Source organism: Rutidosis leptorrhynchoides, chromosome 1, assembly GCF_046630445.1.
Source record: "Rutidosis leptorrhynchoides isolate AG116_Rl617_1_P2 chromosome 1, CSIRO_AGI_Rlap_v1, whole genome shotgun sequence".
Taxonomy (NCBI): domain Eukaryota; kingdom Viridiplantae; phylum Streptophyta; class Magnoliopsida; order Asterales; family Asteraceae; genus Rutidosis; species Rutidosis leptorrhynchoides.
Window position 1 is genome coordinate 565,238,236 of NC_092333.1, and position 72,089 is coordinate 565,310,324.

Below are 72,089 nucleotides of genomic sequence, written 5' to 3' on the forward strand. Positions count from 1 at the left end.
CGAACAACGCCTTTCCAAGGTGAAACTTTAAGCATGACCATCTCTCCAATTTCAAATTCTATATCTTTTCTTTTAATGTCAGCGTAGCTCTTTTGTCGACTTTGGGCGGTTTTCAACCGTTGTTGAATTTGGATGATCTTCTCGGTAGTTTCTTGTATAATCTCCGGACCCGTAATCTGTCTATCCCCCACTTCACTCCAACAAATCGGAGACCTGCACTTTCTACCATAAAGTGCTTCAAACGGCGCCATCTCAATGCTTGAATGGTAGCTGTTGTTGTAGGAAAATTCTGCTAACGGCAGATGTCGATCCCAACTGTTTCCGAAATCAATAACACATGCTCGTAGCATGTCTTCAAGCGTTTGTATCGTCCTTTCGCTCTGCCCATCAGTTTGTGGATGATAGGCAGTACTCATGTCTAGACGAGTTCCTAATGCTTGCTGTAATGTCTGCCAGAATCTTGAAATAAATCTGCCATCCCTATCAGAGATAATAGAGATTGGTATTCCATGTCTGGAGACGACTTCCTTCAAATACAGTCGTGCTAACTTCTCCATCTTGTCATCTTCTCTTATTGGTAGGAAGTGTGCTGATTTGGTGAGACGATCAACTATTACCCAAATAGTATCAAAACCACTTGCAGTCCTTGGCAATTTAGTGATGAAATCCATGGTAATGTTTTCCCATTTCCATTCCGGGATTTCGGGTTGTTGAAGTAGACCTGATGGTTTCTGATGCTCAGCTTTGACCTTAGAACACGTCAAACATTCTCCTACGTATTTAGCAACATCGGCTTTCATACCCGGCCACCAAAAATGTTTCTTGAGATCCTTGTACATCTTCCCCGTTCCAGGATGTATTGAGTATCTGGTTTTATGAGCTTCTCTAAGTACCATTTCTCTCATATCTCCAAATTTTGGTACCCAAATCCTTTCAGCCCTATACCGGGTTCCGTCTTCCCGAATATTAAGATGCTTCTCCGATCCTTTGGGTATTTCATCCTTTAAATTTCCCTCTTTTAAAACTCCTTGTTGCGCCTCCTTTATTTGAGTAGTAATGTTATTATGAATCATTATATTCATAGATTTTACTCGAATGGGTTCTCTATCCTTCCTGCTCAAGGCATCGGCTACCACATTTGCCTTCCCCGGGTGGTAACGAATCTCAAAATCGTAATCATTCAATAATTCAATCCACCTACGCTGCCTCATATTCAGTTGTTTCTGATTAAATATGTGTTGAAGACTTTTGTGGTCAGTATATATAATACTTTTGACCCCATATAAGTAGTGCCTCCAAGTCTTTAATGCAAAAACAACCGCGCCTAATTCCAAATCATGCGTCGTATAATTTTGTTCGTGAATCTTCAATTGTCTAGACGCATAAGCAATCACCTTCGTTCGTTGCATTAATACACAACCGAGACCTTGCTTTGATGCGTCACAATAAATCACAAAATCATCATTCCCTTCAGGCAATGACAATATAGGTGCCGTAGTTAGCTTTTTCTTCAATAACTGAAACGCTTTCTCTTGTTCATCATTCCATTCAAATTTCTTCCCTTTATGCGTTAATGCAGTCAAGGGTTTTGCTATTCTGGAAAAGTCTTGGATGAACCTTCTGTAGTAACCAGCTAGTCCTAAAAACTGGCGTATGTGTTTCGGAGTTTTCGGGGTTTCCCACTTTTCAACAGTTTCTATCTTTGCCAGATCTACCTTAATACCTTCTTTGTTCACTATGTGACCGAGGAATTGAACTTCTTCCAACCAAAATGCACACTTTGAAAACTTAGCGTACAATTCTTCCTTCCTCAATACTTCTAACACCTTTCTCAAATGTTCACCGTGTTCTTGGTCATTCTTTGAGTAAATAAGTATGTCATCAATGAAAACAATGACAAACTTGTCAAGGTATGGTCCACACACTCGGTTCATAAGGTCCATGAACACAGCTGGTGCATTAGTTAAACCAAACGGCATGACCATAAACTCGTAATGACCGTAACGTGTTCTGAAAGCAGTCTTTGGAATATCATCTTCTTTCACCCGCATTTGATGATACCCGGAACGTAAGTCAATCTTTGAATAAACAGACGAGCCTTGTAGTTGATCAAATAAGTCGTCGATTCTCGGTAGTGGGTAGCGGTTCTTGATGGTAAGTTTGTTCAACTCTCGGTAGTCGATACACAACCTGAATGTACCATCTTTCTTCTTGACAAACAAAACAGGAGCTCCCCACGGTGATGTGCTTGGTCGAATGAAACCACGCTCTAAAAGTTCTTGTAATTGGCTTTGTAGTTCTTTCATCTCGTTGGGTGCGAGTCTGTAAGGAGCACGAGCTATTGGTGCAGCTCCTGGTACAAGATCTATTTGAAATTCAACGGATCGATGTGGGGGTAATCCCGGTAATTCTTTCGGAAATACATCGGGAAATTCTTTTGCAATGGGAACATCATTGATGCTCTTTTCTTCAGTTTGTACTTTCTCGACGTGTGCTAGAACAGCATAGCAACCTTTTCTTATTAGTTTTTGTGCCTTCAAATTACTAATAAGATGTAGCTTCGGGTTGCCCTTTTCTCCGTACACCATTAAGGGTTTTCCTTTTTCTCGTATAATGCGAATTGCATTTTTGTAACAAACGATCTCCGCTTTCACTTCTTTCAACCAGTCCATACCGATTATCACATCAAAACTCCCTAACTCTACTGGTATCAAATCAATCTTAAATGTTTCGCTAACCAGTTTAATTTCTCGATTCCGACATATATTATCTGCTGAAATTATTTTACCATTTGCTAATTCGAGTAAAAATTTACTATCCAAAGGTGTCAATGGACAACTTAATTTAGCACAAAAATCTCTACTCATATAGCTTCTATCCGCACCCGAATCAAATAAAACGTAAGCAGATTTATTGTCAATAAGAAACGTACCCGTAACAAGCTCCGGGTCTTCCTGTGCCTCTACCGCATTAATATTGAAAACTCTTCCACGGCCTTGTCCATTCGTGTTCTCCTGGTTCGGGCAATTTCTAATAATGTGGCCTGGTTTTCCACATTTATAACAAACTACATTGGCATAACTTGCTCCGACACTACTTGCTCCGCCATTACTCGTTCCGACACCATTTGTTCCTTTCGTTCTATTAACCCCTGGTCCGTAGACCTCACACTTCGCAGCGCTATGACCATTTCTTTTACACTTGTTGCAAAATTTGGTGCAGAACCCTGAGTGATTCTTTTCACACCTTTGGCATAGCTGCTTCTGATTGTTGTTGTTGTTGCGGTTATTATTGTTGTTGGGATGATTGTTGTAGTTGTTGTTGTTGTTGTTGTTGTTGTTGTTGGGCCGTTTGTTGTAGTTGCGATTGATGTTGCGATTGTTGGGATAATTGTTGCGGTTATTGTTGTAATTGTTGTTGTTGTTGTATTGGTGATTCTTATCACCGTTTTCCTCTCACTTTCTTTTGACTTGCTTCACATTGGCCTCTTCAGCAGTCTGTTCTTTAATTCTTTCTTCAATCTGGTTCACTAGTTTGTGAGCCATTCTACATGCCTGTTGTATGGAGGCGGGCTCGTGTGAACTTATATCTTCTTGGATTCTTTCCGGTAATCCTTTCACAAACGCGTCGATCTTCTCTTCCTCATCTTCGAATGCTCCCGGACACAATAGGCACAATTCTGTGAATCGTCTTTCGTACGTGGTAATATCAAATCCTTGGGTTCGTAACCCTCTAAGTTCTGTCTTGAGCTTATTGACCTCGGTTCTGGGACGGTACTTCTCGTTCATCAAGTGCTTGAATGCTGACCACGGTAGTGCGTACGCATCATCTTGTCCCACTTGCTCTAGATAGGTATTCCACCATGTTAACGCAGAACCTGTGAAGGTATGCGTAGCGTACTTCACTTTGTCCTCTTCAGTACACTTACTTATGGCAAACACCGATTCAACCTTCTCGGTCCACCGTTTCAATCCGATTGGTCCTTCGGTTCCATCAAATTCCAAAGGTTTGCAGGCAGTGAATTCTTTGTAGGTGCATCCTACACGATTTCCTGTACTGCTAGATCCAAGGTTATTGTTGGTATGTAGCGCAGCCTGTACTGCGGCTATGTTTGAAGCTAGAAAAGTACGGAATTCCTCTTCATTCATATTCACGGTGTGTCGAGTAGTCGGTGCCATTTCCTTCAAAATAGTTAAATGGAACAAGTTAATCATACAGAATATTAAGAGTAGTTAATAGTATTTCGTAGCATAATATGAACTCATTTATAAAAGCTTTTTCTTCATATTAGCGTTTTATAAGTTTAAATTCGGGTAGTACCTACCCGTTAAGTTCATACTTAGTAGCTAATATACAATTCAACTACTACAATTCTATATGAAAAACTGATTGTAATAATATTTCGCGTTCAAACTTTTATACAATATTTTACAAACTTACAATACCGCTTATTTTACATAAAGCATGAAATATAGCACACAATAACTTTGATACAAGATAGTTGTGAAGACAATTCTAGCTAGTACACAAGTCGTTCGGCAAAGGCAATAAAGACACGTAATTCATACGTCCAGAAACAAGTCATGCATTCTGGTTTTACTAGGACTACTTCCCATCCTTGGTCTTGTGCAACATAACCGTTATGGCCGTTGATAAGACAGCGTGTTGTAACATCATCAAAGGGACGAGGGTTACGTAATGTCCAACAGTCCCGTAATAATCTAAAAACCTCATTTCTTACCCCAATTACCGACTCCGTCACTTGTGGAAACGTTTTGTTTAATAGTTGTAGCCCGATGTTCTTGTTCTCACTTTGGTGAGAAGCGAACATTACTAATCCGTAAGCATAACATTTTTTTTTATGTTGCATGTTAGCCGCTTTTTCTAAATCACGAAGTCCAATATTCGGATATATTGAGTCAAAATAATTTCTTAACCCATTGCGTAAAATAGCATTTGGGTTCCCCGCAATATATGCGTCAAAGTAAACACATCGTAACTTATGGGTTTCCCAATGTGATATCCCCCATCTTTCAAACGAAAGTCTCTTATAAACTAAGACATTCTTGGAACGTTCTTCGAATGTCTTACAAACTGATCTCGCCTTAAATAGTTGTGCCGAAGAATTCTGGCCGACTCTAGACAAGATTTCATCAATCATGTCTCCGGGTAGGTCTCTTAAAATATTGGGTTGTCTATCCATTTTGTGTTTTTAAACTGTAAAATAGACAAGAGTTAGTTTCATAAAAAAATACTTATTAATACAAGCAATTTTTACATATATCATAAAGCATAAGAACACTATATTACATATATTACACCACACGAATATAACTATCTTATTCCGACTCGCTCGTTTCTTCTTCTTCGGTTTTGGTTCGTTTTGCCAAGTTTCTAGGGATATATGATGTTCCCCTAATACGAGCCGTCGTTGTCCACATTGGTTTAGAAAAACCTGGTGGTTTAGAGGTTCCCGGGTCATTGTTACAACTTAAGGACTTCGGGGGTTGACGATACATATAAAGTTCATCGGGGTTGGAATTAGATTTCTCTATTTTTATGCCCTTTCCCTTATTATTTTCTTTTGCCTTTTTAAATTCAGTTGGGGTAATTTCTATAACATCATCGGAATTCTCGTCGGAATCCGATTCATCGGAGAATTGGTAATCCTCCCAATATTTTGCTTCCTTGGCGGAAACACCATTGACCATAATTAACTTTGGTCGGTTGGTTGAGGATTTTCTTTTACTTAACCGTTTTATTATTTCCCCCACCGGTTCTATTTCTTCATCCGGTTCCGATTCTTCTTCCGGTTCCGATTCTTCTTCCGGTTCCGACTCTTCTTCCGGTTCCTCTTCGGGAACTTGTGAATCAGTCCACAAATCATTCCAATTTACATTTGACTCTTCATTATTATTAGGTGAGTCAATGGGACTTGTTCTAGAGGTAGACATCTATCACATAATATCAAACACGTTAAGAGATTAATATATCACATAATATTCATATGTTAAAAATATATAGTTTCCAACAAAAATGTTAAGCAATCATTTTTAAAGAAAACACGGTCGAAGTCCAGACTCACTAATGCATCCTAACAAACTCGATAAGACACACTAATGCAAATTTTCTGGTTCTCTAAGACCAACGCTCGGATACCAACTGAAATGTCCCGTTCTTATTGATTAAAAACGTTCCATATTAATTGATTTCGTTGCGAGGTTTTGACCTCTATATGAGACGTTTTTCAAAGACTGCATTCATTTTTAAACAAACCATAACCTTTATTTCATCAATAAAGGTTTAAAAAGCTTTACGTAGATTATCAAATAATGATAATCTAAAATATCCTGTTTACACACGACCATTACATAATGGTTTACAATACAAATATGTTACAACAAAATAAGTTTCTTGAATGCAGTTTTTACACAATATCATACAAGCATGGACTCCAAATCTTGTCCTTATTTAAGTATGCGACAGCGGAAGCTCTTAATAATCACCTGAGAATAAACATGCTTAAAACGTCAACAAAAATGTTGGTGAGTTATAGGTTTAACCTATATATATCAAATCGTAACAATAGACCACAAGATTTCATATTTCAATACACATCCCATACATCGAGATAAAAATCATTCATATGGTGAACACCTGGTAACCGACAATAACAAGATGCATATATAAGAATATCCCCATCATTCCGGGACACCCTTCGGATATGATATAAATTTCGAAGTACTAAAGCATCCGGTACTTTGGATGGGGTTTGTTAGGCCCAATAGATCTATCTTTAGAGTTCGCGTCAATTAGGGTGTCTGTTCCCTAATTCTTAGATTACCAGACTAAATAAAAAGGGGCATATTCGATTTCGATAATTCAACCATAGAATGTAGTTTCACGTACTTGTGTCTATTTTGTAAATCATTTATAAAACCTGCATGTATTCTCATCCCAAAAATTTTAGATTTTAAAAGTGGGACTATAACTCACTTTCACAGATTTTTACTTCGTCGGGAAGTAAGACTTGGCCACTGGTTGATTCACGAACCTATAACAATATATACATATATATCAAAGTATGTTCAAAATATATTTACAACACTTTTAATATATTTTGATGTTTTAAGTTTATTAAGTCAGCTGTGCTCGTTAGTAACCTACAACTAGTTGTCCACAGTTAGATGTACAGAAATAAATCGATAAATATTATCTTGAATCAATCCACGACCCAGTGTATACGTATCTCAATATTGATCACAACTCAAACTATATATATTTTGGAATCAACCTCAACCCTGTATAGCTAACTCCAACATTCACATATAGAGTGTCTATGGTTGTTCCGAAATATATATAGATGTGTCGACATGATAGGTCGAAACATTGTATACGTGTCTATGGTATCTCAAGATTACATAATATATAATACAAGTTGATTAAGTTATGGTTGGAATAGATTTGTTACCAATTTTCACGTAGCTAAAATGAGAAAAATTATCCAATCTTGTTTTACCCATAACTTCTTCATTTTAAATCCGTTTTGAGTGAATCAAATTGCTATGGTTTCATATTGAACTCTATTTTATGAATCTAAACAAAAAAAGTATAGGTTTCTAGTCGGAAAAATAAGTTACAAGTCGTTTTTGTAAAGGTAGTCATTTCAGTCGAAAGAACGACGTCTAGATGACCATTTTAGAAAACATACTTCCACTTTGAGTTTAACCATAATTTTTGGATATAGTTTCATGTTCATAATAAAAATCATTTTCTCAGAATAACAACTTTTAAATCAAAGTTTATCATAGTTTTTAATTAACTAACCCAAAACAGCCCGCGGTGTTACTACGACGGCGTAAATCCGGTTTTACGGTGTTTTTCGTGTTTCCAGGTTTTAAATCATTAAGTTAGCATATCATATAGATATAGAACATGTGTTTAGTTGATTTTAAAAGTCAAGTTAGAAGGATTAACTTTTGTTTGCGAACAAGTTTAGAATTAACTAAACTATGTTCTAGTGATTACAAGTTTAAACCTTCGAATAAGATAGCTTTATATGTATGAATCGAATGATGTTATGAACATCATTACTACCTTAAGTTCCTTGGATGAACCTACTGGAAAAGAGAAAAATGGATCTAGCTTCAATGGATCCTTGGATGGCTCAAAGTTCTTGAAGCAAAATCATGACACGAAAACAAGTTCAAGTAAGATCATCACTTGAAATAAGATTGTTATAGTTATAGAAATTGAACCAAAGTTTGAATATGATTATTACCTTGTATTAGAATGATAACCTACTGTAAGAAACAAAGATTTCTTGAGGTTGGATGATCACCTTACAAGATTGGAAGTGAGCTAGCAAACTTGAAAGTATTCTTGATTTTATGAAACTAGAACTTTTGGAATTTATGAAGAACACTTAGAACTTGAAGATAGAACTTGAGAGAGATCAATTAGATGAAGAAAATTGAAGAATGAAAGTGTTTGTAGGTGTTTTTGGTCGTTGGTGTATGGATTAGATATAAAGGATATGTAATTTTGTTTTCATGTAAATAAGTCATGAATGATTACTCATATTTTTGTAATTTTATGAGATATTTCATGCTAGTTGCCAAATGATGGTTCCCACATGTGTTAGGTGACTCACATGGGCTGCTAAGAGCTGATCATTGGAGTGTATATACCAATAGTACATACATCTAAAAGCTGTGTATTGTACGAGTACGAATACGGGTGCATACGAGTAGAATTGTTGATGAAACTGAACGAGAATGTAATTGTAAGCATTTTTGTTAAGTAGAAGTATTTTGATAAGTGTATTGAAGTCTTTCAAAAGTGTATAAATACATATTAAAACACTACATGTATATACATTTTAACTGAGTCGTTAAGTCATCGTTAGTCGTTACATGTAAGTGTTGTTTTGAAACCTTTAGGTTAACGATCTTGTTAAATGTTGTTAACCCAATGTTTATAATATCAAAAGAGATTTTAAATTATTATATTATCATGATATTATGATGTACGAATATCTCTTAATATGATATATATACATTAAATGTCGTTACAACGATAAACGTTACATATATGTCTCGTTTCAAAATCATTAAGTTAGTAGTCTTGTTTTTACATATGTAGTTCATTGTTAATATAATTAATGATATGTTTACTTATCATAATATCATGTTAACTATATATATAACCATATATATGTCATCATATAGTTTTTTACAAGTTTTAACGTTCGTGAATCACCGGTCAACTTGGGTGGTCAATTGTCTATATGAAACCTATTTCAATTAATCAAGTCTTAACAAGTTTGATTGCTTAACATGTTGGAAACATTTAATCATGTAAACATCAATCTCAATTAATATATATAAACATGGAAAATTTCGGGTCACTACACTTCCGATCGACGATCGTTATCGAATGTGGACTTAATCACTTGGCCACCCCGCCGACATCATCATGACGGCCAGGGTTATTCACGGTAGCCGGACCGGAGAGCCTCGTTCTAAGATCCTTAAACCCTTCCTGTTATGCGTTGAACAGGAATATTGACCTTATGGAAAATATATGCATGATCAAGTGGTGCTTTCATTGAGAGTAGAACTAATTTAAGACATGTTTATTTGTTCTCTTTTAATGTTTTGAATTATTATAAGGCTTATTTACAAATTTTTCTGGAATTTTTTCTTTAACAGTATCATGACTTCCGGGGAATCATCGGAACGTACTCAAACAGATAACCAAAACACGCCGTCTGGTAATCAGCAGACGCAAGCTATAGTTACGGGGGCGGGATACGCGCCATATCCTCCGCCTGTATCCGGCGAGCCTTTTCAGAGGTATAAGCCGATATATCCAGATGGGATTACACCGCCAAGGGCAAACTCGCCAATCACCACCACGCAATTAGATTTTTCCGTAGTAGATCCAAGGGTCATCTTGGTGGGCACTAGCAGTGAATCAGTAGGCCCACACGTGGTATGCTGCGGTCAGGTACCTATTTATAGTACCACGGTTTCAATCCCTCCGCAGACGCAGAGTGTTCAGCAGAATTCATCGTTTACACCGTTGCAACCTTGGCAACCACCGCGTCCAGTTTCGCAGTTTTTGACTTATGCGGATGCGCAGACATTACTTAATAGTTGGGGGTTCGGTGTCATTCCGGATTCCAATTCTCATTGGACGCCGATAACCGCAGAACAGCAAAGCACTGCGCATACGGTTGGGCTTATAGCGGCATATCCTCAGGTCTCGTAGGCATCTGCGCCACAAGTTTCGGCACCTTTTCAGCTACCCGTATACTCTGCGCCGGCAGGCCTGCCTTCTTTTCCAACGCATCAGCCTTGGTTGTATCCGCAGACGCCAGGGCAGCCTTGGCAAAATATTCTGGGGCAGGCGAATCTCGCAAGCCAATTTATGCAGGCGGCGCCTCCTGACATGGTCCACCTATTTTCACAACCTGCTTTTGTTCAGGATATGATGAGGCGTTTCTTCGCAGGGCTCAAAGGTGACCCTGTTAAACCACCTTTCAAGCTACCAACTACTTTTGATAAGTTTCCTCCGCATATAACTGCATATCCGTTTCCATCAGCGCCAAAGATACCCCATACACTGGGTACTTATAATGGTTTGACTGATCCGGATGACTTCCTGCAGCGTTTCGAGGGCGCAATGCGCACCCAAGGCTGGGTGGATCCGGTCGCATGTCAGATATTCCCCATGACGCTGCAGGGCATTGCTCGCGAGTGGTTTAATAAGCTCCCATCAGGTAGCATATCCGGGTTCATGGATCTGCGGACGAAGTTCTTGCTGCAATATCAGAATCAGAGGCCACGCAAACGCACTCATATCGAATGTCATGATATTGTGCAGAAATCCAAGGAATCTTTGGGTGAATTTCTTACAAGATATACTAATGAGTGTCTGCGCATACCAGATCTCAAGCCAGAGCAACAGATTTCTGGACTCATACATGTTATAAACTCAGAACGTCATCCAACACTGGTAAGGCGTCTGCGCCATACGGTCCCAACAACTTATGCTGAAGCACTTAATGAATGCCATGACTATATGCGGAGTGGCGAAGATAATGATATTCCAACAGCTAGCTCACACAACGAGAGGAAAGACGATGATGATTATTCGCGTGATCAAAATCGTGGCAACAACTCTCGCGGAAGGTATCCTAGCGGTGGTCCTATCAGGAATGATAAAGGGAAATCAAGTGGCAATTATCGAAACAATAATCAGCGCGGCATCAATAATCAGAACTATGCGCTGCTTAAAAGTTTGTCTAAAACGCCAAAAGAAATTTTGGCAACCGAGCCAGTGTGCGCGACCTTTGCGGTTCCAACTCCGTTTACAGAATTTGGTAAGCGGGATAAAACAAAGTATTGTGAATTCCATGACGATTACGGTCATGACACTAATCGGTGTAAAAAATTGATGGAGTTAGTGCCCGAAGCACTGCGCGCAGGCAAGTTGGATCACCTGAAACCGCCTAAGAAGGATAAGGGAAAAACTGCGGAGGAAGGTTCAAAGGCTAAAACTTTCGCATGGCAAAAAGTTGATAAAACAAAAAACGCCGATTTAACCATCAATATGGTTGACGCAGAGAAAGTTAGTCAGCGGAGAAAGTACAATGATCACCACGACTGGGAACTTCTCCCAATCACGTTTCCTCCTGTAATGTCAATCGACACGGTTAACGAGCCCATTATCATCAAGTGTCGCATCCCTACTTTCGGAGTACAAATTAAACGCATGCATGTTGACACCAGGAGTGGCGTTGACATTATGTACGAGCATTGCTATCGTTTCCTCCATGCAGAAGTTAAAACGTAGCTACGCCAGTCTGATATTACGTTAACTGGGTTCTCCGGAGAAAGCTCATGGCTGCTAGGCCGGATAGAGCTAATAATAGAACTCGCGGATGACAAGAATACGCAATTGGTTAGACACGAGTTAGTTGAATTTTATGTGGTTCGTTCAACTTCGCGGTACAACGCGCTGCTTGGGAGAAATTTCATACGACGTTTTAGCATTATACCGTCGGTGGTGCATGGTTTGATAAAGTTTCCTACGAAGGGAGGGGTTGCCACAATTTCGTCACATCAAACAACCGAGTTGTGTGGTTCAGTTGTGCCTGTAAACATTCCCAGCATGGGAGAACAACTCGCAAGTAGTACAGTCATAGCAAACCGCTTACATCCGGATAAGCGAATTAAAATCGGCGCAGGCTTGTCAGCAGAAACAAAGGCCAAATTGCATGGAATATTATCCGCTAATGCAGATGTTTTCGCGTGGCGTGAATCAGACATGACTGGGGTTCCGCGAGATATTGCGGAACATAAATTGAATGTTAATCCATCACTCACGCTCGTTAGACAAAAAAAGCGGCATATGGCTCTTGAACGCAGTGATTGGTTGTGCGCAGAAGTAGATACCCTTGTTAAAGCAAACATTCTGCGGGAAGTACGCTATCAGACATGGGTTGCTAGTCCTAAGGACAACTATCCTCTCCCGGAGATAGACTGGAAGGTGGAATCATTGTCAGGTTTCCGGTACAAGTGTTTTCTGGAAGCATACAAGGGTTATCAACAAATCTTAATGGCTGCGGAAGATGAGGATAAAACTGCTTTTCATACGCCACGGGGTATTTATTGCTATACGAAGATGCCTTTCGGATTAAAAAATGCAGGCGCAACATATCAGCGCGTAATTGATGCGGCGTTCAAACACAAAATTGGTAGGAATCTTGAAGCGTACGTTGACGATTTGGTAATTAAGAGCAACACTGAAGAAGAAATGTTCACAGACATTCTAGAAATGTTTGCGTCCCTACGCAGGATAAACATGAAGCTTAACCCGCTCAAATGTAGTTTTGGGGAAGAGGAAGGCAAGTTTCTAGGTCATGTGGTGACAGCGCGGGGAATCAAGGCAAATCCCAAAAAAATTGAAGCCATTGATAGTTTGCCATCTCCGAAGACAAAGAAAGACGTGCAGAGTCTAACCGGGAAGCTTGCGGCGATCACGCGGTTTTTGTCGAAGGCCGCAGAGAAACAATTGCCATTCTTCAATACTTTGAAGAATTGTTTAAAAAAGAAAGACTTCGTGTGGACTCAGGAATCAGAATCAGCCTTTCAGGAGATGAAAAAGGTGCTCGCTGAATTACCAACACTCACCGCTCCAGTATCAGGAGAAACGCTTACGCTATATCTTGCGGCATCGAAAGAGGCTATTAGCTCGGTCCTCATCGCAGATCGCGGAAAGGTAATCTACTTTTATTTACATTGTCTATTTTGCAGAAATTTAACGCTGAGGTTTTCTCAGACGCAAATGCCGGTCTACTTCGTAAGCAAGACGCTGACATCAAGCGAAGTAAACTATTCACCAATAGAAAAGCTAGTATATGCGCTAGTCCACACGGCGCGGCGTTTGCGCCGGTACTTTCAAGCACATCCAATCGTGGTTCTAACTGATCAACCAATCAAACAGGTTGGTACATGCCTAATTTGCGGCAATGTTCGGGGTTACCGCATTAACTAACGCAATCATTTTTCTTTCAGGTGTTATACAAGCCTGAGATTTCTGGCCGAATGGCTAAATGGGCAGTTGAGTTAGGAGAACACGAGATAAATTTTTCCTCGCGAAGCGTGGTTAAGGGTCAAATACTTGCGGATTACCTTGCAGAGTTACCTGCGGATGTTGAAGCATCTGCAGAGCATCAGGACACTCCGGCTGAACCTTTGTCACCATGGGAGTTATACACCGATGGTGCCTGCAGTGCAGCCGGCGCGGGTGCAGGTGTTATTTTAACTGGACCAGATGGCGAAGAGCACACATATGCGCTGCGGTTTAATTTTGCTGTTACGAACAACGAAGCAGAATGCGAGGCTTTGTTAGCGGGTATGCGTATTGCGTATAAGTTAAATGTTAAAATCCTGCACGCTTACGTGGATTCAAAGCTGGTATGCAGTCAAGTCAGTGAGGACTTCGAAGCACATGACATAGCCATGCAGCAGTATTTATCGCTTGTTCATAACCTCGCTGACCAGTTTGAGGCTTTTCAAATCTCCCACGTCATGCGGGGGAAAAATAAGAAGGCGGACGCGCTTAGCAAATTAGCTGCTTTGGCTTTTGATCATCTGGGGAAGAAAGTTCTTATAGAAGAACTGCATGAGAAATCCATTGTTATGATGCCTTTAGTAGCACCTATTGAGGAATCCGGCTCAACATGGATGACATCTATTATTGCTTTCCTGCGGGATGGCACCTCACCTGCGGATTCCGTTGAAGCAAAGAAAGTCCGCACTAAGGCACCACTATACGCCTTTGAGGGTGAAGTCGTGTATCAAAAAAATTATTTAGGACCGCACCTAAGGTGTATTGGTCCAAAAGAGGCAGAGGAGGTTATACGCGAGGTGCATGAAGGTGCATGCGCTCTTCATTCGGGGCACAGGTCTATTGTATCAAAAATTATGCGGCTAGGTTATTATTGGCCCACTATGTACGCAGATACCGCGCGAATAGTGAAGCAATGCGAATCTTGCCAAATACATGCACCTATCAGCAGGGCACCTGCGCATCCTATGATACCAGTCTCCTCACCATGGCCATTCTGCAAATGGGCAATTGACATAGTCGGACCATTTCCAAAAGGCCAAGGTAATATTCTCATTTATTTTATACTGTATGCTATTTACGTCAGTATCTTACGCATACTCTGCACACGCAGGAAACATCAAATTCTTGATTGTTGCAATCGACTATTTCACTAAGTGGGTTGAAGCGCGACCGCTGGCAATGATTTCAGCAAAGAGGGTGCGAAATTTTGTATGAGAAGACATTGTTTGTCGATTCGGCATACCAAACGAAATCGTTAGTGATAACAGTATACAGTTTGCGGGGGATCCTTTTCGTAGTTGGTGTGCGGAGCTTAATATTAAGCAAACTTTTACTTCTGTTGCGCATCCGCAGGCGAATGGCCAGTGCGAAGTCACCAACCGGGATATAGTAGCTGGAATCAAAGCTAGATTGAGTCATGGTCGCATTGGTTGGGTGGATGAACTACCAAAGGTTTTGTGGGCGCATAGAACAACACCCAAAGCAAGCACTGGTGAGACTCCGTTCAGTTTGGTCTATAGATCAGAAGCTGTTGTGCCCGCAGAAATTGGGGTACCAACGTTCCGCATACAGAATTTTGACGAACAGAATAACTCAGAAGCTTTGCGGGAAAATCTTAATCTGCTTGAAGAACGCAGACTCTCTGCGGCAGTAAATGAAGCCAATAACAAGCAGAAAATTGCGAAGTACTACAATCAGCGTGTACGTTCGCGCTCTTATAAGTGCGGGGACTTAGTTTGGCGTCAGAATGACGCAATTCATGCGGAGGATACTGGGAAATTGGGCCCCCGTTGGGAAGGTCCGTACAGGGTAGCAAAAGCAAGCAACACCGGGGCATACCATCTCGAGACATTAGATGGAAAACCTGTGAAACGCACTTGGCACGCGACATTGTTGAAAAAATGTTATATGTAGCTGGATGGACCTGATCACTCCAATTTTTTTAGCACATTATTTTTTCTATGTATTTTTCGTCCGTTTGGATGTGTCGCGGTTATAATCATTATTAATTTTAACAAATATTTACTCGTGCATACTTTTGTTGTTTATTGCTTTCTTTTTTGTATGTGTTTACTGCCTACTTAAGGGGTGTCCTCTAGCCCCCGTGTGGCAGAAGCCTGTTTGGTTACAAGGCTAGACCTCAATGGCAGGCGAAGGGAATTGGTTTTCCCCTAGCCAAGCGCTACGCAGACTAGATGGCTGCCAAGTCAACTTAAAAATACAAGCATTAGTTTGCTTGTGCGTAATGACTCTCGCATTGGTTTGCTTGAGGAACTTAAAGTATAAAAGCATTGGTTTGTTTTTAGTTGCGTTGCTTACCATACAGCTAAAGTGCACCTCTAGCACATGACAAAGTAATAACGCAGTAGCTTTTGAGTCTAAATTGTTGGGGTAAAATTGCTAAAATATTGGTTTATTTTACGCAGTACCTGCGTATGCGCATGAGCTTTGGTTAACCATGTGCATAGGCATGCGGTCTACTATTTGTTTTGATTCGCGATATATAAACAATTAATACAGAATGCATGCACAAAATAATATCATATATATAAAATTAAGATATTACATATGACATATGTTTCAAATTGCCTGCCTGAACATAGGACTTACGGCGCAAACGGTTACAAGTTAACACTAATAATCCTCCTTGAGGAACCCATTAACCGACATATTCGGGTCCGCAGCAAAAGCATTGATCAGGGGGATTGGGATGGCTGTGATGGCTTCTTCCGCCTCCATTAGCACCGCAACCGTGCCCTCCTTTAGCTTCTTTTGTACGATGTCAGGGTATGGCGGTATCAGACCGCAAGCTTGGATCACCTCCAACACTGCCTTGTTGATTTCGTGGTCCTTCACCGCATCAACGTAGGCATTAAACTTGTCGGATACGGGCCCGGAATCCATCACCTTCTGCGCAATGGTGGGAAGGGCGGTGCGAAGCTTTGTTAAGTCCGCCTCTGCCAGTTCGCGGCAAGTCACCGCGTCATCCTTCTCCCTATTCACCCTTTCCAGTTCCACCCGCAGACGCTCAGTCTCCCCCTTAGCTTGGCCAACCGCACCAACCAGCTCGCGGTTTTTCTTCCTTTCCTCAATCAGGGCGGTTTTTGTTTCCACCGCAGTCACCTCCTCCGCTTTTCGCGCCTCCTCTGCGGCATCCCTGTCTTTTTTGACCTGGTCGACACTCGCTTGCAGCAGTCCCAGCTCTGTTTCTTTCCGCACGGCCACTTGATACAAGTTAGTGGAGCGGCGGGCTTGATTCGTAAACATGCCGAAAAAGACAAGGCCGTTTTGGATGAAGGCGTTGAGCGCCTGATTAAAGGGCAGTGCGGCTAGTTGGTTGCGGAACTCATCCGGGAAGATTTGTTGGAGGAAGGTGGATTGCTCTGCGGCATTTTCCGCCGATGACTGGGTGAGCTGCGCCAGGTTCGCCAATCGGAAGCTACCGTGTGGCGGGGTTGGAGTAGACTCGGAGTCCAGGTGTATCGTCTTGTCCTTTGACTCGGCGGTAGCTTCAAGGTCCGGATTGACCCGTGGTGGAGGCTGATGCGTCTCCTCAATATGCTCTACAAATTCGTAACTAGTTAGCACATGAGGTTAATCGTAAGATGTTGCGAACAAAAAGAGATGCTTACTGGTGATAGGAGGAGGGAGATCTGCGGATGCCGGATCGACGGGGACAAAGTTGTCATTGCGCATATCCTCCCTTTGTTTAGGAGTTCGCTTCTTCTTCTGCGTGGTTTGGGTGGCTTCGGCAACCTTGCGTTTATTGCCCGAGGTGGCAGGTGCTTCCACCTCGTTCTCGCCTGTCTTCTCCTGCTCAAGCGGCTCGTTAACATTTTGCTTGCGGAAGGAGATGGCCGCAATCTCCTCTGCGGTAAGCACTTTCTTCATCTTCATTTCTGCAAGCATATGCGCAATATTAAAACATGTATGTATACGCTAGTAGTTAAATATTCATATGTATTTATACTATTCCTACCCTTGCCATTCGGCGCGATTATGGCTGGACGCATGTTCTCCCATGGCCAGTGCGCGGATATCCTTCCCAACCGCAGCATAATGTTCCCATAAGACTGGTGCACAAGCTGTGCGTTAGTGCACTCCGCTAACAACTTCGTTTCCTCGTCATCCAGGACGGGGGTTTTGTTCACGTCCTTGGCCATGCTTTCGCACCAGATAAGCGTTTGTGGAAAGTTCGCCCCAACAACATATTGGTCAATGAAAAAGAAAGTTTCTTTCCAGTGGCCCGCATTCGATTTTGTGGTTTTGGTGAAGTTTAGATGGGCGAAGAAGGTAAACCAGGATTTGTGATGGTTGGCTAAGCTGTATAAATGGCAGAACACCTTAACTAACAGCACCTTATTGAGTGCAACGCACCACATCTCAAACAGTACAATCTTCCCTATTGCGTAAGGGTATAATTGCCCTAACCCTACGCCAAAATGATCTAAAACCCCCAAAAAGAAGTCTGACGGGGGCACCCTAAAATTGCCATGCTTAAACGCATGCCCATATATAGCTACCTTGTTCTCCGGTGGTGAATGAGCACGTTGATTAGACTGGGGAGGCACTGGATTATACTGTGCCAGCGGTGGGTATTGCTTAGCTAAAGACTCAATATGCTTCTGCTCTATAATAGACACTACGTTATCTATATAGGTCTCGTTAGCCCTAGTCATTTTCTATAAAGTGATCGGAGAATAACTAACCTTTAGAAGTTGGCCGGAAAATTCGAGTTTTGATCGGAATTGAAAATGATAGCGTATCAGGGAAGCTTGGTGCAGAAAAGTTGAAATGTGTGTGAAACGGGTCTATTTATAGTGCAGATTAGAAGTCATGGGGTGGAATGGTGTGATCGTGGCTGTACACTTGTAACGCAATCAGCGAGTGTCATTTTATGAACGCGCGTGAATGTCAGTTGGGAATGGTTAACTATGAGCGCGTGGCTGACACGCGCCTGCCAACTGCCACTTTACGTCTTGTCAACCGAATGGGTTTCTGCGACAGTGACAGGCATTTAATGCCCTCGAAACGCACGCGGAAAATTAAATGCTAGCCGTTTTCTTGTTTTTTCTTTTTCGCTTAATAGTTTGATATCATATGGCTTACGCCATATAACATCAAACTGGGGGGACATAATGATACCACAACCCGCATGCGCATTCAATCCGTATGCGAGCCCTTGATAGCATACGAATGCGTATACCTTGTATGCGGTATGCGTCATGCGGTTATGTATCGAATGCCTTTGTTCCCGGTGCGGCAGTTACTTGGTCATCAAGTCAATATCTTTTCCATAATTATATCCGAGATTCGGGGGAGTTAGTTATGGACGAGATTATCATTATCTTCGATGATTATAGAATTAGGGTTTGCCTATATATACAAACCCTTATTGTCATTCTAAACACACAATCACATTACGTAACCATCATCTAATACACGTCTTACGTAACCAGCATCGTTTAGCATCTTCTCAAGGTCAACAGGTTAGTTTCTCATTAATTAGCACCTACGACTTTACTTGGGGCCTTCCGATCGACGATCGTTATCGAAGGTGGACTTAATCACTTGGTCACCCCGCCGACATCATCATGACGGCTAGGGTTATTCACGATAGCCGGACCGGAGAGCCTCGTTCTAAGATCCTTAAACCCTTCCCGTTATGCGTTGAACAGGCATATTGACCTTATGGAAAATATATGCATGATCATCCACCAATTGAAAATTCGATCCCAAAGATTCTCCACTTGATTACACGAAAGAAGAGCGTGCTCCACTGATTCTAAGTCTCTGTCACAAATAGGACAATGAAGACTATGAAGATCAATCCCCTTTTTATCGAGCTCCAATCTAACCGGTATCCTTTTCTTCGCCGTCCTCCACACGAAAATTTCCACTTTTTTAGGAACTAGCTTGTTGCGATATATGTCATTACCTGTCGAAGTATTCGGTAAATAGCAGGTGTCTAATGCACGCAAAATCTGCTTGACCAAATAAGAACCATCTGATGTTAACGAGCATCACCAAAAATCAACAACGTTCGTATCTAAGTTGACAGCAACAATTAACGCCTGCAAATCCTGAAATTCAGTTGATGTACGCCCTCTCGGATCACGCGTCCAATCCCATGATCTTCGGTCACCTGTGATGCGTAACTGAACAGAAGCAGCTTGATTTGCTTCGATCCTATGCAAACGTGGAAAAAGATCCCTAAGTCTTTCAGTCCTTAACCACAGGTCATCCCAGAAATTAATAGAGGCCCCGTTGCCTACTTTCCTTGAAAACGAGCTGAAAATAGAACCGACAGTGCCAACACTAGACTCACTAGCTTTACATATGGCTGTCCAAGTACCTGAAGAGTATGAGAAAACAATGTTGTAACCCGAAAAACACCCCCCATTTGACCCATAAATGCTACGTATTACCTTAGCCCACAAAGTGTCGGGTTCGGTTAAAAACCTCCAACTCCACTTTCCGAGTAAGGCAATATTTTTATTAGCGAGAGACCCGATGTTTAAACCCCCCGCCCTGTAAGAAGAAAGAACACAATCCCACTTCACCCAAGAAAGTTTTGGTGAATCAAAACCCGACCCGCCCCAAAAACAAAAATACGCCTAACACTCTCAAGTAACTTGAGCAGACTTCGTGGAGCACGAAAAAGAGAGAAATAGTACAACGGGATACTTGAAAGGACCGATTTAATCAAGACTAATCTACCCCCAAATGACATCGAACGCATTCTCCATTCCGAGAGTTTATTCTGTATCTTATCAATTACCGGTTGCCACGAACTAACACGATTCATCTTCGCCCCAATTGGAATTCCAAGATAAGTAAATGGAAACGATCCAATTTGACACCCAAAGTGATTGATAATTTCATTAAATTCAACCAAGGGGATCCTGTCACAACACTAGCTTTTCCACTTAAGTTGTCTAGTTTGACTTCTTTAAGTTATAATTTCCGACATGACGAGTAAATTTATTAATCTATGTCTTGGTTTATTTTAGGGTTTGTATAACCCTAAGGATGCATTTTAGGTTTTACTTGATTGGGTATTACTTTACATATTTGCATAAAGTCATAAACCCTAACTTATCATCATAAACCCTAGTTTACTACTATGAACCCTAGTTCATTACCATAAACCCTAAAGTTGTAAATTATATATATATATATATATATATATATATATATATATATATATATATATATATATATATATATATATATATATATATATATATATATATATAAACCTAATAACTAAACTTAATAGCTAAGTATTTTAAAGACTTGAAACATTTTCATTTGAACATTTGTTCATAAGATAGAAACATTTCTACACTTCATTATTTTCACAACTAGTCTTGATTTCTTTGTACTTAGCCATTTCTTTCACTTAATCAACCTTAACCTATCTTGATTAGAACCTAACCTTAGCTTACTTCCTAAACCCTAAACATACAAGCAAACATCTTAGGATTAAACATTAGAAAGCCTACACAAATACATGTACACATGCAAAACCAAAAATTAACTAGAACACCTACACCATCATCATCACCATCGTCATTCATCATCATCATCATGTACATCATCAAACCACCTTCACCAAGTACTTCATCCTTAAGTAAATCTCATGCAAAACACAATGATGAGCTTCATTAATGATCCATGGTGAGTCACTCCCTCCCCCTTCCCTCCTTGTGCCACGTCCCACCTCCATCACCACCATCACCTCTATATAAACCAACTTCCATCCTCCATTCTTTCATTTGATCATTCTCCACTCTCTCTCAACACTTCTCCACTCTCAAATACAGATCACAAGCAAGTAATTAATCATCTTCTTTAAGCATTAGGAGTATATTACATCAAGGTATAACAAGCTAGACTAAATCTATTCATCATTCTAGTCAAAATCAAGAACCTTCATGGTGTAAAAGCTAGATCTAGAGTGTTAAATCACTCAATGATGACTATATGGATAATCTTGATTTTGATACTAGATCAGTATACTTAAGATCTATATATGTCCAATATCTTAAAATGAAGTTAAAGTAAGAAACAAAGTGGTTAAACTATGTAAAACTATTTTGTCTTTGAGCTGTCCAAATTTCTACTTGAAGTCAATGACCTAAACACCAACCTATGGTTGCTCTTTGGAACTCATGAATTTATATGATGTTCATATATGTGTTTGAGACTTCTAGTAAAGGTTTCATGATTTAACTCAAAGGGAAAGTCATTTTAGAATTTTGTTTGGTGAAACATGTTTAGATTCATGGCAATCTGACCAAGTGTCAAAGATTCATGTATAGCTCAAAATATAAAATAGATCTTGAACCAAAGTCTTCTGACCTAAGAAGTACACTTAATAAGGAAACCAAGGACAGTAAAATCACTAAGATCTATTAAGAAATCATCAAAATATAGTCCTATCTATTTGACACAAGATTTTATTGAAGTCAGAAATTAGTCTAAAACCTTATCTCCAAAGACAAGGTTAATGAAGACTTGGAGACTATTCCTTTTGTGAATAAGCACTTTTATGTGTGCTAAGACTTTTGTAAAGTTCTTGAGTCAAATAGATAAGTTTTACTATTTATAAACTTGCATAAGATCTTGAGTTTAGAGGCTAACCTTACATGGTTAGAACCTACACTTAAAGAGCTTTCCAAAGATAGTGAGTTCACTTAAAATGGATGTCTAGATCATTAGAAACACCTACACTTATTTCATGATAAAACTAGTCGAAAACAGTCTATTCTTAAAACTATGAACTAGTAACTTTTGAAACTGAGAACCGAATTGGACATATAAGATTACTTAAGGGATTGATCTTAAACCTAATCTAAGTACTGTATTAGATAGTATGAACTCTGACCTTACAAAATTTCTTTAGATCTCAATCCCGGAACACCGAACACAATCTGACCGATTACCGTGAACGCTTCGCACCTCTTTGCTGGTGAGTTCGTAGTCCCATTTTTAATCAATTTTTTATACTTTTGGGATGAGATAATACTTTTTTACTGTTTTACATATTGGAATCAAGTACTTACAACTATATTCTATGTTGAGTAACAAAGGTCAATTTAGAAAGCCTGATTTTGATATCGTTAATTACCGGTATGGTAAACGCGAATATTATGAATAGATCTATTTGAGAATGACTCCTCACATCAGGATAGGCCTTCTAGGCTATCAGATGCATAACCTTCGAACATATGCACTTAGACCTTAAGTGACGCTTGTTTTCGGGTACTTTTACGTTAACGTTCGATATCGAAAGCTCATGAACTAGAATATCTTTTAACTATTTTGTACATGAAATCTTGATGTCCAATAGCTTATGCATTGTAACTAAACCTATGAACTCGCCAATATTTATATTGACGTTTTTAAGTATTTATCTCAGATACTTAGCTTTTGGAGCATTTTCAGGTCGGGCATCGTGGAAGTTTTAAAAATGTCTTTTATTAAATCTAGTATTGATATGCTAGATTTTGATGTATTTGTATTTGTACTTTGTCTGTATTTGTATTTTGTAACCAGGATGTACCAAAACTAAAAACAGAGACCGTGATGTAATAATATATATGTTTCCGCTGCTACGTTGACTATAACCTGGGACACTATGTTAAAGTTCACACCACGTCTTGGGAAATCGAGACGAGGGTCGTGACAGATCCCATATTAAACATGGAGCTTTTATGAAAATTCACTTTTAACCCCGACGCTAATTCGAAACATTATAACAATTTTATAAGATTTCGAACATTTGACCTACTCCATTCTCCAAAGAAAATTGTATCGTCCGCATATTGGAGATGCGAAACCACAATGTTCTCGGAGCCAACACTAACACCTTTTAACATGCCATATCAATTGCCGATTTGCTAAGAATGTTGAGACCTTCGGCGGCGATGATAAAAAAAGGCGATAAAGGGTCACCTTGTCGAATGCCCCTACCAAGCGTAAATTCGTTAGTCGGAGATCCATTAACAAGAATAGAAACCGAAGCCGATTTGATACAAGCAAAGATCCATCTAATCCACCTTTCACCAAACCACATGCACCTCATAGTCTCCAAAAGGAACTCCCAATTCAAACTATCAAAGGCCTTTTCAAAGTCAATCTTAAAAATGAAACTTTTAGACTTTTTACAATGAAGAAAATTAAGCGTTTCATTAGCAATAAGAGCCCCATCCAAAATGAAACGACCTTTCAAAAAAGCACTTTGCTCGATCCCAATCAATTCGGGGATGACCCTCTTAAGCCTATTAGATAAGACTTTTGCTACAATTTTGTAGTAGCTACTTATCAAACTAATCGGCCTATAATCACCAAAAGCTAAAGGGTAGGATTTTTTCGGGATTAAAGTCACAAATGAGGCATTACATCCCTTCGAAATATCACATCTTTCCCCAAACCAATTAAACGCATTAACAAGATCAATCTTGATGACGTCTCAAAACTTCTTATAGAATTTAATATTGAACCCGTCCGGGCCGGGTGCCTTATTTGACCCACAATCACCAATCGCTTCGAGAATTTCACTTTCTGAAAACTTATATTCCAGCTCAGCCGCCTTACTATCTGAGATGGAAGGATAGATGAGATCTTCAAAACTAGGCCTGTCATCACTTGAGTTATCGAAGAGACGACTGAAATGACTAAAAGCCGCATGCTTGATATCACTCGGGTTTTCGTTCCAGGAGTCGTTGATGTTTATACCACGAATATTACCTTTATTATAGTTTCTCTTAATAACCGAATGAAAATAACGAGTGTTCTCATCTCCTTCCGTAATCCACCTGATTCTAGCTTTCTGCCTAAGCGTATTGATTTTTTCCTTTTCTTTTTCTAACCACACCTTTTCTTTATTAACATTTTACACGTCTATATCGATATATATTCATAGAATATACAGTAAAAGATATCACAAATATCTAACAATTTATTACAAGCGAGTAAAACCGCTAGTATTGGCCCGTCGTTAGGCAGCCGTGGTGACGTCCTTCAACAGCGACGATACTAGCAAATGTGGTTAGGCCACCATTTGAACGCCCGTGGTGCAAGATGCAATTGTTTGACATGGAGTAAATTAACAAATTGAGATTAAAAAAATAATAATAAAAAATATAGCCGTCGAAGGGAAACAGTTATATTTATATTTTTTTAATCTAAAAACTTATTATTTCATATATAAATACTACCTTATTTAAACAATATTTTAAACACTATAAACACCATCTCATTCCAATCCTTAAAAATATCAGAAAAAATCAAACCAAAAAAAAAAAAAAAAAATAATTACTACCAAGCAACCTCCAAACAACGTCGGTAACGATATGTGGCGTTCATTACTCCAAAATACCGCGCAACACAACATTGTCATTCCAATGTCGGGATCATCATCTTTCCCTCAACAAAATTTACCCCGACAAAATTTTTCGAAACAAAATTTTACCAATCCAAATTTCCCCAACACAATCTCGGTTTCGCGGGTTATGGACCGCCACAACATTTCGGCAGTTACACACTTCCACCACAATTCGGAAACCCCCACCAACTCGTGTATCAACAAAATGTTAATACCCCAATTAGCACACCATTAGAAAATTGTGACGCCCCATACAAAATCAACGTGTACGGATCATCAACAACAGGATCGTTACAAGGTTAAACACTATATGCTGTTTCAAAAGAAGTTTGCATTCATGAATATAGGTGACGTCTTAACCAACGTCAAATGTTTAACATACGAAAGTGTGCTTCTACGAATAGAAGGCATTAATAATAGTACGTGACCCATAGGTCGTTACAAATCATTGTTTCAAAAGTAATAAAGTTTGAATGCAAATAAACATTTCATGCGAAGACATCTCTAATAAGCGCAGCAGGAGTCTACAAAGCATGACAACTACAGCGGAAGCAAGCAAACCTTAAGCACCTGAGAAAAATATGCTTAAAAACATCAACACAAAGGTTGGTGAGCTATAGTTTAAGTATAACAGTAATGTAAGGTAGGCCACGAGATTTCAGTGTTTCAAAACAGTATGAAAAGTATATGTATAACTGTGGGCACTTGGTAACTAACTTAACGTAAATAACACCCCCTAAAAGTACACTTGGCGAGTGCGTATACTTACGAAGTATTAAACACCCGTTAAATTCTAGCGCTACTAGCCCGAGTGGGGATGTCAAACCCTATGGATCCATATCTAAGATTCGCGTTCACCGGTTCAAAGACCAATGACTAAATGTTACAGAGCTAAGGGGAAAGTTTATGCCGTTGTATAACCCACACATATATAAAGTTTAAGTACTCGTGCCTAGTATGTAAAACGTAAAATGCGCATGTATTCTCAATTCCCAAAATAGTTAAAGTAAAAAAGGGATGCTATAACTCACAGTGGAAAGTAGTAAAAGTCGATACGCGGGAATAGTAAGCAAGTAGTTTGGTCCGGAAGGTCCTCAACCTAAGTCAAAAGTTACTAAGTCAGTAAATCGTTCTCAAAGGTTTAAAAGTATGTAAATTAGGTCTTAAGTATCATCATCATTCATCATCAAACAAAAAGTGTAAAGTAAGTTTTATTCAAGAATAGAGTTTGAAATAAAGGCTGATTTCGTTCAGTCACCACGACCTCTATACAAAATGAAATGGGGTGAGACCAGTGGCCATGGCTCCGTATATGAGTCCCCTAGAGGCTGAACAATTTCCAGAACCAAACTCGTCTTCGCTTGACCGTGGTGACGGCTTAAGTGCGAGTAGGTCAGAAATTTCAGCACAACGTTAATAGGGTGTAGTGACTTTCGGGAGGCCATAGATCCTAAACCGTAACTCGGATTAAGATGAGGTCTAAATGGAAAATCATCTACTCGAACCGAAATAACTGGAAATAAACTTTCCAGTAGCCCAGGTAGTTTGATCAGTTCCAGAAACAGTAAGTAAAGGTGTTCCGGTGGGTTCTTGGTGCTTGATGCTCATCACGGTTCTCATCCTTGATGCGTATAGCTTCAAGTGTACAACTCGTTGATGGGTTTACATCATCTTTACCAAGGTTTGACCATCATAACACTAGTGTAAGTCTAAGATATGTAGCACAACTCACTTAAGAGTTGTATGTCGTTTGATGAACCAAAGTTACATCAAGATCTTAGATCCGACACATACATGAGTTCTAATAGTAATATTAAGCTACAAACTTGAAAGTAAACTATATAAATAAGATCTTAAGTTGTAGAACTTAGATCTTAGCTAGATCTTAAAGATCCTGAACTAGAAAGTCTAGATCTAGTGTTCTTAAGTTAGATCCTAAGTTATAGAACTTGGATCTTCACTTTAATGAAACCATAAGTTATGAAACTTAGATTTTCAACTAGTAAAATGTATATAAGCTTATAAGCTCTTGTTTACAACAAATTTAGAAGACCATAAGCTATAGAAACTTAGATCCAATACAAGTGTATGAAGTTATAACTAGAAAGTTATACTTCCATGTTCTTGAACTTACAAAGTTAACTTTTAGTTTCAAGAAATACGCGATCAAGTTTAACTAGTAATACTTGACCAATTCTACAACATCACAACTTTAAAGTACATAAAATGAAGAGATAAACTAAATCTACAAGTAATAAGTTCATGATTGTTCATACTTACAAAGATTCAAGCCAAGGCTTTGATCTTTAAGAAAGTAAACCTTAAGTTTACAAACATGAACACAAGTATGATTTATAAAGCTCATGAACTTTTCTTTTAACAAGTTTTATGGAGGAATCAAACTATAACTTGATCCTCTTTGGTTCTTGTATGTTCTTGTATAAACAAGATAATATGAAGAATAAACTAGAAAGTTTGATTCTTACAACTAGTAAGTAAACAACAACAACAACAACAAAAGAACAAGTAACAAAACAAGCAAATGATGATGATATTCATGTTTATGTTTCAGTTTTTAAAGGAAGAAAGAAGGAGAAACAAAGTTTGTTACTTACAATATTTTGAGAGAAAAATGAGAGAAAGAAAAGTATAAAGTGAAGTGTGTGTGTGGAATAAAAAATACTAGTGAATAAGTAATACAAAAAAAAATTTGAATCCCTCCCTCCTCAATCTTGGTCGACGGTTTAGAGGATTAAAGGGGCAAGCCAAAACTCAACTTTCCAATGTGAGAGAATGGTGAAAGCTTAGAATAGATAAAGTTAGATGTATGGGGAAGAGTTTCTAGCATGCTTGCACAAGTCTCTTCAAACTTAACTTAATTAATCTAGTTCTTAACCTTAATGAGTCATTAGCTTAAAAGATGGGCTTACTAGTCCATTAAGTGTGTAGAGTGGGCTTTCAAGTCCATAAACATTAACAAAAGCCCATGTGTAAGTAAGTAACAAATAAATAAACAAAGTCCAAGTAATTAACTACTTGCATTAGTTAATTATAAATGATTAATAATAATTAATCATGAACGTAAATAATATTCAAAATATTATTCGTGTAAAGTACGTGTGTCACAAAGACAAGTCGGGCCATGAAAAGTTAAATACGGTAACAAGTAACACGTATAAGAACACGTTTATTAAAACGCAAGCATTAATAATAAATATTAATAACAATAAGTTGGAAAATCCAGGGTCGTTACATTACCCACCTGTTAAAAAAAATTTCGTCCCAAAATTTTAAGCTGAGGTAGATGGAGGAGTCGGGAAAAGGTGAGGATACTTCTACATCATTTGGTCCTGACGTTCCCAAGTAAACCCAGGTCCTCGTTTGGCATTCCATCGTACTCGGACGATCGGAATCTTGTTGTGTTTCAAAGTTTTGACCTCATGGTCCATAATTTCGACAGGTTCTTCCACGAAGTGGAGTTTGTCATCAATTGTAAGTTCCTCCAATGGTATGACATGTTCCGGTTCAGCAAGACACTTCTTCAAATTCGATACGTGAAAGGTAGGATAAACTGAGCTCAATTGAGTTGGAAGATCCAAACGGTAAGCAACGGGTCCAACACGCTCCAAGATTTCAAAAGGACCAATGTATCGTGGGTTGAGCTTCCCACGTTTTCCAAAACGAATCACACCTTTCCAAGGTGCAACCTTCAAATTACACGGTCACCCACGTCGAATTCAAAGTCTTTACATTTAAGGTCTGCATAACTCTTTTGGCGATCACGGGCCGTCTTAAGTCTCGCTTGAATCTGGACAATCTTCTCAGTTGTTTCATGGACTATCTCGGGTCCGGTGATTTGAGTTTCGCCTACCTCGGCCCAACAAATAGGAGATCAGCATTTGCGGCCATACAACGCTTCAAAAGGTGCGGCATTAATACTCGAATAATAACTGTTGTTGTAAGAGAATTCGGCTAGTGGCAAATGTCTTTCCCAAGCCTTTCCGAAATCAATGACACATGCACGCAACATGTCTTCCAAAGTCTGAATCGTGCATTCGATTTACCCGTCGGTCTGTGGGTGATATGCAGTACTCATGTCGAGACGGGTTCCCAAGGCTTCTTGCAAAGAACGCCAAAATCTGGAAGCAAAACGGGGATCGCGATCTGAGATGATCGATAAGGGCACACCATGACGAGATACAACCTCTTTTATGTATAGTTGAGCGAGTCTCTCCATCATATCCGTTTCCTTCATGGCTAAAAAGTGTGCAGATTTGGTAAGACGATCAACGATAACCCAGATGGTATCGTATCCGCCCACCGTCTTTGGTAACTTCGTAATGAAATCCATTGCGGGATTTCCGGTTATTGAAGTAACCCAGAAGGTTTCTTATGTTCGGCCTTAACTTTCGAGCAAGTCAAACACTTACCAACATAAGTTGCAACGTCCTTCTTAAGATTAGGCCACCAGTACTGTTCCTTAAGGTCGTGGTACATTTTACCGGCTCCTGGATGAATCGAATATCTCGACTTGTGGGCTTCATCTAATATAAGACTCCGTAGGTCTCCGTAACGAGGTACCCAAATCCTTCTGGCATAGCATCGGAGTCCAGTTTCCTTAACTTCAAGTCGAGAAACGAGAATGTTTAAGCATTCATGAGATATATTCTCCTCCTTGAGAGCCTCATCTTGGGCTACTCGGATCTGTCTATTGAGGTTCGAATGAATGGTGATGTTCAGTGCCCGAACACGAAGAGGTTCCATCCTCTCCTTTCGGCTCAAAGCGTCAGCTACAACATTGGCCTTGCCAGGGTGATAACGAAGTTCACAATCATAGTCGTTCAGCGTCTCGATCCATCGACGCTGTCTCATATTCAGTTGCTTCTGATCGAAGATGTGCTGGAGGCTTTTATGATCGGTGAAAATAGTGCTCTTAGTTCTATAAAGATAGTGTCTCCATAGCTTTAATGCAAAGACAACGGCTCCAAGCTCGAGATCGTGCGTTGTGTAATATCGCTCGTGAATCTTCAGTTGACAAGAGGCGTAAGCGATAACCTTTGTTCGTTGCATCAGTACACAACCAAACCCACTTTTCGAAGCATCGCAATAAATGATGAAATCATCACTGCCTTCAGGAAGTGATAAGATAGGTGCGGTGGTTAACTTCTTTTTCAAGGTTTGAAATGCTGATTCCTGTTCGGGTTCCCAAATGAACTTCTTCCCTTTGTGAGTCAGCGCTATCAAAGGACGCGCAATCAGAGAGAAACCTTCAATAAATCTTCGGTAGTAACCGGCGAGGCCTAAAAATTGGCGAATGTGAGTCGGAGTAGTGGGGGTTTCCCACTTACTGATTGCTTCGATCTTTGCGGGATCAACTTTGATTCCTTGATCACTCACAACGTGACCCAGAAATTGGACTTCCTTCAACCAAAACTCATACTTGGAGAATTTTTCATAAAGTTGCTCTTATCTCAAGAGTTCCAACACTAGACGAAGATGTTGTTCATGTTCTTCTTCGCTTTTGGAGTAGATGAGGATATCATCTATGAAGACGATAATGAACTTATCTAGGTATGGCTTGCATACACGATTCTTGAGATCCATAAATACGGCAGGTGCGTTGGTTAAACTGAATGGCATCACGAGAAACTCATAATGACCATAACGAGTCCTAAACGCAGTTTTCATCACATCGCTCTCTTTCACCCTCAACTAGTGATAACCGGATCGCAAATTGATCTTAGAGTAAACGCTCGATCCTTGTAGTTGATCAAAAAGATCATCAATTCGGGGAAGAGGATACCGATTCTTGATCGTCAATTTGTTGAGTTCACGGTAGTCGATACACATGCGAAATGATCCGTCCTTCTTTTTCACAAATAAAACAGGTGCGCCCCAAGGTAAGAAACTTGGTTGGATAAATCCACGGTCTAGCAGTTCTTGTAATTGGCTCTGCAACTCTTGCATTTCAGAAGGTGCGAGTCGATAAGGTGCGCGAGCTACAGGTGCAGCTCTTGGCACTAAATCGATCTAAAACTCTACTGCTCTCGGTGGCGGTAATCCAGGCAATTCCTCTGGAAAGACATCGGGAAATTCGTTCACAATTCGTACATCATCTACGCTCTTCACTTTGGTTTCTAACGCTTTCACATGTGCTAAAATAGCAAGACGTCCTTTCTTCATGATCTTTTGCGCTTTCATGCAACTAATGAGATTCAGTTTCGAGCTACATCTCTCTCCGTAAATAATTAGTGGCTCACCGTCTCCGTGTGGTATACGAAGAGCTTTATCTCTACAGATAATGTCAGCCCTTATCTTGGTCAACCAGTCCATACCTACAATAACATCAAAGCTTCCCAATTTAATGGGTATCAAGTCAATCTCGAAATCCACACCAGCTATGTTGATAATAGCTCCTCGGCTAATTTGGTCAACTTTCTCAAGTTTTTCATTAGCTACCTCTACAAGCATACTCTCCTTTAAAGGAGCTAACGATCAATTTATCTTAGAGGAAAAGTGTCTACATACATAACTTCTATCGGCACCAGTATCAAATAGAACAGAAGCTAATAAATTGTTGATAGTGAATATACCTGTGACCAAGTCGGGGTTCTCACGGGCATCCCTTGCATTTACATTGAAAGCTCTGCCACGCGGTGGTCCGCCGTCCTTTCGCTTGTTGGGACACTCATTTCTGAAGTGGCCCGTCTGTCCGCATTCATAGCACTTTCTCGGTCCAGTAGGGTTTGTCTTCACATTCAGGGTGGTGATCTTGCAGTCTTTGCCAATGTGCCCAGTCCTTTTACATTTTTCGCAGACCACGTTGCAGTACCCGGTGTGATGCTTGTAGCATCTCTTGCACTGCGGCAGACTACCCTTGTAGTTAGAGTTCGAGCTAGTGTTCGGGTTGGGGTTGTTTCCCTTGAAACCTTCATGTCGCTTAGCCGGGTTTTGATCATAGACTCTCCCCTTGTTGTTGTCCCACTTACGCTTCTCACTGCTAACCTCCGATTCGGATTTTGCCTTTTTCGGTTCATCGCTGATAATTTGGTTCATTAAGGTGTGTGCCATGCGCATTGCTTTCGAGACATCAGCTGGCTTTGAAGAGGTGAAATTTCCCTTAATGGTCTTAGGAAGTCCCCACAAGTACCTTTCCATTCGCTTAAACTCCGGGGTAACCATCGTGGGACACATTAGAGCTAATTCCAGATACCTATGGTTGTAACCATCAAGATTGTTTCCTACCACTTTCAGTCCCCAAAACTCAGTTTCCATCTTATGTATCTCTGTCCAAGGGCAATACTCCTCAATCATGGCCTCTTTAAATTCTTCCCACGGAGTGGCATAATGTAACATCCCACATTTTTCCGTTAAATTTATTTTAACACCATATTTTTAGATAATATCTTCTGTTATCTAAATTCGTACCTTTTGTTGACTAACGTTCATAATATTCTCGTTATTTAATTATAATATCACTCGTTTACTCGAGCGTTTTTAAAATATTCGTTTGGTTAATTCCCGCACCCGCTTTGAAACTTGAGGGACCAAAGTTGCCAAGTGGACAAAGTGGTGACTAGGTCAACTAGTCAACCACTTCACCACCACCACTCATTCAACCTCCTCCTTCTTTTTCTTACTTCTCTTTTTCTCTCCATCTCAAGAACATACACAAACACCCAATTCAATCATTCATCATCTAAATTCGATCTAGGAGGCCAACATCAAAACAATTTACATATTCGTGATCCTCTCTTCATCCTCTACATTTTGGTACCAATTTCATCTCATTTGGGTAACATTTCTAAAACACTAGATTTCTCTAAATTCTTTTTATATACTTAAAATGGTGTTAATTTGTGTCTATGGATCAAGTATAACATGAATATATGTTTTGTTTGCTCGATTTGTTGTTTTGGAGTAACTAGCATGAACTTGAAAATGAGTGTGCTTCATCTTTGATTTTTGGATGAGTTAATGTTGTTAAATTGTTAAAGTTCATGTTTTAATTGTGTTACTAGTATCACTAGCTTCGTTTTGATGCGTAGGTTGATTAAGAAAACTTTAAACACATGATTATTGATTTTTGTGAATTTTGGTTAGGGTTTGATAGACTTAAAACAAACTTTCGATGTTTTGAATGTCATGAAATGTTATTAGTAAGTATTTAGTTGTAATGTATGTTTCATTACCTTCAAAACGGCATATCATATGTGTGAATTGGATTCCCGAATCTTAAAATGCATTTTGTGAACTTGAAACTTTGAAAATAAACCTTTAATGATCACTTGACGAGATTTCGGTTATTGTAACTGATGTTTTTGCTGATGAAAAGTAGTTAGTTGTGTTCCTCGTCAAAATTTCTTTCCAACGATATAAGATACTTGTTCTAAGTGTTTACGGTTTGTGAATTGTGCTAATTTGAAGTTTGGTTGAGACTTGAACTTTTGAAACAGACCAGGCACCAGGCCATGCCTATTGGCGCGGCGCGACACCAGGGGCCGCGGCGCGGCATTTGCCATGTCTGAGTTTCTGTCCAACTTTGCACTTTTACGAAAAATGTTTGCTATGCTACGCACCTCCGATTCACATGTAACTTGTTCTAACATGCTTATATATGATTAAAAACCTCAGAAAAAACGTTCGGGACCCGACCCGAACGTGTTGACTTTTTTTTTTACTTTGACTTTGACCGAGTTTGACTTTTAGTCAAACTTAACCAAAAACTTATGCAATCGTTCTAATCTTCTTTTAAACTTGATTCTTGCATGAAACTTGACAACGTGATTCACATGCTATACTAATCGAGTCGTAACGAGCCATAGGACTAATTGAACACATTTCACTTGACCTAGTGTCGTAACTGGTTAATTGATACAACTTACTTGTTTAGGTCGAGGCTAAGTAACTTTCATGCATAGTTTACTTTGTGAAGTACATTTATACTCATGCACTCGAGGTGAGATCATAGTCCCACCTTTTCAACAACTTTTTATACTTTTAAATTGTGAGCTGAGAAACATATACTTTTTTACATTTTGTACTACTTACTTTTATACTTTGAACACAAGTACGATGCAACAAATATTCCACAATGAGTTAGAACAAAAATCCTCAATTCGATTATCATTAGTTGCACTTGCACGGTGTAAGCGAGAACTTATATTGTGTGGCCATACGGGTTTGACAAACCCTCATTTCGGACGGTTCGCTACCGTCCACGGATGAAATATATTTTCGAGAAACAGTGTATGTTCTAACACTATTGTGATGGGGTTCTATGGATGGAAAGTTAAGCCTTGATAATTGGGTGCTCGCGAACTTACTTTTGGAATGCAAACGATTTGGAAAAATTAACTTTATAGAAATACTAAATCTTGTGGTTCAAAAATAACGTCTACAAACACCTATGATTTCACCAACATTTTTCGTTGACAGTTTTCTATATGTTTCTCAGGTTCATGAATGGCTATTTGATACATGTTTTTGCACACTTTGATTACTTGCTTGGAGTCAAGCATACATGCATACGCTAGTGATAGCACCTTTGGATTCAAACTTTTGTCTACATACTTACGCTATTTATAGCAACTGTGATTTTCAACTAATTATGTCGCAAGTTATTTCATTTATACATACCTACTTTTGTAACCTTAAACTTGTTGTCGAACCGTTTGTAAACTAAACTTTGTAAGTCTTATACGTTTCAAATGAATGCGACATAATTTTGGTCAAACGAGCCTCATATAGGGACTACGACCACGTAACGGGACCTAAGTTAGCGGCGCCGTCAATGACGATTTTGTCGGGTCGCCACAGATGGTGTCAGAGCGTTGGTTGTAGGGAACTAGGATATGCATTAGTGTGTCTGACAGAGTCGTTAGGACACATTAGTGAATCTAGACTACAACCGGATAGTTAGCCATTGCATTATGACATACATTTGCTATAGATAGCACTTACTTAACTACTTGTGCATTATTCTTGAATCATTCTTAGGCAAACTTCTTAATGGTACCAAGTTTTCATCATACGAATCTGTAATCTACCACTTTCGGGTAACACTCGTAAACTTAAGATTCATACGCGTAAGGACGACGACGACTTCATTAGTCATACTTGTTCGGGAACTCTGTCTCCCAGATTGTTATTTGCCACCGTTTCAACTTACTATCGGTGTCACACCGGTGTTCCTTACTATCTACCACTTCTTGTTACTACCATCACTACCCTAGGTGAGTATTATCATCGCTAATTATCACTACGGTTGCGTACTATTCGTTATCATGATTCGCTACACTTCTCGTACTGGAATACATTATTGTTTGACTTGAACTGCATTGACGTGAACAATCATTTATACACTTCCCTTGGGGAATGCTTCTTTAGAGTTGCACTAATTCTTTCGATTCAATACGAGTCACGTTAGAGACGTCGTTACACTTTGTTCATTTTAAAACTTCACGATTACACGAACTTGAATCTATGGAGTGATGTGGGAATGGAGGTATGAGTTAGCATAATATAACGGCACTCGATAAACGTGGTTATATTACGGTAAGTCATACCAAAGTTCTAATGACTCGTGATGGTGATTGGACTCGATCAACCTAATCACCACCATGTGCCATGTACATGACTTCATTTTTCTTGTTTGAACATCCGAAAACTCCAAGGATACTGATAACAACCATACCCGGGACACATCTTCGATTATTGTCGAACCATATTTATGTTTCCAAATGAATGGCAAATTCTTTCAACATCAGACGTATGTTACACGTGTATACCATCTCGTTTTTGCACAGTTTTATCGACGAACTACAATATGCTTGTTATGCTCACATCGAGGCAGAAACTTCTCTTGTATTACACTCGTACTTCCGTATAAGGAAATATTTTATCTAAATTCTCAATGGAGAGAGAGACTCTTCACATTATGTAACACCCTAAGCAAATCCCACATCGCCCATGGACATGAGTGATCATGGGATTATAACGTAATGCTCACGATTAAATGATACAACGCGTTTTGGGACCACAGGCAGAGCAGGTGTGCGAGTACATTGTGGTTAAGCATGCTCAGGCGAGAGCACTACTAGGATGGGTGACCTCCTGGGAAAGTGCTTCTCGTGTGTGGTCATCAAGAAAAAGCCGTGCGCCTGCGAGCAAATCGGACAATATTGTGGTCATGTTAAGCTGGGGTGTTACAGAATGGTATCAAAATCACTCATGTGCCGTTGGGGGTGGTGGGGAAAACCTCATTGAGGACGATGAGTCTCTAAGGGGGGGTGAATGTAACACCCTAGGCAAATCCCACATCGCCCATGGACATGAGTGATCATGGGATTATAACGTAATACTCACGCTTAAATGATACAACGCGTTTTGGGACCACAGGCAGAGCAGGTGTGCGAGTACGTTGTGGTTAAGTGTGCTCGGGCGAGAGCACTACTAGGATGGGTGACCTCCTGGGAAAGTGCTTCTCGTGTGTGGTCGTCAAGAAAAAGTCGTGCGCCTACGGGCAAAGCGGAAAATATCGTGGTCATGTTAAGCTGGGGTGTTACACATTATACTAGTATTCACCACGAGGGAGAATAGTCCTAACGAACGTTTTTGAAAACCGATAAATCTTCCACGGCGCGAAATTCTTGAGAAACAGAAACTTGTTCCAACAAACGTTTTCAGATCCTAGCAAGCTTGTTCAAATGTATCTTAAAAGAACTGTACCTCATTTCAGATCGAGATCCTCGTTCACTTCTAAATTTCGGGGTGTTTTACAAAAAGCCTCGGGACCACGTTTAAACATGAGTACGACACCTCAACCACATCTCGAAGGACCAAACAAACATACGATTCAAACCTTGGAAACCATAATACGAGTTCATCTTATCAACTTCAAAATTTCTTGAGAAGAGTCTTTGCCTTTAGCCAAATTCTCTTACAACGATGGTTATCATTCAAGTCTTAACATCACACCTTTTGAAATCTTATATGACCGGAGACATCATTCTCCTTTTGTAGAACCAAGTAAATGATAATCAAATCACCGGACCCGCACTCGTTCATGAAATAACCATTAAGATCGTTCAATTCCAAGAGAGGCCCAAGACGACCCGTAGTCGCCAAAAGAGCCATGCAAATGTTAGACGTAAACCTCTCAAATTCCAAGTGGGAAACCGCGTAACATTAAAAGTCGCACCTTGAGGAGGTGTAATCTGTTTCATGAAACGTAGAAAGCTAAATCCGCGATATTTTGATCCTTTTGAAATCTTGGGGCGTATTGGACCCGTTGCTTATCGTTTCGATCTTCCGACTCCATTGAGCTCCGTTCATCCTACATTTGGTGTATCAAACTTGAAGAAGTGTCTTGCGAAACAAGAACTTGTTATCCTCTTCGACGAGCCTACTATCGATGACAAACTTTCCTTCCTAGGAGAACCGGTTGAAATATTGAATCGTGAAACCAAACTCAGAAACAACGTAAAATCCCGACTGTCAAGTTCGTTGAAATTTCCAAGGAAGTACCTTCACTTATTCGTAGAAGTTGCAACGCGAGGTTTCGAAGAAGAAACAACAACTACTACTTCCAACTAAATTTCGGGACGAAATTTCTTTTAAGGTGTAGGTAATGTAACATCCCGCATTTTTTCCTTAAATTTATTTTAACACCGTCTTTTTTTAGATAATATCTTCCGTTATCTAAATTCGTACCTTTCGTTGACTAACGTTCATAATATTCCCGTTATTTAATTATAACATCACTCGTTTACTCGAGCGTTTTTAAAATATTCGTTTGGTTAATTTCCGCACCCGCTTTGAAACTTGAGGGACCAAAGTTGCCAAGTGGGCAAAGTGGTGACTAGGTCAACTAGTCAACCACTTCACCACCACCACTCATTCAACCTCCTCCTTCTTTTTCTTACTTCTCTTTTTCTCTCCATCTCAAGAACACACACAAACACCCAATTCAATCATTCAGCATCTAAATTCGATCTAGGAGGCCAACATCAAAACAAATTACATATTCGTGATCCTCTCTTCATCCTCTACATTTTGGTACCAATTTCATCTCGTTTGGGTAACATTTATAAAACACTAAATTTCTCTAAATTCGTTTTATATACTTGAAATGGTGTTAATTAGTGTCTATGGCTCAAGTATAACATGAATATATGTTTTGTTTGCTCGATTTGTTGTTTTGGAGTAACTAGTATGAACTTGAAAATGGGTGTGCTTCATCTTTGATTTTTGGATTAGTTAATGTTGTTAAATTGTTAAAGTTCATGTTTTAATTGTGTTACTAGTATCACTAGCTTCGTTTTGATGCGTAGGTTGATTAAGAAAACTTCAAACACATGATTATTGATTTTTGTGAATTTTGGTTAGGGTTTGATAGACTTAAAACGACTTTCGATGTTTTGAATGCCATGAAATATTATTAGTAAGTGTTTAGTTGTAATGTATGTTTCATTACCTTCAAAACGGCATATCATATGTGTGAATTGGATTCCCGAATCTTAAAATGCATTTTGTGAACTTGAAACTTCGAAAATAAACTTTTAATGATCACTTGACGAGATTTTGGTTATTGTAAATGATGTTTTTTCTTAATGAAAAGTGGTTAGTTGTGTTCCTCGTCAAAATACCTTTCCAACGATATAAGATACGTGTTCTAAGTGTTTACAGTTTGTGAATTGTGCTAAATTGAAGTTTGGTTGAGACTTGAACTTTTGAAACAGACCAGGCATCGGGCCACGCCTATTGGTGCGGTGCGACACCAGGGGCCGTAGTGCGGCATTTGCTGTGTCTGAGGTTCTGTCCAACTTTGCACTTTTACGAAAAATGTTTGCTATGCTACGCACCTCCGATTCACATGTAACTTGTTCTAACATGCTTATATATGATTAAAAACCTCAGAAAAAATAGTTCGGGACCCGACCCGAACGTGTTGAATTTTTCGTTGACTTTGACCGAGTTTTACTTTTAGTCAAGCTTAACAAAAAACTTATGCAATCATTCTAATCTTCTTTTAAACTTGATTCTTGCATGAAACTTGACAACGTGATTCACATGCTATACTAATCGAGTCGTAACGAGCCATAGGACTAATTGAACACATTTCACCTGACCTAGTGTCGTAACCGGTTAATTGATACAACTTACTTGTTTAGGTCGAGGCTAAGCAACTTTCATGCATACGTTTACTTTGTGAAGTACATTTATACTCATGCACTCGAGGTGAGATCATAGTCCCACCTTTTCAACAACTTTTTATATTTTTAAATTGTGGGCTGAGAAACATATACTTTGTTATATTTTGTACTACTTAATTTTATACTTTGAACACAAGTACGATGAAACAAACATTCCACAGCGAGTTAGAACAAAAATCCTCAATTCGATTATCATTAGTTGCACTTGCACGGTGTAAGCGAGAACTTATATTGTGTGGCCATACGGGTTTGACAAACCCTCATTTCGGACGGTTCGCTACTGTCTACGGATGAAATATATTTTTGAGAAACAGTGTATGTTCTAACACTATTGTGATGGGGTTCTATGGATGGAAAGGTAAGCTTTGATAATTGGGTGCTCGCGAACTTACTTTTGGAATGCAAACGATTTGGAAAAATCAACTTTATGGAAATACTAAATCTTGTGGTTCAAAAATAACGTCTACAAACACCTATGATTTCACCAACGTTTTTTGTTGACAGTTTTCTATATGTTTCTCTGGTTCATGAATGGCTATTTGATACATGTTTCCGCACACTTTGATTACTTGTTTGGAGTCAAGCATACATGCGTACGCTAGTGATAGCACCTTTTGATTCAAACTTTTGTCTACATACTTACGCCATTTATAGCAACTGTGATTTTCAACTAATTATGTCGCAAGTTATTTCATTTATACATACCTACTTTTGTAACCTTAAACTTGTTGTCGAACCGTTTGTAAACTAAACTTTGTAAGTCTGATACGTTTCAAATGAACGCGACATAATTTTGGTCAAACGAGTCTCATATAGGGACTACGACCATGTAACGGGACCTAAGTTAGCGGCGCCGTCAATGACGATTTTTTCGGGTCGCTACACATAAGCCTCGTCAATATCCTTGGCTTGAGCAAGTGTGTTCCACTAGGTTAGTGTGCCGTCCGACAGCTTACATGAGGCATACTTTGTTTTGTTCATCTCTGAGCAGTTGCTTACACGGAACACAGATTTTAATTTCTCAAACCACCTAGTGAGACCAACTGGCCCCTCAGTACCACTAAAGTTGTGGGGCTTGCAGCTTTGGAATTCCTTATAAGTACACCCATTACGAATGGGCTGGTTAACTGGTGGGGCTTGGGGGTTCATTTCCGCTAAAGCTGTGGCTACTCGTTCAGTGATCATTTCTTCGATCTGTGCTGCTATGGACGTTGATCTTCCGTTGGCCATTGATGTTCTAAACAAAAATTTTGACTCAAGTCAAAATCCAGTATTCAAATAATAATAATACAGTATACGGTAACCAACATGGAATCAACACAACACATGTTACTTAAGTAACGCAAATAGATTCAGATGCCATAAAATCATCATACAGTAACGTAAATAGAACACCGTACAAAGATGAAACAACACTAAGTTCCATTCATTAATAAAAAGTTGCATACATTCGCATAAGATTCGTACAATACATGAGCGAAACATGAAACTACAAACGGGATTACAATAAGAAATCTAATACAAAAGCTCTATGGTGACGGTGGGTAAAGGATGTCCATCATGTGGGACACCTGGTCCTCGGAGCACAGAGGATATGCAGTTCCCTCATCAGTTCCTCGATGACGGGGGATGCTGGTGGGGCTGGCGGTGCAGATTGTACAGGTAGAGCTGGTGGTGCAGACGATGCTGGTAGAGCGGGTGGTGCAGACGATCCGGCACCAGAAGTATTTAATGCATAATGGGGAGCTTTACGTATGAATGGATCAGCAGGATACGGCACAAGCCGCTTACGGGCGGTAACTCTAACCTTCAGTCCACGTGCGTTAACGAACGACCTCCCTCCGTTAGCCCCTGGAATAACAGTACCGTCGAAACGATACTGCTTCTTCGACGGGGTAGAGGGTGGCTACACGGGTGCCTCCTCAGGGTCCTCGTCGGAATCATCGTCGCTGGAATCGTCGGATGTTGAGTCGTCAGATGATGAGTCGTCGGAATCATCGGAAGGTGGATGTGCTCTGCCAGTAGTCATCAGTCGGTATCTGCCAGGTGGAATCGGCACAACACATCCATCAGGAAGGCGTCTAGCCCAATGATTATGCTCATTACAGAACGGAACGTCCCCATATTCCCCAGGAATCACAGCACCACCGGAATGGTGCTGTGGCTCCGAGGGTCCTGGGATGAGTGGAGCTGGAATCTCTGGTGGATCCTCATGTCCGTCTGAGATGATCACTGGGTCGGGTGCATGGCTACTGGCTCCAGAGGACGAAGCGTCAGAGTCGCTGGAGGGTAAAGAGGACGGGATCTGTGAATCGACAACAATGGCAGGTGGTGTGGCAGATGAGTCTGAGTCGCTCTCTAAAATGATAACAGGCGGGATATCCGACATCTGAACAAGGAAAATAACTTTTTCCATTTCAGTAAGTCATAAAGCAAGCACGTATTAGGCAAAGTAACTACGACAGTCAAGATCATCTATAGCAGTAAGTAGCATGGCAATAACGACAAGTATCATGCAATCGAAAGCAGATAATAGCATGCAGTAGTGAAATCATGTAGTAGCATACGGCACATAGCAGTAAAAGTAAGCAGCAACATGCAGCAAGTTCCGCAGAAACAAGTAAACTAGCAAGTTGAAGATTAGTCCTATTAGTGAATCCTACTCGGTCCGGTCTAGACTCACTAATGCAACCTAATTCCCTACAACCAATGCTCTGATACCAAATGTGACGCCCCATACAAAATCAACGTGTACGGATCATCAACAACAGGATCATTAAAAGGTCAAACACTATATGCTGTTTCAAAAGAAGTTTGCATTCATGAATATAGGTGACGTCTTAACCAACGTCAATTGTTTAACATACGAAAGTGTGCTTCTACGAATAGAAGGCATTAATAATAGTAGGTGACCCATAGGTCGTTACAAATCATTGTTTCAAAAGTAATAAAGTTTGAATGCAAATAAACGTTTCATGCGAAGACATCTCTAATAAGCGCAGCGGGAGTCTACAAAGCATAACAACTATAGCGGAAGCAAGCAAACCTTAAGCACCTGAGAAAAACATACTTAAAAACGTCAACACAAAGGTTGGTGAGCTATAGTTTAAGTATAACAGTAATGTAAGGTAGGCCACGAGATTTTAGTGTTTCAAAATAGTATGAAAAGTATATGTATAACTGTGGGCACTTGGTAACTAACTTAACGTAAATAACATCCCCTAAAAGTACACTTGGCGAGTTCATATGTTTACGTAGTATTAAACACCCGTTAAATGCTAGCGCTACTAGCCCGAGTGGGGATGTCAAACCCTATGGATCCGTATCTAAGATTCGCGTTCACCGGTTCAAAGACCAATGACTAAATGTTACCGAGCTAAGGAGAAAGTTTATGCCGTTGTATAACCCACACATATATAAAGTTTAAGTACTTGTGCCTAGTATGTAAAACGTAAAATGCGCATGTATTCTCAGTTCCCAAAATAGTTAAAGTAAAAAGGAATGCTATAACTCACAGTGGAAAGCAGTAAAAGTCGATACGCGGGAATAGTAAGCAAGTAGTTTGGTCCGGAAGGTCCTCAACCTAAGTCAAAAGTTACTAAGTCAGTAAATCGTTCCCAAAGGTTTAAAAGTATATAAATTAGGTCTTAAGTATCATCATCATTCATCATCAAACAAAAAGTGTAAAGTAAGTTTTATTCAAGAATAGAGTTTGAAATAAAGGCTGACTTCGTTCAGTCGCCACGACCTCTATAAACACTGAAATGGGGTGAGACCAGTGGCCATGGCTCCGTATATGAGTCCCCTAGAGGCTAACCAACTTCCAGAAGCAAACTCATCTTCGTTTGACCATGGTGATGGTTTAAGTGCGAGTAGGTCAGAAATTTCAGCACAACGTTAATAGGGTGTAGTGACTTTCGGGAGGCCATAGATCCTAAACCGTAACTCGGATTAAGACGAGGTCTAAATGGAAAATCATCTACTCGAACCGAAATAACTGAAAATCATATTTCCAGTAGCCCAGGTAGTCTGATAAATTCCAGAAACAGTAAGTAAAGATGTTTTAGTGGGTTCTTGATGCTTGATGCTCATCACGGTTCTCATCCTTGATGCGTATAGCTTCAAGTGTACAACTCGTTGATGGGTTTGCATCATCTTTACCAAGGTTTGACCATCATAACACTAGTGTAAGTCTAATATATGTAGCACAACTCACTTAAGAGTTGTATGTAGTTTGATGAACCAAAGTTACATCAAGATCTTAGATCCGACACATACATGAGTTCTAATAGTAATATTAAGCTACAAACTTGAAAGTAAACTATATAAATAAGATCTTAAGTTGTAAAACTTAGATCTTAGCTAGATCTTAAAGATCCTAGACTAGAAAGTCTAGATCTAGTGTTCTTAAGTTAGATCCTAAGTTATAGAACTTGGATCTTCACTTTAATGAAACCATAAGTTATGAAACTTAGATTTTCAACTAGTAAAATGTATATAAGCTTATAAGCTCTTGTTTACAACAAATTTAGAAGACCATAAGCTATAGAAACTTAGATCCAACACAAGTGTATGAAGTTATAACTAGAAAGTTATACTTCCATGTTCTTGAACTTACAAAGTTAACTTTTAGTTTCAAGAAATATGAGATCAAGTTTAACTAGTAATACTTGACCAATTTAACAACATCATAACTTTAAAGTACATAAAATGAAGAGATAAACTAAATCTACAAGTAATAAGTTCATGGTTGTTCATACTTACAAAGATTCAAGGCAAGGCTTTGATCTTTAAGAAAGTAAACCTTAAGTTTACAAACATGAACACAAGTATGATTTATAAAGCTCATGAACTTTTCTTTTAACAAGTTCTATGGAGGAATCAAACTATAACTTGATCCTCTTTGGTTCTTGTATATTCTTGTATAAACAAGATAATATGAAGAATAAACTAGAAAGTTTGATTCTTACAACTAGTAAGTAAACAACAACAACAAAAGAATAAGTAACAAAACATGCAAATGATGATGATATTCATGTTTATTTTTCGGTTTTTAGAGGAAGAAAGAAGGAGAAACAAAGTTTGTTACTTAAAATATTTTGAGAGAAAAATGAGAGAAAGAAAAGTATAAAGTGAAGTGTGTGTGTGGAATGAAAAATACTAGTGAATAAGTAATACAAAAATTTTTTTAAATCCCTCCCTCCTCAATCTTGGCCGACGGTTTAGAGGACAAAAGGGGCAAGCCAAAACTCAACTTTCCAATGTGGGAGAATGGTGAAAGCTTAGAATAGATAAAGTTAGATGTATGGAGAAGAGTTTCTAGCATGCTTGCACAATTCTCTTCAAACTTAACTTAATTAATCTAGTTCTTAACCTTAATGAGTCATTAGCTTAAAAGATGAGCTTACTAGTCCATTAAGTGTGTAGAGTGGGCTTCCAAGTCGATAAACATTAACAAAAGCCCATGTGTAAGTAAGTAACAAATAAATAAACAAAGCCCAAGTAATTAACTACTTGCATTAGTTAATTATAAATGATTAATAATAATTAATCATGAACGTAAATAATATTCAAAATATTATTCGTGTAAAGTACGTGTGTCACAAAGACAAATCGGGCCATGAAAAGTTAAATACGGTAACAAGTAACACGTATAAGAACACGTTTATTAAAACGCAAGCATTAATAATAAATATTAATAATAATAAGTTGGAAAATACAGGGTCGTTACAAAAATTCTCTACCTGAGCCGGATGCGGTCGAAGATACTTAATATAAGGCCGAAGAAGTTGAAGAAACGCAAACACCCGAGTTGGGAGAAAAAGGAAAACACGCAAAGGTTATGTGCTCCAAAGATGAAAGTCAAATTTTAAAGGAATGTTGATCACACGCTTCTGAATACAACATTATCAAAAATTCTCAAACTACGGGGACATATTGGGCCACCGTTCGAGCGGAATACAACAGTTTGGTAAACGAGCCTCGCCGACAAGATTAATTAACTAGAAAGATGTGCAAAGACATCAAGATCTTCACTGCAATTTACGAAAAGCTTTCAAAGCATTGGCAAGGTGAACAGTCGGACACAGATATTATGAAACATGCGAAAAAACACTTCAAAATTCAAACGACTAGGTCATTCGTATATGAAGAAGCTTGGCGAAGTCTAAAAGATTGTCCTTAATTTTTAACTTATGAAGGCTTCATTAACAAACGCCGAGAACCCGAGACGATTAATCTAGAAGATCCCAACCTGACTCCAACATCGAACACGAATGTACCAAATTTGGAGCCTTTATTCCGAGGAGATCCTATCTGTCGTCTTCGAGGTCGTGATAGTTCTAAAAGTGCTAAAAGTTCAGTTCTTCGGATGCGGATTCTAGTTATTCTTCGTAAGAGGCCTGAGCTCATGTTATTTGTTCCGCGGCTGCTACAAGGCTTACTATGGAGGAGTTATAAAAGAAATCACAAACACGTACGAAGTTTAACGGTTTAAAACTTCTATCTCAACTGTTTTCTACCGACATTCCTCCGGAACAATATGATTTGGTCATGAAATATCATAACAAGCTCACCAAGAAATACGCCAAGGAGTACAAGCCCGACGACTAAGCGGGGTCAAAGTACCAATCAAAAATGAACTAAAAATTCTAGACTAGCTAGGGTAAGTAGGATTCGTTCCATGAGAGATTGTGGTCAAAAGCAAGCAATTCTTAGAAGGGTTTGATGATTAAAAACTAAATTAAATTAATTAAAAGCTAAAAAAAGTATTAAACTTTAAATGGTTTATATAAAGCACACAAATAAAAGATCAAAAAAACAAAAGTTGTTATCAATTGATTAAAACCTTTATCCCTTCCAAATTCAAATTTGATATCATTCATTCAAACAAACATGTGTGCTTATCAAGTTGTTATCTAAGTCACATAGACATGAATTCTTAAATTCGTTAAAACAATTATCTTGGGCATGATTATGTAACCTAAACACTTGTCTTCATCCCTAATCTAAATTAACACTAAGTGGATAAAGCACAATTGTTAAATCACAATAATACGTCTTGCAATAATCAAAATCAACAAACTTGCATTAAATAATCACTTGAACAGTTTACGAAATTATTAATTAAAGAACTTTATCATTGTAAAATTACAAACCACACACATACTTGAATGAATAAACAATACACTAAATGTTCATTGGAAGAAATAAAGAAAGGAACTTAGTCGAGCATGATGATGATGTTGAAGAACATGGTGGATTGTTAATGATGCATGAAGATCTTGCTTATGATTCTTGAAAGTAGATGAATTTTGGTGTTTTGAGTTTATGCTCTCTGCTCAAAAACTGATGAAAAAGCCTCCCAATTCGTAGCAAAGGGTTTCCCTTATATAGGGAATGACTAACTTGTTCCTAAAGCAAAAATCTCTTAAAATTCGGGTGCAGAAAAATGCACTGGCGTATTTACGCCACCATGTGAAATCCGTGCGTAAAATTACGCCCCCAAGTGACATTTTTCACTGTCTTCCAACTATAAATGGCGTAATTTATGCCAAGAGTGGAGTGTATTATGCCAACCCATAAAAACTAAAGTTATGGCCCTCTGAAATACGAACGTCTGGGCATTTGAATCACCTCAATCGGAGGTCGTATGCTCAAGTTATGGCCAATTTCGTAATAGCTCACAAGAGTCGATTTTTTCAACATCTTATATCATCTTTTCGTGAATCTTCTTCCACACTTAACATACATGAAAACCCACTAAAACACTTCGTTTTGACCACTAAAGTCACATAAAACCCTTGTCATTAATCATCATTCCGAGCATAAATTAGGAACCGATCAACGACTTGTTTAATTATGTATTATTTTTTAATTTTATTTGTACTTGTTGTTTTAATGTAATGTGTGCTTTTATTTTAATGAAAATTTTTATTTCGAATTTTTTAATTATTATTTTTTATTTATACTTAAATATAAATGCGATTTGTAATAATAATAATAATAATAATAATAATAATAATAATAATAATAATAATAATAATAATAACAATAATAATAGTAATAATAATAACAATAATCATAATAATTAAAAAAATTAAAAGTGGAGCCAATGTGGTTGTATGACAAGTGTCATGAATAGTAGGGAGTTTGATGAGTTAAGCGATAGGAAGAAGTTGCTGAGGTGACGTTGATGTGACAAAATTTGATTGTATAACAGCTGTCATGAATAAGAGTAGTCTAATATATTACTAATCTATAGTTTCTATTAAATCTCTAAAATGATGATGTCATTATTAGGCTAATTCTTTTGTTAAGAAAAAAAAAAAAAAAAAAATCTAAGCATGGTGGGTGATGTCATTAATTTAAATAATTTTAAATTAAAATTAAATCTTATTAATTAATGATTATTAAATCTTATTAATAATTATTTTAACTATTAAAATTAAATAATTTTGAATTGTTTTAATTAATTATTTTGAATTGAGTACGAAAAGATATAAAAGCTAGGTAGAACGAAACCAATTCTAAATTTATATTTTAATTTACACTTTTAAAATAAAATGACAACCAATATTATCTCTTATGATTCAATGTAGATTGTTTAATATACATTTTAGGTGTTTGATGAAATGTTCAGCTGACGAGTTTCTTAGTCGGACTATGTGGTTTCACGGGTCATTAAACTAAATGGTTTTAGCATTTACGTTTACTTAATACTTAAAACATTTCATTAAACGTTTTTGTTTAAATAAACCCGTGATTTCACGGGTCATTTCACTAGTATCCAATCAAATTCCTTAGATTCTTTGAAGTTATTTTCAAAAATCAACTAGAAATGTACATAAACATGCTTTTTAACTTCCTTGGTTTATTTGATTTCGAGATTTTTCGAACTAAAAATAGAAAATCAAGCCGAATTAAGGGTTTAGAACCTAAAATTATTATTATTTGATTTTTGATATTCCTTTTAGTTTTCGTAAAAAAAAGTACATATTACTAATATATATATATATATATATATATATATATATATATATATATATATATATATATATATATATATATATATATATATATATATATATATATATATAGTCAATATTTAAAATGAGAAAAAGAAAACGAGAACCGTTAAATTACAAGAATTTTCACATATGAGTAGCTTGTATCACATATAAATATTGATGGATAGCAAAATTGAACAAAAAAATTGAAGATTGACAATATATGTAGCGGTGCTAAAGGCATCCGCCCATAAAGAAGCGAGGGCATTTGCATTAAACATCATAGCTAGCCAAGTATCTGTAATATGACGATGTTTGCGTTCAATGCGTCTGTTTTGTTGCAGAGTGTAACGACAAGAAGTGCGATAATGAGTGTCATTTTCTTGAGAGTTTAAGAACTTGGTACCTCCATCACTTAGAAATATTTTAATTTTGTGAGAAAATTGAGTTTGCATAGATAGCAAAAATGCCTGAAATACATGAAAATAGATTTTGCTCTTGAGATGATAGAACCACGTGAACCTTGAATAATGATCAACAAATATGAAATAATATCGGTATCCGTTAGTAGCAATAATAGGAGCGGGACCCCGCAAGTCACGATGAATTAAATCTAAAACATTATAAGCACGTTTTTCATTAATATCAAAAAACCAAACATTTGCATTTAGAAAGCTCACAAGAAGAACATAAACCCGGTTTTGGTAAAATAGAAGTTACCAACAATTGTCCTAATTTATTTCAAATTTATTTTAATCGACTAGTAAACTAACTAACGAACCCCGTTGACATTTTGTTTTCTAAAATTTATTTCAAATTCAGAACAGGTACACCAAGCATATGATTCTGACTTGATCTCGACTTGGTCTCCAAGTCGTGTGGTGATGGTGTAATACGGCTAATAATGTGAGCCAATATTACAATGATATGATGCATCATAATACAATTAAACCTTCTATAGAAGATGAAAGATTAATGTGCAAGGTACAACATATAACTATATGACTAAATTCATTTGAGCCTTCGGGGTCACACATATATACACCTAGACGTTAATATAATATATATATATATATAATATATATATATATATATATATATATATATATATATATATATATATATATATATATATATATATATATATATATATATATATATTACTCAAGTAACAAAATAAATGTAATTACATTAAATTGATTAGTTGTTTAAATTAATTTACAAATGTAATTTTTTAGTAGCAAACAAAAGCTAAAGCATAAGTGAAAAGCAAAAAGAAAAGAAAAGAAACAAAAATTTGTTAGTTGCAATTTCTTTTTCCTCCAATAATTTTGAAGTTGGTTACTTACTCCATAATATAAAAATTAAGAGTGTACCACTTTATTCAATATATACAGAGATGTGGTCTTTGTTTTTAAAATGAGTGTCAAGGAAAGAAACCAAAGAGAGTAATCTATTTTCTGTTGTTTTTGGTTCAACGTAAACAACAACAAAAATAAAAGCTTCAAGTTAGTTATTGTCTAAAATTAGAATAAAGCAACATCAAGTTTCTTTTGATTCATTTTGAGAAGTCTTAAGCCAAATATTTACAGAGTATCATCGTATTAATTGTTTCACACAATTAATCAAGGGTTGATTAATTTGTTACTTGGGTATTGGACTAGCATCCATTGACGATCGCTTGAAGTGTAGTGTGGACTATACAAAGAGACGGTCATACTTTTGATCGTGAGTTTCTCTCCATCAACCCAGTTCTATAAGAAAGGTACATCGTTTACTCACTTTGTGAATATTATATATTTTGACAATTATTAGTGGTGTAACTGGATCTAATGGAACCGTTAATTGTGTGTATGTTTTGTAATGTAAAGTAAGTTTATTTTAACTATCCGCTGCATTAATTTGTTTTGAAAGTACACACAGTTATCCATCAGTGGTATTCGAGCCGCTTTTGCACCATTTTAATTGTCACGTGATTTTCTCATATCTAGTTTTGTGGTGAATTGGTAAAAAGTAAAAAACTTTTTTTATATAATTTCAACATGTTTGTTTTAAATTAAACCTCATGAGGCACAAATAAGATCTAAAAAATATCCCTGTTATAAATTTTGAATTTATTATGGCTTGAATAATTGTTGTTTATTTCATTCTATGGTTGTACACATGCATTGTAACCATGGACAAGCCATATGTAGTTTTTAATAATGTAGTTATTAGAATTGTGATTGCACACATAGCCCATACTGCCCCGACCTATGTATGATTGTTGTGATTGTTGATTACGGCAATATTATGTCATGATTGATTATTTATATTATTATAAAGGCCATTTTGAAGCCAAAGTTGTATTATTTTTATTTTTCATTTTCATAGTATTGTATTTAAGTTTATTTCAATTTGTAAAATTACTAGTTTAGTTGTATTTTCAAATTTAAATAAATGTAACAAGATGAAGATTGAAGATAAAATACAACATGCTTTTGGCTTATAAGATGGCGAACAGGTCAAGTTGACAACGATGGCGTTTGTCAAGTTTTCACTTGATTCTTGAATCAAGTGGGAGCTTCGATATTACCCTTAGTTTGACCTCTTGATCCCATGTCGGCTCATGGGATCGAGAATAGGATTTTCAGGCTAGGCTATGTGTGTGTGATGCATGATATGGTTGTGTTTTATTTTTGCATTATACATAATTGTTAATTAGAACATATGCTAAATGTTTTTGATGAAAACATCAAATAAAACCGGAAAAAGTTTCAAAGATTAAAATTGATGATTTTAAAAGTTAAACTCTAACGAGTTTAAAGTTAAATGATTTTTGAAACACAAATTATGTATGACCGAAATCGTTTAAAATAGTTTTAAAACGATACACGTTTGTGAATTTGTTATTTTTATATATAAAATAAAATAACAAACTAGATGCATAAACACGATCGACATATATACAATTGGTTAAAATGATTTTTAACAAATAGTGTAGCGAATCTTGTGTGCATGCATTATTCGTTAACACAAACATTTTTAAAATATCCGTCAAATTTAAGTCATGCCATCTAATGAGCTTGCAAACACTCCTCGTTATTTTTTGGTTACGGTGAGACCTAATTGAATTATAACCACTATGTGGATTTTCAGTTACGAGTGAGACTAGGCTGAATTTCCACAATTTTCAAATTGGATGAATTAATCATATTCACAGTGAGACCTGAGTTCGAGGCAAGGATGGGACAAACATGCTAGTAGATAATAGTGGTTTGTTGAACTACACATACTACTGAGTCCCATAAAGATCTAAGAGTTGCACTTGTGATGTAATTGGTAACCGCTACCTACCAATAGACTCTATAACTGCTAGCTGATCAGCAGATGTAGTTATGGAACCTCTATGTAGATCTTAGGCTTTCGTAAATTAATTGTTTTCAAATATATTAAAACCTGGGTAGTTAATTTATTAAAGTAAAATATCGAAAATACTAAAATTGAATCTTGTTCTTTTGTAGATGTCAAACAATCAAAACGTAAACCAAAACACCCTCCATTCTTTGTTGGAGAAGGAGAAACTCAATGGTTCAAACTTCCTCGATTGGTACCGCAACCTGAGAATTGTTCTCAAATATGAAGGGAAGTTGAACAAAATTGAAGAACCCTTACCCGAAGCTCCTCCTGAGACAGCTACTAATGCTCAAAAGAATGCTTATCAGAAGTTGTTTGATGAGCAAGAGAATATAGCTTTAATCATGCTTGCTAGTATGACTTCTGACCTCCAAAAGGAAATGGATGATCGTACAGCATATGATATGATGACTGAGCTGAAAAATATGTTTCAGAAAAAGGCTAGTCAAGAGTTATATGAAACTTATAAGCTTCTTCAAACATGAAAAATGGAGGAGGGTCAATCAGTGAGCTCTCATGTCTTAAAAATGAAAAGCTACATTGACCGATTGAAAAAACTTGGAACTACCTTGCCGCCTAACTTGGCTGTGAACACGGTTTTGGTTTCACTACCAAAATCGTATCACCAATTTGTGATGAATTACAATATGCAAGGTTGGGAGAAATCTCTGGCAGAGGTGCACTCGATGCTCAAAACTACTGAACAGGATATTCCATATAAGGTTTCTAATCCAGGTGTCCTGATGATTAGGGATGGTAAGGTGAGAAAGAATAAGCCGAAAACTTGGGGAAAAGGAAAAGGCAAGTCAATTGCTAAGAAAAATATTCCACCACATCCCAAGAAAGAAAACCCAGCGAAAGACGCCGAATGTTTCCACTGTGAAAAAGTTGGCCACTGGAGGAGGAACTTTCCTTCCTACCTATCTGAGTTAAGAAAAGGCAAAGCTGGCCAGACCAGCAAATCATGTATATTTCATATACAGTTATATACTTTTTCTAGTGATTCCTGGATTTTTGATACTGGTTGTGGTACTCACATCTGTAACAATATGCAGGGAATGAGAAGAAGTAAGAGACTGAAGAACAACACACTAGACTTAAGAGTGGGCAATGGGGCTCGAGCTGCAGTCGAAGCTATTGGAACCTATGAGCTTACTCTACCTATTGGTCTTATTGTTTTGTTAGAACAATGTCATTATGCTCCTAGTATTATGAGCAATGTAATTTCAGTTTCTCTTTTGAAAGATGTTGGTTTTGAACTTACATTTACGCACATTGGTATTTCAGTTTCTAAGAATAATGTATTTTATTTTAATGCTATTCCACGTGATGGTATTTTTGAAATTGATATGCATGGTGTGATTTCAAATAATAATTCTGTATATACCTGTACTGCCAAACCAAGCAAGACTTGAATAATACCTATCTATGGCATTGTCGTCTTGGTCATATAAATAAATAAGCATTTTAAAACTCTAATCGGATGGGCTTTTGGAATCAACTGGCTCTGAGTCATTTGATTTATGTGAGTCATGTTTATGTGGAAAGATGACAAAGGCTCCTTTCTCCGGTTTAGGTGAAAGAGCTAAAGATCTTTTAGGACTAATACATACTGATGTATGTGGCCCTTTTAGAACTATATCTAGAAATGGCGAATCATACTTCGTTACATTTACTGATGATTATAGTAGATATGGTTATGTTTACTTGCTGAAACATAAACATGAAGTTTTTGAAACGTTCAAAATCTTCCAAAATGAAGTAGAGAATCAACTTAGAAAGACCATTAAAGCCCTTCGCTCTGATCGGGGAGGGGAATATATGAGTCAAGATTTTTTGGACCACCTGAAGAATCGTGGGATTGTCTCACAGTTTACTCCACCTTACACACCACAGCACAATGGTGTGTCAGAACGGAGGAATCGAACTTTACTTGATATGGTTTGATCTATGATGAGTCTAACTACTCTACCAATGTCTTTTTGGGATTATGCATTAGAGTCTGCTGCACGCATACTCAATATGGTTCCAACCAAGAAGGTAGAAAAGACACCATATGAGTTATGGCATGGAAAGAGTCCTAAGTTGTCTTATTTGAAAGTCTGGGGTTGTGAAGCGTATGTGAAACTTGACACTTCAAACAAGTTAGAACCCAGAGGTATCAAATGTCACTTTGTGAGATACCCAAAAGAAATAATGGGTTACTACTTTTACTATCAAGCTGAAAACAAAGTGTTTACTGCTCGTTTTCCTGAATTCTTTGAAAGAGATCTTCTCTTACAAGAAGTCAGTGGGAGTAAAGTAGATCCTGAAGAAATTCAAGAATCACAAAGTAACATACCTTCTGAAGGCACTAGCTAACCGCACGTTGAAGCTGAACACACTGTTGGTGAGCCAGAACGTGTTGCACCTATAATTCGTAGATCTAGTAGAACTCCTCATCAACCTGAGAGGTTAAATCTTCTGATTAATTTAGATGAATCTCATCTAGGAGATTATGATGAACCCTCTAGCTACCGTGAGGCCATATCAGGTTTAGAATCTGAAAAATGGAGAGATGCTATGGATACAGAGATGCAGTCCATGAAAGAAAATCAAGTATGGGACTTGATTGATCTTCCACCCAATTGTAAAACAGTTGGGTGTAAATGGGTCTTCAAGAAGAAGACATGGACGGTAATGTAAACACTTTTAAGGCTCGATTGGTGGCAAAAGGTTATACTCAAACTCAAGGAATTGATTATGAGGAAACTTTTTCACCAGTCGCGAGCATTAATTCAATTAGGATACTTATTGCCATAGCTGCTTTTTATGATTATGAAATATGGCAAATGGATGTCAAAACTGCTTTCCTAAATGGCGACCTAAGCGAGGATGTATATATGGTTTAGCCAGAAAGGTTTGTGAATCCTAAGCATTCTACTAAAGTATGCAAGCTTCTAATATCTATTTATGGATTAAAGCAAGCATCTAGGAGCTGAAAACTTAAGTTTGATCAAAAAATCAAAGAGTTTGGTTTTTCTCAAAACCAAGATGAGCCCTGTGTTTACATTAGAGCTAGTGGGAGCAAAGTTGTCTTCTTGATCTTGTATGTTGATAGCATACTACTTATTGGAAATGACATTCCAACTTTGCAAGATGTCAAATCTTGGCTTGGAAAATGTTTTGCCATGAAAGATCTTGGAGAAGCTAAGTATATTCTAGGAATCGGGATCTATAGAAATAGATCCAAAAGGCTAATTGGTTTGAGTCAAAGTACATACATTGACAAAATCTTACGAAGATTTAACATGTAAAACTCCAAGCGCGGAGCAATGCCCATGCAAAAGGGCATAACCTTGAGCAAGTCTCAAAGTCCTATCACACCTGATGAGATAAGACGAATGAAATGTGTTTCATATGCTTCGGCTATAGGATCCATTATGTATGTCATGTTATGTACTATACTTGATGTCTCGTTAGTGTGACGACCCGGGAATTTCTGACCAAATTTAAACTTGATCTTTATATGGTCTCGACACGATAAGCAAAGTCTGTTAAACCGAGTCTTAAAATTTTAGAACTATGTTCATATATCCAGTTAACCTTTGACCATTCCCGACGATTCACGAACAATTGTGTGTAAATAAATAAGTAAGTATATTTATAAATATATAAATAAATATAAATATAAGTGTACATATAATATTTTAAATTAATAATGTACGTTTAGTCAATTGGAATTAAAAATGTAAAATATATTAGAATAATTAAATTAATATTAGAATGAATATATAATTATATAATATTATTATAAATCTCTATATATATATATATATATATATATATATATATATATATATATATATATATATATATATATATATATATATAATGAATACTACACATATGTAATATTATGTATATTGTAAAATAAATTAAATAATCAAAATATATTATCATATAATATTAATAATTAAATTTAATTACAAGTTTAAATATAATTTTTATATTATCATTACTTTCATTATTATTATTGTTAAAATTAATATTTATATTATTAATATTATTATTTCAAATATAAAACATATATATAAATAAAATTTGATATGTATAAGTTAGTATATTATATATTTTTTTGTTTTGTTTTAATTAATTTAATTAAATTAAGTAAACTCTAATCGTTTCTGTTTGTACTTTAAATCATAAAACTGATAAATAAACTTTTTGTTAATTGGAATTGTTTCCTGGTCGATTGAAAAGGGAAGAAGGAGGGGAAGAAGATACACTGTTAAACATACGGGTTATAATTATTTTATGGGTATTATAAAATAGATAAGGGGCAACAGCCCAATGGTTAGGAGTGTTAGCGGTGAGCGGGTGGTCGTGGGTTCGAGTCCAAGCATGAACTGTTATATTTTTGGGACTCATTTTATTGAGGTAGTCTTCATTTAATTACTTATTATTATTATTATTATTATTATTATTATTATTATTATTATTATTATTATTATTATTATTATTATTATTATTATTATTATTATTATTATTACTACTTATTAATATTAGTTATTATTAGTATTATTAATATTAATATGATTATTATTGCTATGATTAATATTGCTGTTGTTATTAATTTTAGTACTATAACTATTATTGTCATTAACATTATTAATAAAATCAGTAATTATCAAATATTATTATTATCAATAGGTATTAGTAACATCATGATCATTATTAGTATTATTATTATGATTATGATTATGATTATTATTATTATTATGTTATTCATTATTATTAATATCATGATTATCATTATAAGTTATGTTATTATCATTACTAAGTATTTTTATTACTAATATTATTATCATTCCTGGTATTATTATTATGTAGTAATATTATTAATATTATCATAGTATTATTATAAGTATTAATAAAAACATAATTTTTACCATTTTAGTATTAGTATCAAAATTATGATTACGATTATTATCATTATGAAAATAATACAAATTATTATTATTTTTCGTAAATATTAGTATTAGTATCTTTTTATAAATAATAGAATTGTAATATTAACTTATGTATTATTATTTATATTATCACGAGTAATATTATTATGTAATTACTAAAAATCAATATCATAACTATCATTAACAGTAAAATTAATATTTTTACAAGTATTATTATTAATATCATTGTTATTATCATTAATAGAGTTATTATTAACATAAGTATATTACTAATGTTATTATCATTATTTTTACTAATATTAACTTAGTATAATTAGAACTACTGTTTTGATAAACAAATGAAATACAAAAATATATATATTTAACACATATAACATAACAAGATATTTTATTATATATAAATAAATATATGAAACATATATATTATTAATATAAAAAGCATATAACTAATAAATTTATATATATATTCCTCGATTACAACTATGTATATTAATAAATACAAATAATATAGGTTCGTGAATCCGAGGCCAACCCTGCATTGTTCAATGTCATCATATGTATTTTTACTACAAAATACAGTATGGTGAGTTTCATTTGCTCTTTTTTTTAATGTTTTTGCAATATATATTTTTGGGACTGAGAATACATGCGCTGCTTTTATAAATGCTTTACGAAATAGACACAAGTGATCAAAACTACATTCTATGGTTGGATTATCAAACTGAATATGCCCCTTTTTAGCTTGGTAGCCTAACACTTGGTGTTTATTATAATTGCCACCAATTGACGCGAATCCTAAAGATAGATCTATGGGCACTAACAAGCCCCAGTCAGAGAATTTGAACTGCTTTAGTACTTCGATTTATCACGTCCGATGTGAGTCCCGGAATGATGGGGATATTCTATATGCATCCTGTTAAGGTCGGTTACCAGGTGTTCACCATATGAATGAATTTTAATTCGCGAGTTACGCGTGTCAATATATGAAATCTTGTGGTCTATTAAAATGATGAAATGAATGATTATGATAAACTAATGAACTCACCAACCTTTTGGTTGACACTTTAAAGCATGTTTATTCTCAGGTATGAAAGAAATCTTTCGCTGTGCATTTACTCATATTAGAGATATTACTTGGAGTCATTCATGACATATTTCCAAAGACGTTGCATTCGAGTCGTCGAGTTCATCAAGATAATTATTAAGTCAATTATAGTTGGAGGTATTATGAAATAGTATGCTTGTCATCAACTCTCGATGTAAAGAAAGTTTGTCTTTTAAAAATGAATGCAATGTTTGTAAAATGTATCATATAGAGGTCAATTACCTCGCGATGTAATCAACTATTGTGAATCATTTATATTGTATATGAACGGGGCATGAAAGTTGGTATCAGAGCAGTGGTCTTAGCGAACCAGGTCTTGCATTAGTGTGTCTAACTGATAGTTGTTTAGATGCATTAGTGAGTCTGGACTTCGACCGTGTCTGCATGTCAAAAGTTTTGCTTATCGTTTTTAGTTGAAAATAATCTGCTTATCATCCTTAGGAAATTACCTGCTTATCATTCTTAGTCTAGACACATTTTACTGCACTGACTGCATGAATAGTGTATAGACAAAATTCATATCTTAGCGTATCTGTTACTGTAGACTTTGCCTGACAGCTTCCGTAGATTCCTCCGTAACTTATGGGATTTTAGTATTATATATGCATATGTAAATTATGTATTGCAGGGTACTAATCTACATCCTATAATCTATTTCTTATTGAAAATACTTCATCTGATTGTACGAGATGAATCCCTCAACCAGTTCGAGTCCCTCAGATTTCGATAGCTATTCCGATAGTTATTCCGACAGCTATTCCGATATGGATTTCCACTCGAGCTCCGAAAGCAGTGTAACCGGAATGAATCAATCAATTAGCCATCATCTCTTCTGGATGAATTGGAGATGGGTTCGTAGTCGACTTAATCAATGGAGACGCGAAGAAGGCGATCCTTTCCACCAACCAAATTACCCTCTTGACGATGAACCTGAAGCACTTACCGGCGAACCTGTCCGAGACACCATTTTCTCTCTCATTTCCAGAGTATCTCGTCATAATTATATTCTATCCACAATTCTAAACCTTATTCATCCACTCATTTCGACCGACAATCATCTCGGAGTAATACAAGAAGTCAGCGAACTTCGTGCTCGAGTAATAGTTTTGGAAAATATGGTGCAAAATTTACCAGCTTCAGCAACATAACCGACACCAACAGTATCATCAGTAACAGCACCAGTACCATCAACAATCCATGCCTCAACATCTCATTCTATACCTCAAAGTATAATCATCGTTCTACGTGACGTTCTACATCATTTATCTTCTTCGACATGGCGATTATGTAATCTCTAATATTTTAGAGATTATATACTCTTGTTCTAACGGTATATCAAATGAGATTAATATTATATTAACTCATTAAATCCATAATTACATCTGAAGAAAATATATAAGTATATATATTTTCATAAGGATTGTAATTAAAAATTCTTTTGTACAAACTGTTAATGGTGAAAATATTTTAACGGGTAGGTAATACCCGAGGAATATTTAGATTTCACATTAATAAGTTACACTGTACATTCTTCAAATCTGATTCAACATTCATTTACTATCCTACTTACATCTACAAAGATACGAATCCGTTCACCGCAGAATAACCATTTTCATTCAATTTCATATTTGGATTTTGACCTATCAGAATCCAACAAGTGGCATAATGAAGAAAACATTGGACAAAATAAAATTTGTTAGAAACAAACAAATTAACTATGAAAAATTTTGTTAAGAATCCACGCTAACTGTTCCTAGCTAACTGTTCCTAGCTAACTGATTACATTTTATTTATCGCAATTTATATTCTCGCAATTTTAATTATCGTCATTTAATTTCTGTTATTTACTTTACGCACTTTATTTATCGTCATTAAATTTATGTTATTTATTTTACGCACTTTAAATATCGGGACACGTATACAAGGTTTTGACATATCATATCGACGCATCTATATATATTATTTGGAATAACCATAGACACTCTATATGCAGTAATGATCGAGTTCGCTATACAGGGTTGAGGTTGATTCTTAAATAATATATATACTTTGAGTTGTGATCGAGTCTGAGACATGTACACGGGTCACGATACGTATTAATTAATTCAAATATTATATATTAAACTATATATGAATTATTGAACTGTTAACTGTGGACTATCGACTGTGGACTAATAACATTGGACAATTAAAATGAATTAAAATATTGATTTTAACACATGAAACTAAACATTTCTTCAAGTTTTCCACATGATTTCATCTTAAACCTCATTTGTATCTGGACGATTACAATCTGCGTTTGATAATGCTAAAAACGAACATATAATTCATAGCATTATTCCTCAAGAAAGACAAGCTTTTAGTTGCAATTGTTCTATTTACAAGTGATATTCGTTTAAATAATAAAAGGTGAAGACAAAAGGCAGATTCGACAAATTGAAGACAAAAAGGTCCAAAGAGCTAAAAAGTACAAGATACAATCAAAAAGGTTCAAAATATTGATGAGGAACGTCTCAAAATGACAAGAGTACAAGTTACAAGACGCAAAGTACACGATATAAAATAATACGCGAGGACGTCCGAAAATCCGGAACCGGGACCTGAGCCAAGAAGAAACGCCCGACGCAACGGACCAAAAATATCTAGTCTACTATGCACAAGAATATAATATAATATATATATAATTATATATAATTATATATTATATATATTATTATTATTATATTACGTCGGCAAGAAGAAAACAAAAGTAGTTGGCTGAATCCAGGGTGGCCATGCGACTCGCATGGCCAGAAGCACAAAACCATGCGAGTCGCATGGTGTGAGATTTCTGGTCAGGTCCTATAAATAGCCAGTTTTCTGACGAGTTTTATTATCCTTTTTCTCTTCCTCTTCATAAGTAATATATATTTATATTTATAATTTATATTTTAATTTTAATTATAATTCTAATAATAAGGGTATGTTAGCGAATGTTGTAAGGGTGTAAGTCGAAATTCTGTCCGTGTAACGCTACGCTATTTTTAATCATTGTAAGTTATGTTCAACCTTTTTACATTAATGTCTCGTAGCTAAGTTATTATTATGCTTATTTAAAACGAAGTAATCATGATGTTGGGCTAATTACTAAAATTGGGTAATTGGGCTTTGTACCATAATTGGGGTTTGGACAAAAGAACGACACTTGTGGAAACTAGGCTATGGGCTATTAATGGGCTTTATATTTGTTTAACTAAATGAAAGTTTGTTAATGTTAATATAAAGATTTACAATTGGGCGTCCCTATAAATTACCATATACACTCGATCGGACACGATGGGCGGGGTATTTATTTGTACGAATAATCGTTCATTTAACCGGACACGGGAATGGATTAATAGCCACTAGAATAATTAAAACAGGGGTGAAATTACATTCAAGGGTAATTGGTGTAATTGTTAACAAAGTAGTAAAACCTTGGTTTACACGCAGTCGATAACCTGGTGTATTCATTAAACAAAGTATTAAAACCTTGTTACAATTCGAATCCCCAATTAGTTGGAATATTTATCTTCGGGTATAATAATAATTTGACAAGGACACTTGCAATTTATATTTATGACTGATGGACTGTTATGGACAAAAACCAGACGGACATATTGAATAATCCAGGACAAAGGACAATTAACCCATGGGCATAAAACTAAAATCAACACGTCAAACATCATGATTATGGAAGTTTAAATAAGCATAATTCTTTTATATCATATTTTATTTCCTTTATTTTATATTTAATTGCACTTCTAATTATCGCACTTTTATTTATTGTACTTTTATTTTATCGCACTTTTAATTATCGTACTTTTTAATTATCGCAATTTAATTTTTATCGCATTTTTATTATTCGCAATTTCATTATCGTTATTTACTTTACGCTTTAATTTACAGTCTTGTATTTATTTTATATTTTACATTAGGTTTTAACTGCGACTAAAGTTTTAAAATCGACAAACCGGTCATTAAACGGTAAAAACCCCTCTTTATAATAATAATATTACTTATATATATATTTGTATTTTTATAAAAGTAAACTAATATAGCGTTGAGCTTTGCTTAAAGATCTCCCTGTGGAACGAACCGGACTTACTAAAAACTACACTACTGTACGATTAGGTACACTGCCTATAAGTGTTGTAGCAAGGTTTAAGTATATCCATTCTATAAATAAATAAATATCTTGTGTAAAATTGTATCGTATTTAATAGTGTTTTCTAGTAAATTAATAACTATTTTATATACCACCTCGTTCGACATCAAGTATTTTTGGCGCCGCTGCCGGGGACCTCTTCGCCGAAGCGAAACGCCATATTTTTAATTTTTAAGTTATAATTAGTTTTTGTAAAATTTATATTTTTGTTTAAAAATTAAAAAGATAAAAAAAAAAAAAAAAAAAACTTTTAAAATCGAAAAAAAAAAAAAAAAAAGAAGGTATTTTAAGTATATTTTTAAGTTTTTCTTTTATTTTTACAAAATTATAAAGTATTTTAAGTTTATTTTTAGTTTTTAAAATTAAGTTTTATTTTAATTATATATATATTTATATTTTAAATATAAAACAGAAAAAAGAAATTAAATATAAAATAATACGTGACCCGTCATTTGAACCAGTCCAGTTGAACTGGTCCAGTTCAGTCATGCGACTCGCATGACCCCCCCCCCCTAAACCCATGCGACTCGCATGAAGGGTCTGACAGGGCCACCCTCAAACCCTAAAAACGCATTAATTACGGAGTATAATATATTATTATTTAATTAAACCCTAGTTTTATTATTATTAATTAAGATTTTAGTTTAATTAATTACTTTTAATTAGTTTTATTATATTTAAAACTTAATACTTTTATTATAAAATATAAAAATAATATTTTTATAAAATCTAATATTTTTATAACTTTTTATAACTTTTAATATTTTGTACCTTTTTAATCGTTGTAGCGTAATATTTGTATTTTTTAGCTCATAATTAATTTTAAACTTAGTTTTTGCTATAGTTATAATTACTCCTAGATTTTTAGGCTTTGCCGTAGAATTCCTTAAGAGCTTTTTCTTTAGACTAAGATTTAGGTGCTTTAGAATTTTGCGACGCCTTTTTACGTTTTAGTTTCTTTTTAAGTTATTTCCATTTGGGATTTAGTTTTTTCTTGTAAGCTTTAATATTTTTAGACCTTTTACTATGTATCAATTATCATTCCAATTAGTAATTTCAATTTGCGATTATAATTTTAAGTTAGTTGTAGTAATAAGGTTAAATTAGTTAAGTATTTTTAAGTTTTGATAAGTTTCTTTTATTTTTCCGTCACCTTTTATTTTTCAACCATTTTTTTTTTTTTCTTTTTCGACATTTTGCGACGCAATCTTTTTCTCTCTTATTTCTCGCTATTCTAGTTTTAGGACTTAGAATTTTTTCTACTTCTTATCTAAATTTCTTAAAATTACGAAAATTTATTTTGAGTGGTTAAATTAATAGACATCAAAATTTTCTGGTTCGTAGTAATAGTTGGATTTGTACGTGGACCGGGTTATTGGAGCCAAACAGTCCTCAATTATATTGAGACCAAACGAATCCTGCCCCTCTGCTGCATCTTTTGGCTATTCGAAACGTGGGCAAAATCAGAAAAGTCTATTGATTGGATAACTTATTATAATTTTTCTTTCCTTTTTAAAACTAATAGGATATTCTGTGAATGCACCGAGCAAGACGTTCATCACCTTTTGTACGTTCACCACCTGTAACTCGATCAAGACATCGTTTAACAAATATAACCGCCGTTGATTTTTCTTTAGAATCGTCATCCAGTCGACCAAGTACTTCAGTTCAAATTTCCGATAATCCAGTTTTTGAAACAAACCTCACAATTGAGAATCCAGAAAATATTCAGGAACGGTTCGTAGATCCTGAACCATTAAACTTTCCTCCGGAACCACCAATCATTCAAACAGAGATTGTTGAGGAACGAACTATTAAATCAGAATCATTTAGTGATACCGATTCAACAAATTCAATTATGGAGAATCTGGAACCTTTAAGTATGGAAGACCGAATGAGAGCTAAACGCACTGGCCAAGGTCACGCAATTACCCATCCAGACATTAATGCGCCAGACTATGAAATCAAAGGACAAATTTTACACATGGTGACTAATCAATGCCAATTTAGTGGTGCGCCAAAGGAAGATCCAAATGAACATCTACGTACCTTTAATAGGATCTGCACACTATTTAAAATACGAGAAGTGGAGGATGAACAGATATATCTCATGTTATTTCCCTGGACTTTAAAGGGAGAAGCCAAAGATTGGTTGGAATCGTTACCTGAAGGGGCGATTGATACATGGGACGTTTTAATTGATAAATTTCTTAAACAATTTTTTCCTGCATCTAAAGCAGTAAGACTTCAAGCAGAAATTGTTACGTTCACACAGAAGCCAAATGAAACTCTATATGAGGCGTGGACAAGATATGGAAAGTTGTTAAGAGGATGTCCGCAACATGGTTTAGACACCTGTCAAATAGTACAAATATTCTACCGAGGATGCGACATCACTACAAGAAAAGACATAGATATAGCAGCTGGTGGTTCTATTATGAAGAAAACCGAAACTGATGCTTACAAAATTATTGATAATACTGCTTCCCACTCACATGAGTGGCACCAAGAAAAAGATATCATTAGATCATCTAAAGCAGCTAGAGCCGATTCTAGCCATGACTTAGATTCCATTTCCGCAAAGATAGATGCTTTCGAGAGACGAATGGAAAAGATGACTAAAGATATTCATGCTATACGAATTAGTTGTGAGCAGTGTGGAGGACCACATTTGACAAAAGATTGTCTCAATATTGAATTAACAATGGAACAAAGAGAGAATATTTCATACATAAACCAAAGGCCTGGAAATAATTATCAGAATAATTATCAACCGCCAAGACCGATTTACAATCAAAACCAGAATTATAACCGAAATATTCCATACAATAACCAACAAGGTCCTAGCAATCAACAAGTATCCAATAATACTTACAATCAGCAAAGACCGAATTTTCAAAACAAACCACCACAACAAACCGATGATAAAAAGCCGAATTTAGAAGATATGATGACGAAGCTAGTTGAAACTCAAACGCAGTTTTTCACATCTCAAAAACAAACCAATGAACAAAATGCTCAAGCATTTAGAAATCAACAAGCTTCTATTCAAAATCTGGAACAAGAAGTAAGTAACCTAGCAAGGTTAATAGGTGAAAGAAAACCGGGAAGTCTACCAAGCGATACAAATGCTAACCCCCGGAATGAAACAGCTAAAGCTATTACCACAAGAAGTGGTACAACACTTAAATCACCTGAAATACCTGTAACTTCTGATGAAACTATTCCTACTCCACAAGAACCACAACCTGATAAAGAAAAGGAAAAAGAACCGGTAGTTGAAAAGGTTAATGAAGATAACACAGTTAAGGTTAAACCTTATGTTAAACCATACCAACCACCACTTCCTTACCCGAGTAAAATGAAGAAGGAAAAACTTGAAGCCGAGCAATCCAAATTCTTGGATATGTTTAAACAAATAAATGTAAATCTTCCTTTCATTGATGTGATTTCAGGAATGCCAAGGTATGCTAAATTCTTGAAAGATCTAATCACAAATAGAAAGAAAATGGAAGAACTCTCGGCTGTTACTATGAATGCAAATTGTTCAGCAGTGCTGTTGAATAAGATACCAGAAAAACTATCTGATCCAGGAAGTTTCACAATTCCATGTTTTCTGGGTAGTCTTAGTTCAATAGAAGCATTGGCTGACTTAGGTGCTAGTATAAATCTAATGCCGTATTCACTATACGCTAAACTAGACCTTGGAGAATTGAAACCAACAAGAATAAGCATACAACTAGCCGATAGATCAATAAAATATCCTAGAGGGATAATGGAGAACATGCTAGTTAAAGTTGGTACTTTAGTATTTCCAGTAGATTTTGTTGTTCTAGACATGGAAGAAGATTCTCAAGTTCCTCTCATATTAGGAAGACCATTCTTAAACACGGCTAAAGCAATGATAGACGTGTTCGGTAAGAAACTGACCCTAAGTATAGAGGATGAGAGTGTTACCTTTTCAGTTGATAGAGCAATGCAACAACCACAATCTGCAGATGATACATGTTATTATATTCAAACTATAGATGCACATGCAGAATTATTAGAAGAATTTCCAGAATTACAAGGAACGGGAGAATGTTCTTTAGGAGAAGGTAATGAACCAATTGATGAAGCTGAAATGTTAGCTACACTTATAGCTAATGGATATGAACCAACAACAGAAGAAATTCAAATGCTAAAAGAAGAAGACAGATATCGATATAAATCATCGATAGAAGAACCTCCGAAATTAGAGTTAAAGCCACTTCCAAACCATTTGGAATACGCTTATTTACATGGTGAATCTGAATTACCTGTAATAATATCGTCTTCTCTTACTGAAAATGAGAAATCACAACTCATTTCTGTGTTGAAAGCTCATAAACCAGCCATTGCATGGAAGATTCATGATATTAAAGGAATAAGTCCTTCGTATTGCACACATAAAATCCTTATGGAAGAAGGTCATAAAACGTATGTGCAACGCCAACGAAGACTAAATCCTAATATGCAAGATGTAGTTAAAAAGGAAATTATTAAACTGCTAGATGCAGGTTTGATATATCCAATTTCTGATAGTCCATGGGTAAGCCCAGTTCAATGCGTGCCTAAGAAGGGTGGCATGACTGTCATTACAAATGAGAAAAATGAGCTTATTCCTACTAGGACTGTAACAGGATGGCGTGTATGTATTGATTATAGAAAATTAAATGACGCCACCAGAAAAGATCACTTTCCCTTACCTTTCATAGATCAAATGTTGGAAAGATTAGCCGGAAATAGTTACTATTGTTTTCTAGATGGATTTTCCGGATATTTTCAAATTCCAATAGCACCCGAGGATCAAGAGAAAACCACATTCACGTGCCCTTATGGTACTTTTGCTTACAAACGCATGCCATTTGGACTTTGTAACGCCCCTGCAACCTTTCAAAGGTGTATGATGGCGATTTTTCATGACATGATAGAAGAATGCATGGAAGTATTCATGGATGACTTTTCAGTTTTCGGTGATACATTTAAATCATGTCTAGTTAATCTGGAACGAATGCTAATTAGATGCGAAAAATCAAATCTAGTACTTAATTGGGAGAAATGCCATTTCATGGTTAAAGAAGGCATCGTTCTTGGACATAAAATTTCAAAAGAAGGAATTGAAGTGGATAGAGCTAAAGTAGATGTAATTGCTAAACTTCCACATCCCACCAATGTTAGAGGAGTTAGGAGTTTTCTAGGGCATGCCGGTTTTTACCGACGTTTCATAAAAGATTTTTCAAAAATTGCCACTCCTATGAATAAACTCCTAGAAAAGGATGCGCCATTCATCTTTTCAGATGAATGTATCAAATCTTTTAATATTCTTAAAGAAAAACTCACTAATGCGCCGATCATGATAACACCAAATTGGAATCTACCATTTGAACTAATGTGCGATGCAAGTGATTTTGCAATGGGAGCCGTTTTAGGACAAAGGATTGAAAAACGATTTCAACCTATATATTATGCTAGTAAGACATTACAAGGAGCACAAACGAACTATACAACTACTGAAAAAGAACTCCTTGCTATTGTCTTTGCTTTTGACAAATTTCGATCATATCTCGTTCTAGCAAAAACGGTGGTCTATACCGACCATTCTGCTCTTAGATACCTATTTTCAAAACAAGATGCTAAACCAAGATTAATCCGTTGGATCTTACTCTTACAAGAGTTTGATATTGAAATCCGAGATAAAAAGGGAGCAGAAAATCTCGCCGCTGATCATCTTTCTCGTCTTGAAAATCCCGAATTAGAAGTTCTGAATGAATCGGCCATACAAGACAACTTTCCTGATGAATATCTATTGAAGATAGATTATAAAGAAATCCCATGGTTTGCAGATTATGCAAACTACTTAGTTTGTGGATTCCTTGAAAAAGGATTATCGTACCAAAGACGAAAGAAATTCTTCAGTGATATAAAACACTATTTCTGGGAAGATCCACATCTGTTTAAAAGTTGTCCCGATGAAATAATACGCCGATGTGTATTTGGAGATGAAGCGAGTAAAATTTTAAACCATTGTCACACAGGACCAACAGGAGGGCATTATGGGCCTCAACTAACAGCAAGAAAAGTTTATGAAGCTGGATTCTATTGGCCTGCAATTTACAAAGACGCACACCTTCTTTGCAAATCCTGTGATGCATGTCAAAGGGCCGGAAAAATAAGTCAACGTGATGAAATGCCACAAAATGTCATCCAAGTATGTGAAGTATTTGACATTTGGGGTATTGACTTTATGGGTCCATTTCCAAAATCTCATAATAATTTATATATACTCGTAGCCATTGATTATGTATCTAAATGGGCGGAAGCACAAGCTCTCCCAACTAACGATGCACGAGTTGTAGTCAACTTTTTAAAACGTCTTTTTGCAAGGTTTGGAACACCGAAAGCTTTAATAAGTGATCGGGGAACTCATTTTTGTAATAATCAACTTGAGAAAGTTCTTAAAAGATATGGAGTAACTCATAAAATCTCCACCGCATATCATCCACAAACAAGTGGACAAGTTGAAAATACCAACCGAGCCTTAAAACGTATTCTAGAGAAAACCGTAGGATCAAATCCGAAGGAATGGTCCATTAAATTGGAGGATGCACTCTGGGCTTTTAGAACAGCCTACAAAACTCCAATTGGAACCACACCTTTTAGACTTGTTTATGGAAAAGCATGCCATCTTCCAGTAGAAATTGAACACAAAGCATTTTGGGCTTTGAAGACATGTAATCTTGATTTACATGAAGCCGGACGTCTAAGATTAAGTCAACTAAACGAATTAGAAGAATTAAGACATGAAGCATACGAAAATTCGTTAATCTATAAAGAAAGAACGAAGAAATGGCATGATAAAAGAATCAGAAGTTCAAAAGAATTTAAAGAAGGAGACAGAGTTCTTCTTTTCAATTCACGATTCAAGCTATTTCCTGGAAAATTGAAATCAAGATGGTCTGGACCATTCATAGTCAAAAGAGTTTTCCCATACGGAACGATAGAATTAATAAATTCAAATGGGATTGAATTTAAAGTTAATGGTCACAGAGTTAAACATTACATACATGGTCCGATGGAAGTCGACAACGAAGTTAATCACAATTTCGACACCACAGCTAACTAAGTGTGGGGAGAATCAAGTCTTTAAAGGATAATATATATTTCTGTTAGAGTTAGATTGTCTGTTTTCGTGTAGTTCTCAAAAATGGAACACGTATGGTCTTTCCCTAGCAGACCCTAAAGAACTAGTCTTCTCCCCCCATTCTGAATTTTTATTTTTTTTAGGTTTTTACAAAATGAAGACTGCCTGTGAACTAAACCATGGTCTAATGCTACACGTTTTGATCACTAAACGTAATAATGACATACTACCGAGTGAATTAGTATCAGTAATCAGAGAAAGAATGGACGGAGTTAGAAAAGGATCCAGATGCGAAGATAATAAGTTACAATTTGGTAAAGGAAAATCAAAATCCGCAGCGAAAAGAAGAGCACGACACCTAGAAAAATGTCACAAATGCGGAAAATGGTCACATGGAGGTAAATGTTCAAATAATCAAACCTATTCAAATACCGAATTTGTTACTTTATGCAGAGACGGACCGTTCATATGTTTAGAAGAAAAGACAATGAATGCTCGAGGTTACGCCTATGCAGCCATGGAAGACCAATTAAACCGACTATCTTATGAATATAATAGGTCATATAACTAAGAAATCTATTTCACAGGTATGTCTGTACAGTTTTTATTTTTATTTTTATTTTTAACCTTTTGATAATAAACGCTAATTTGTTCGCTAAAAAGTATTAAATTGGTATTAAATAAAATTAGGTTTGGCGACCGAAATTATTGATATCCTTCAAAAATTTATTACATCACTGCGAAATTTAACGTTTATTCTTAAGGTATAAATATCTTTAATCAATCAACCCAAAATATTTCAAAAATTCGTCATGAGTTAAATTAGGTCTTGGAACCGAAATTACTTTACCGAAAAGAGGGGCGCATATTTTTGATAATATTTGATTGATTAAAGTGGGATAAAAAGACAAAAAGATTTTTAATTTTATTTTTACCATATTTTTAAAAATTAATATTTAAATCTTAAATTAATATTGTAAACTTTGTAAAAACAATATATTTAAATATTTGAAAAATTAATATAAGTTTGATATGAATTTATGCATTTCAAATTTTAAGTTTGGTGTGAATTTTTAATTTTTAATTTTTTTATTTTGAATTTTATATTTAAGTTGTGTGAATTTAAAAACAAAAATTTACTTTATCTCATTAAGTTAAAAATATGATTTTTAAAATTCGTCGTAAGTTGAAGACTAGGTCTTTGAACCGAAATTGCTTTACCCGAGGGAGGGACGAGAACTTTTATTATCATTATTTTTAATCTTTTTGATTTAAAGTATGCCAAAAAAATTAAAAAATCCAAAAATCTAAGCTTTTAAAACAATCGCTACAAAAAGACAAATTTTAAAATTTTGTCGAGGGACGGACTAGGGCATCGTCCCGAAACGACCTCGTCTTAAAAAGAAACAAAATTTTTAAAATTTTATTAAATTTTATGTTTTAAAAGTTTAAGGTTTATATAAAAAAAAAAAAAAAAAAAAAAAAAAAAAAAAAAAAAAAAAAAAAACCTGGAATTACACCCCATGCGAGTCGCATGGGGGAAAGGCTTAAGCCATGCGACTCGCATGGATGTAAAAAACTGGACAGGATCAAAAGCTCAGCGAGTTCTGCTCTGTCTCTCACATTACACACACATATACACGAACCATCTCCAAAACCCTCTCCATTTTTCACCAATTTTCACCAAATTTCTTGCAAAACTTCACAATAATCATGCCTAGATTCAGTAGTCTCAACCCCTTCAGGAGAAAGGTAAAGATTTCACCCCTAATCTCTTTAAATTCGAATTTTTGTGTTCTTGAGCTAGAAAATTTATATTTTGATTTTGTAAATTTAGGTGTAATTAGAGCTAAATTGTTGTTATATTATGCATGTATATCCTAGATAGAAGCTATTTAACATGAATTGAAGCTAAAAACTTCAAATTTTTAAGAATCTAGGGTTTGTGTTCTTGAGCAATTTGGGGCTTTTTGATATAAACAGGTTATGGCCGATTTTTGTCATGAATTGTTGCTAAATTAAGTAGTGTAACATGTTTAGGTAGTTAATTGATCCAAACTTTGAGCCTAAACATGTTTTTGAGAATTAAAGTAGACTTTTTAAGCCTAAAAATTCATGAACTTGGATAATTTGATATAAAGGCCATTTGAAACTTGTTTCATTGCTAGTAGTGATTATTTTGGCATGTTATTTGAGATAAATGCTTATGAACTTGATGTACATTTTTCGTATATGCTTATTTGACAAAGTGTAGACTTGACAAAAATATGAAAATGAGCACTAGTTTGATTTGAATGCCATGTAACAAGTGTTTAATTGTTATAATAATTATTGTTGACATGTTTAAGAGTTTAAATGTGATAAAACATTGTACACATTTTCGTATGTAAAAGTGTAGAATTGTTATCGTTAAGAAAGTGTGTATAAAATGTGTTATGAATTGAACAGGTCATCATAATTGTTTCAAGTTATTATTTTGCTAACACTAATGCACATTTGGATGCACAAATTTTGTGTTTAATGTGTTTTGCAGAAAGCCGATACTGGAGGTTCAGGAGCATCATCATCCAGGCAACCAGAGCCCGAACCGCAAATGTTTCATGAACAAGAACAACATATGCAACAAGAAGAAGAAGAACAGGAGGAGCAACATATTCCTTATCACGATCAAGATCAATTATTCGTGAATCAGTTTCGTCAATTCGCTCCACATCAAAGGATTCTGAGCTTAGACATTAATGAAGATCAGTTACACCCAAATCTGAGATTTGATCGATGTTGGATAGAGTATCCAGATTATCAAAAGAACATGCACATTCTCTACAATAAGGTTGTTGAAATGCCAAGGGCAATTGACTGGGTACCTTTGGAAACAGTTGACCTTGCCGAACCGATTCGGGGATTATTGGTGCAAAGGTATGGTAATTCTCAGTTTAACGATTGGATGCGCCTATTTTCCATTCGTAGAACCATATATAGGGAATGGTGTATAGAATTACTTAGTACTATTAAGTTAAACAGTGAT